General features: G+C 44.5%; 1 protein-coding gene across 1 annotated transcript; it reads left to right on the forward strand.

The window, feature by feature from the left end:
- The first annotated feature begins 30,470 nt into the window (after positions 1–30,470).
- LOC144149058 (cystatin-1-like) lies at positions 30,471–34,991 on the forward strand. Its single transcript, XM_077680602.1, has 3 exons — positions 30,471–30,783; positions 33,826–33,930; positions 34,737–34,991. The coding sequence occupies exons 1-3, from the start codon at positions 30,577–30,579 to the stop codon at positions 34,815–34,817; spliced, it is 393 nt and encodes a 130-aa protein (XP_077536728.1). The 5' UTR covers positions 30,471–30,576; the 3' UTR covers positions 34,818–34,991.
- Positions 34,992–72,089: the final 37,098 nt, after the last annotated feature.

Below are 72,089 nucleotides of genomic sequence, written 5' to 3' on the forward strand. Positions count from 1 at the left end.
CCCGCACTGTGACAGCAGCATCCACTTATAGGTCGCCCTGTTGTCACCTCGCAGAAAACTCGTTCCGCCGCGTTCTGTAATTCATGAAAATACTGCAAAGCGGCTGGTGGCGGTGTGCGGAAGTTTATTGTTTTTATTTATGATTAATTATTATGTTCATGAGACCTACCATGAAAATTATGGCCGGTAACTTGGTTGCCTTTTCTGTGCTCCAAAGGTTTTCGCAAAAAATATTGCTCGCGTAATGAATGCACCCGGAAATTTTCATCAGTTATTTTGGAAAAATTAAGTGCGATCATTACACGAGTAAATACGGTGTTTATTTATTTATTTATTTATTTATTTATTCTTTCTGATTTATTTATGCATCATTGATATTTTTTATTATTTTATTTATTTATTTATTTATTCATTTATTTACTTATACCAAATGCTCACCCATAAGGCCGGGCCTTCTCGGGTGATGCATTGGTATTTGAATATAAGGCATACAAGAGGCATCGCACAGGAATAGAAATGAATCAAAAATGCCTAGACATAAATTTGTACACATACAGAAAAGAGTAGAGTCATCAAAGGAGGTAAAAACACTTCCTGAACAACAAAAGCTCGGAGGTAGTGTGTAGAGAATTCAACACATACAAGCGTACACAAAGTGGAGCTTTTAGCGCAGAAACACAAGAAAAGAGGTAAACATGCAGTCGGGGACCGTTGCCCAGCATGTGCATTCAAACGTGCTTGTTTTAAAGACGATAGTCTTTCTTGGGCTACTTAAACCCGGAAATTTTGGTCTGTCTGTATGTCTGTCTGTCTGTCTGTCCGTCTGTCTGTCTGTGACCCGATTCAGCCACCCGGCCAAAGCAAAGCAATGCCTGCTCAATAGTCTTATATAGTCACAGCTAAATCTACCCGTCTATGTCCGGTGTAATGTTCATACTTGTCAACATTGTTGAAGAAGAACAAGACATTACGCAAACATGAGACAACAAATCAATACAGAAGTGATATTTGCAGTGTTCCTTTATAAAAAATCAAACATGCTTGACTTTTGCGAAATTAAATACTTCTTCAACTGCAGAAAAAGAATTCATTCCGCCGTCGCCTGCTGTCGCCCGCGCCACTATAGCTTCTTGCGCCATTTTTAATAAATCAACCGCCAATAGTTACGCAAGGTTCCACTAGATAGGTTTCACGTTCTGCTTGCAACGCACGTGGAGTAGGGAAACGCGGCTCTATAAACGTTGAAGTAGGGCGCCTCGATTAACGCTCGTCTTCGCCGTACGGCAGCGTTCGCATCGAGACACCCGGTTTGGAGCAGTGGAACGCGGGAAATTTGAAATGATTTAAGGAAAACTTTGGCGTCTTTACCTTGGGAGGAGCACGACGCAAGAAGAACAACATGAGAGGTGAGCGGTAAAGCGAAAGGACGCATTAACTTCGCAAAAGCCGATAAAGACTATCGTCTTTTGATGGCATTTGCATCGAAAGGAGCAGATACGCGGCCAATTTTTTCGAGGGGCATTTAACAATTACCATGCCTTTGAAGAAACGGTCATATAAGATACAAACTGTGCGAGTGCCTTTATTGTTTGAAGCCTATATTATACATTTATGAATATATATTTCCATGCGTTTGCCCTTTTAATTAAATAGCAACTTTGCCACCACTTCTCCGTGCGTAGGTATACGTCTCCGCAATGAAAGGCCTTTCAAAATTCAACTAAATTGTATACATTTCTATGACTAACGACAGTTGCGATAAATAGGTAGGCAAATTATTTCCACTTAGTACGTTGGACAATAGTAGTAACCACTTGGTTCCCCAAAGAGTTTTTTGCCCAAATTTTGAGAGCGCTTTTTAATGTCCAGTTATTACGCCACGACCTGAACCAAGTATAACGAAACGACACATCCATGACATTACTGCCGGCTTTAAAAGTGGTCTTCTATATTATAGGTAGAAAGAAGCGACGTAAATTGAGCCAAGTTAAATCATTTAGCAGATTTGCTAGGACATTTTCATACAAAAATAACTACAGTGAACTCACGCGAAGACGAGGTCGGTTAAGACAAATTTTCGCTTTTGCGTAACAGCGTAGGAAAGTTTGTTTTGTTTTCGTTAGACACAAAGCAAAAAAAATTGGTTTAACACCAACAGCATTGCACGTAATCATTTAGCACAAAATTTTGGGGTGACCACTATGTGCTTCTAGGTAGCGAACATGGCAGTATTGGAAGCGTCCGACGGGGCGTGCCCGCCACGAGGGGGAATGAAAAGTATAAGTAAAACAACGCAATGCAGTAGATTCATGTTATGGGGGATAATAGGAAAAGAGACAAAAGGACACCCGAAAAAAGCTACTACTTCTCCGCCCTACAAACCGTGGGGCCAGCGTTAAGGCAAAGAAAATAAAAGAGCAAGGGCGAGTTTTGTGGCCGCTGTGCTCTGAACAAGACCGGCGCCAAACAAGGAGGATAAAAAGTTAAAAAAGCGACAGTGGTGACATTCCATCCGCAAACGCAGCAGCTCTCCCTAACAATGCCGTTTCTCAGCGGATGGCTGGGATTTGCCGTTGGTTCGCGTCGCGAGTAAGAAGTAGTCTGCGTATCAGCTGCCTTGTATTTCGTCTCTCTTTTTCTGTGGTATTTTGCTATTTGTTCAATAATTTCCACAAGATTGCCTGCATCTGCACGCAGGTTTTCTCCATATGCATCGCCGGGGTCCTCCGTGGAGTCCGGCGCCATGAAAGGCCACCGCAGACCGAGTGACGCTTTGCCACCGCAAATCCTTAGCACTTAGCTGCCCCTGCGGAGGACTCACCATCTGTGCCACCGGTACCCTGCGACGACCAAAACACTGTTGATGCCCCCTTTCCCAAGGAGACGATGCCACGATCGTGGGTGAAGGAGAAGACGTCGCTGAGATGACTGAAGCGGACGAGGAAGACTTTGAGCGGGGAGCCACCGTAAAAAGCGTACCGTCGGGATACGTGCGACCGTGTCCCCGCCTACAAGCGACCACGACCCAAGGAAGGTGAACCCTATCACCCAGTTCTCAGAGTTTCAATCTCCTGGGAAAGGCCCCGATTCGGTGTAGATTCATTGCTCAAGGTGCCCTGCTTCTTGACGTAGCCACGGACAACGATGTCAATGCTTTGCTTCGTTGTGACCGGATCATCGGAATTACAGTGTCTGCCCGCCTACCTGGCTCGTACGTGAAGAACACGTGCATCATCAAAGGTGTGCCCAAGTGGTACACGGAGGAGGACCTTCTGAGCTATCTCAAACCTCAAGGGGAACTGCATGTTAGAAGGATTATACGACGGACTGGCTCTTCGGGAGATAACTTGAAAATCACCCACTCTGATATCGTAGTGTCATCGTTCGCACCAAACACTGGGCAACCGAACATAATAAACCTCGGTTTTACACGGTACGCAACGGGCGATTACACGGAGACCCCTCCACGTTGCTTCAAGTGTCAACGCTTTCGACACGTCGCCAAATTCTGCAAAGGAGGTCAGCGCTGTAAGCGGTGTGGCGGCCCGCATGACTTTCAGCAACGCAAGAAAAACTTTGCCTGCGCGAACTGCGGCGGCGATTACCTTGCAAGTTTCAGCGGATGTCCATTTCGCGTTAGCGCACTACACAGCAAGAAGGCTTTTATCGAGGGACCGATATCCCCTCCACATCCACCAGACAGTGACGGTTTTCTGGTCCTGCTTGCACAGGAGTTCATAAAGGCGACAAAAAGCACGGAACCTACGGACAGCGTTGCACAACCAGAGCCACGGGATTCCTGCACCACTCCTGCAGTGCAACGCGGACGCGATCAGTAAGCCAACGTCTTGAAGGAGCGGACATCCTATTCAAGGGAAGTCCAGGTAGAAACTATTCAAAACTTTTACGAGTTCCTTTTACAGGCCTCAGGTCCCACCTTGCTTTCATGACTCCAAGCTTCTTTAAAACCATTCTGGAGACCATGCTGAATCTGGAACCTGTAATTGTGGAGTTTTCTGCGACGCTCCTACCACAGTTTAATGTCCCCTCGGAGCATCATGACCTCTAACTCAAGATCCTTTCGGGATGAAGTCAAACTCGCCACTATACTCCAATCGAATGCAAGAGCTCTGAAGCCCGATTTTTCGAACTTTAAACAGTTTGTGTTTCTAAACAATTTCTCCATCATTGACATAGGTGAATTGAACGCCATGGATGCGTTCAGGCTCTCTGGGTATGAAGAAGTTGTGTCATCAGCTAGGAATGCGTCTAGTAAAGTACTGGTTTTCGTCCGATGGGAACTAACATATGATCTCCATTCTGTGGAAGATCCTGACAGCAACATGTACATTTGCCTCACAGTGAAGAGGAAAAGTGCCTCGTTCACACTCATAGAAGTTTATTTATCTCCTTCGAGACGCTTCGATTCCAACAGATTAGAAAAAAAAATCATCAGAGACACCCTTCGACCTTGGATCCTTATGAGGGACTTTAATACCCATCATATGCTCTAGGGAAGCCACAGAAATGATCCAAAAGGTCGAAAGCCGGTTTCACTGGCGTCCCGCCATGAGTTTTGCTGTACAAACAATGCAACCCCAACATTTCTTCGCAGAACGACGTATAGTAGCTGTCTGGATTTGGCTTTTGTTATGAGAAGTCTCACTGACAGCATTCAATGGATCACAGACAGGGAAACCCGTGGAATTGACCACCTTCCAACATACCTAAGGATTGAAGGCGTTGATGATTTTCTTTGTGGGAAAATCATCCGACGAATAGACTGGAAGAGGTTTACAGCTCGCATGGAGGATCTCTGCTGCGAAGGCCTCTCCTCGACTTTTGAAAGTACCGTAACCAGCACTGCGCAAAATTCTATTTGTTTTTTTCCGGGTGCATCCTAAGCTTACAAAATTTGACGAAGTGCTAGAACATCTCAGAGCTATTCGTCGTCGCGCAGAATGAAGATACAGGCGCACTAAGTTTATTCATGGCCTTCGTGAGACCCGACGTACACAGAAAAAAAATCAACGTCGTATCGTACAAGTGCAAGCACAGCGCTGGAAATCGTTCTGCGAGAAACGTGATCCTCGGAAACTTTTATTTCACATCTGGAGCACGGTCAGAGGCCTTCGAACAACAACACAGCAACGTCGGCTTTTCAGTGCTTTGGCGCTCTATCAGAAATGCCGGGTGGTCGACGTAGCGTAGAAGGTTTGCTTAAGAATCGCCAATGGTCCAGCTTTGATCAGCCAAGCGGACATACGCGTCGTCCCCGTATCACGGTACTCCTGCTTGGACGTCTCATTTTCAATAGCAGAGCTCGATGCGGCGTTACATCTGTGCCGAAGTAGACATTTACCACGACCAGGCGGAGTGACGTACGCCGACCTGTGTCACCTCGACCAAGAAACCCGTCACACTCTTTTGCATCGGCTGAACCAGTCATGGAAAGATGGTATGGTCCCTAAGGATTGGAAGGGTAACCGCCTGGTACCAGTTCTCAAAGCAGGCAAGTCTCCTCTTGACCCGGCACCATATCGTCCTATATCCCTTGCAAGCTGCGCTGCAAAATTAGTAGAAAGGATGGTTTTGGCTCGTTTAAAATGGTACCTCGAGCACCATAGAATTTGTCACCATGCTATGGCTGGATTCCGACACGGACGTTCACCCATCGACAACGTAATTCACCTTGTCACATCGATACAGCACAACAAATCACTCAAACGTTTGTCACCCGCTTTGTTTCTCGACATAAAAGGAGCGTACGATAACGTAATACATGCTGCCGTTCTGGGCGGCCAACAAGAAGCGGATTTCGGTGGACGACATTAAGATGGATACAAGGCTTTCTATCAGAAAGATACTTTTTCGTTGATACTTCAGATGGCCAAACATCACAAAGCTTTGCGACTCGTGGCGTCCCGCAAGGAAGTGGACTTAGCCCTACAATATGTAACCTCACGTTGATAGGACTTATTACCGCATTACCAACCAATGTCGTCCTCTCCACCTATGCTGATGACTTTTGCATTTGGGCATATGGAGTTTCACGTCCTCAGATTCGGGTCCAACTTCAGAAAGCATCAACACAGACATGTATGTTCCTGCGTCAAAAAGGCCTGAAAATATCTCCGGAGAAATGTGCACTGGTTGCTTTCACCCGCAAAAAAATTTCGCAGTATAAGATTTTTTTAAATGAACAACATATTAGTTACGTCAAAAGTCACTGGTTTCTGGAAGTTATCATGGATCGGGATCTATCATGGACTCCTCAAGTTTCATTCCTCAAAAACATACTAACTGCAGTGGTCCAGCTGTTCAAGTTTCTGGCTGGACAGACGTGGGGTGTCGCCGTGCATTCGATCTTACTCCTATACGAGGCCCTGTTTCTCGGTATTTTGCGTTACAGTCTGCCTGTATTAAGCAACACGTATAAAACCAACCTACGGGCCATTCAGGCCGTACAAGCCCAGTGTCTTCAGACATTTCTCGGTCTCCGAAGTTGCGCGTCACGTGTGGCCACAATTTGCATTGCAAGGGATCATCCGATCACAACCCACATGACAGTGGAGACACTGCCATCTGTGGGTTATGTGCGCTTTTTTGCGAGCTCCTCGCGTGGCTCAAATTCAGGTGAAAGTCTGGACAACGACGGGCACTCCTAAGGAGGTGCACGCTCACGTACCTTCGGCTGGGCTGTTTTCTTGTAACGCTCCACGGCGGAACCAAAAGCTTAAAATGATCCCCTCATGGAAAACGGGGTTAAGGCAAACATAGCTCTTGTTCTCAATTTTTAGATATTTCGAAGGTGGTGGGAGTCATTGCAATGTTGCTTCCAGTAATGGCACAGTATTGGCTACAGTAGACGTTTTTTTCATAATATATTATAAGAGTACTGCGTGTTCCAAGGGAAATATTGAGAGGGAGGTATTTGCAGTCATTACGATACCGCACACAGATGTGACACTTAGCTCAAAAACCACACTTTCAGCAAAACTCATCCGTGTGTCAGAGACACCGCCTTGTCGAATGATTTTTACCCTGTAGTTTTTTTTTGCTATTCCAAGTTGTCCTCACGGAGCTGTCGCTTAAGAGCACGCATCGACATATCCCTCGTGGAAATGAGTACTGCGATATTCCGTCACGAGATGAAACAAGCGAGGAGCATCTGGTGCAATGCAGAACGGTAATTGAACGTGTTGATATGCAGTTCACCGCCACCAAACCAACCGAAAAACACAAAGCCAACCATTACGTAGAAAAATAGCGAGTGTAGTCGGACATTGAGAACATTGCACTGCAAGTAAAAGAAATCAAAGGTATTGAAAAGTATTTCCGCTTCTTGCTATCTAATCCTTTCCGTTCGCGCCAACACACGTACTTCTACAATTAAGCAAATGAAATAGAACAGTGCTGTGTCTGTTATTTGTAGCTCAAACAGCAAAGGTCCGAAAGAAACAGTAGGTGGCGCTGTGTGCGTACAGGAAGTGGGGGGCTGGTGAGCGCTGGGGAACAGAATGTTGCCTGAGTACTCGCAGTCCAGCGCTACCCAAGGGCAAAGGATTCCGCCTGCCATTTATCGGTTTAAAAGGTTCCATCCGATCGTTTTGCAATGACCAAACAATTAGGACTGCATTTTATAATTCATATGCGAACAAAGTCGCATAGTCTCTGCTTAAAATGGACGTTTTATGAAGAGGCGCTGAATAACGAAAGTTTCACTTCCCAACATCACATAACGACCAAAGGTTTCGCTACTAAAACTGTCGTTGAAACCAGCAAAAAGGAGATGTGTTTCTTTTGAAGATTAGTTTACCTGAGGACTATGCTTTCCTCGGCGTGTTTCAGTAACCCAAAATTGTGAGGAAGCATGCAAATATTGAAAACATTAAGCTAAAGACCCGTGTACTAGCTTGACCAGTATGAATGTTAATTTTGATTAGAACACCCCTGGAAAAGGCAACTCATGCCCAAAACAAACACTTCCTTAAAATAAATCACAGAAGGTAATTTTCAAATAAGGGCCTGTGTAGCCTACCTTGTCTGATGCACAAACACTACATTTTATAACAAAGGCCAACGTTCGCATAGATACGACTGCGGAATTTTAATTATTTAATTGTTCTGTCATGTGTTGCCCTTTTTCTCGCTACTAATTGACTATATTTCGCTGCCTCTGTTGCCTCTACTGCCTCTATTGACTATATTTCGCTACCTCTAAAAAAACTAAAATTAAAAAAAAAATTAAGCCATGAAGAGAAAGCTAAGAAACACGTGCTGGGGCTCGAACCTAAGCCGTCAGCGCCAACACTCAGTGCTGTATATCGAGGCCACAGGGCCCATACTGTGGGCTCGTATTAGCAGGTGCTCAAAAGAAAAGAGCCTGTGTGATATCACACGCTTCACGTGGGTGCTCTGAGCACCGAGGCGGTGGGAAACACGCGTCCGGTAATCTTAACCAGCAACAGCTTTGCCATTAAAGGTTTCCGCGTGAGTGCAAGCTTCCCTAATTATTTTAGGCTTTGCAATATTTTTGGCTGAACTTACTATTTTCAGACTGTACATTTATAAACCTTAAATGGCTGTAAACCTAATACCCGCTTCTACTGATACCAATACTGTGGATTCCGATATTTCTTTCGTTTCTATTCGTGTTTATCAGTTAACCGTGTTGCAAGTCATGGAAAATGCAAAGTATCTAACGCCTAACGATGTATAGTCAAATAAAAAAATTACACCATCTTCCCACGTGGAAACGCTGAGGGGATGCAAAGCGGTGGAGTAGTAGCGTGTTAATTGGTGGTTAGAGTAAAGACACGTGTAGTGGCGTATTAAATGTCTTCTTTGTTTATTCAGTAGTGGGGAACGTTTTGCGGCTTCCCGTTCTCGAAGCGAGGAATCCGCTGTTCGACGCTGGCGTTTCAAAGCGTTGTCACGTTGCCGAACGACATCTGGATCAGCTACTCGCCGCTGTCGTTTCAAAGCGGCTTCTCGTTCTCGAAGCCGGGAATCCGCTGCTCGACGCTGCCATTTACGTTCGGCGTCTCGAGCTCTCTTCTGTGCAGCCTTGTCTTCGTAGGTGCTCGCGGTTCTGACAGTGTGCTGGCTGGCGCTAATTGAAGGTGTGCCAGTCAGTTCGCTGACGGAATAGGTGGCGTCCATTTGTAAGCATCGGACGGCGGAGTACCGAAGAAGCAGCTGAGCGGAGCGCGGACGGGTTTATTTGCAGAGCAGAGGGAGTGGAGAGGTGGAGCAGCGAGCATGCGCGTGATTGGACAGCTGGTGAGCAGAGGGGAAAGGAGGAGCAGCGCGTGCTAGCGCACAGGTGGTGTGGAGAGGAGGGAGGGAGAGAGAGCGGAGTTATCACAGCTGTTGTGGAGAGGAGGAAAGGTGCGGACGCCGGATGACGGAGGGTCAACTAAGAGGTGCTTTGCCCCCGCAGGGGGCACCTTGAGTATTCATGGTGACGGTGTTGGCGACACCGCGGACCCCGAGCCCCCAACATAAACTGTAACCTACCGTGGTGATGTGTTTAAAGGTGAAGGGTAGAAGCCTCAAACGGTGGCCGTCGGAGCCCAGGTCAAGCTCCGGCGGATGGGCTCCCTGTCTGTTTACCAGGCAGGGAGCTCCGGGACCTCTCAGGCTATCAGGGTAAGGTTTGAGAAGAAAGTTCCCCCGTCCCCTGCTTCTATACTATGATGTATGGCATTCTCTAAACCCCCCCCCCCCAAACGTGATCGGTCCCTGAAAAGGGGCCGCACCGAAGTATCTTTTCCTTCATTGCCATCTTTGACATTTCCTGAACCAGATAATTTCTCTCGATTTCTTGTCATGGAATCCATCAATCCAACCCACCCTCTTGCATCTCAGTCAGTCTTCTTGATTGCCAAGTATCTTGAAGCCATAGTAGGAAAATCGTATAAGTGCAAAAAACAAAAGTCTGGTGAACTCCTAATTGAAATAAATGACAAGCAGCAGTCTGCAAAGCTTCTTGCTCAGACTAGACTGGCTGATCTCGACATCCGGGTCACACCCCATCGGAGCCTCAACAGCTCGCAGGGTGTGATATCCGAGACAGACCTCCTGAACGAAACGGATGCGGATCTCCTTGCCGGCTTGAAGGATCAGGGCGTCACTGCCGTGAGACGCATCACTATCCGCAGAGACGACAGGGAGATTCCGACCAAACACATTATCTTGACTTTCGACCGCGCAGTTCTTCCACAATACATAAACGCAGGTTTTATCCGTTGCTCCATCCGTCCCTACATCCCGAACCCGCGGCGCTGTTTTAAGTGCCAGAGGTTCGGGCACGGTACGAACTCTTGCCGTGGCCGAACGACGTGTGCAAAATGCGCGGCGCACAATCATCCGAGCGAGAACTGCCCATCCGAAACTCTCACTTGTGTAAACTGCGGGGGGCCGCATGCAGCGTACTCCCGCAAGTGTGAAAAATTCCAAATGGAAAAAAAGATAATTAACATCAAGGTCACGGAGAACATCACCTTCCCATAGGCGCGAAAGAGGTTCGCCTCTTTCCCTCTGGGGAGGTACGCAGACGCGGCTCGCCGGGGGGCGGAGCGGCGTCTGGTTTCCACAGGGACCCAGTTCAGCGAGTCTGACCTGGTCCCGCCCCCGCCCCCCGCTGGGTTGCCCCACGCAGCCCAACCCGGCACCACGCCGCTTGCTGAGGCAGCAGCGGTTGTGTTGCAAACCACTTCTGTCGGGACCGGTGCCGCTCCCGCCTCTGTCTCCCCGTACTCCAGTCCGTTGGAGGGTACCGAGGTGATGGACACCACGGGCCCCGCACCGGCTCCCACCGTCACCGCACCGCCCGTGCCACCTCTGGTGCCCCGGACGCCCTCGGCGGTGGCGGCTCAAACGAAGGGCTCCCGAGGGGGGGCCAAGTCTGGGGGGCCCGGTCCGTCGGGCACCCCTCGGACATCCGACGACGAGATGGATGTCGGGCCGTTCCTGCCTGCAACGCAGCGCAAGGAGCGGCCACCGACTTTCAAGGCTACAGACAGGCCTAAAAAGCCTAACCCCAGAGTAACAGCCCGAAAGACGACACATGAACACATACACACACTCCATTCATTCTTAAACCTAAATAATGGGAACAGAAAACATCATTCAATGGAACTGCAGAGGCCTCCTTAAAGGAGCCATGAAGACAAAATACAAGTTGGGTTTAGTAGAAAGACTGCTTAGTCCCAATAACAATGATACCAATATCATCGCAATCTTCGAACAAATAACGGAGATATTAAAGAAAACGTTTGAAGCAGTCGCGACCCCCTAGCCAATTTCCCGCAACTTTTCTATGACGTCACGGAACCTTGTTTGTGCGATTGGCGGCCGCCTAAGAGACCTGTAGCGACGACACATGACTGGACGTCTGTAATGGGGCCTCTAGTTCCATGTTACCGCATCACTTGAATGCTAACGTGCAGTTAACTCACTGAAAATTATATTTTATTGTTGGCCCGTATGACGTCATTCTTGCTCCATAACACGTCACTGTGGCGCAAAATTTGAAAGTTTTTAAATACTTCTTGCTTTTTTTCGTTAAAAAACATATTTTGTGGCTCTAATGGAGCTGAGTGAGATACTGAATCCTCGTTCTTTCAAATTAAACGAAGTTGTATTTTCTCTTCATGGCTCCTTTAAAAATCTTGATGATGTGTATGATATCCTGCATGCCAATCAGCCAAGTCTCATGTGTCTCCAAGAGACTCACCTCAATTCCAAACAGACAAATTTCTTAAATAGGTACATGGTATTCAAAAAGGACAGGGTTGGCTGCACACACTCTTCAGGAGGTGTGGCAATTGTCGCCCGGAAATCCTTAGCCTGCCACCCTGTCACTCTGAACACTGTCCTCGAGGCTGTAGCAATTCGAACAATAATATTTAATAGGTTGGTAACGGTGTGCTCCATTTACATTCCTCCTGATCATGCACTTTCGAGCTCTGATTTCGAGGCGCTGGTCGACCAGCTGCCCGAACCATACATCCTAACAGGCGACCTTAATGCGCACAACTCACTTTGGGGCTCCTCCAGAACGGATGCCCGAGGTCGCCTGATAGAGAAATTTCTTACATCTTCAGGAGCATGCCTTTTCAACAAAAAACAGCCTACATACCATAACTTAGGACATAATACGTACTCACATCTCGACTTGGCTATTGGTTCTGCAATTCTCTTTCCATGTCTTGAGTGGGGCGTGGGCACGGACCCCTATGGTAGTGACCACTTCCCCACATACCTAACATACAGAGGTAAAGGCCCATGCAGTCCATCTGCCCATAACAGGTTTAATGAATCAAAAGCAAACTGGAGTACATTCACAGAAACATCTAAACTACACCACACAACCATAAAACACCTACACGTGGAGGAAGCAGCCCAACTCGTCACGGCGCACATAGTCGACGCCGCCGAAAAGTCCATTCCCCAGGCCTCCAGTGGGTCCCGCACCCCAAGGAGGCCCTAGTGGAACGAGGACTGCAGGCGGGCGCGAGAGGCCCAGAACAAGGCGTGGGGTGTCCTTCGCTGGTACCCCACGTCACATAACCTCATTTCTTTTAAACGGGCAAAGGCTTTTGGGAAGCGAGTGCGTCGTGAGGCGAAAAGGGAGAGTTGGCGCACCTTCCTCACTTCCATCAACTCATACACTGACACACACAAAGTCTGGACAGGAATACGAAAACTAAAAGGACAACAGACACACAGCCTGCCCCTGGTTAGTACAACAGGGGACACACTGGAAGACCAGGCTAACACACTTGCGCAACACTTCGAACACGTGTCCAGTTCAGCACACTACACCAACACTTTCATTAAACACAAAGCATCATGTGAGAAGAAGTCACTGCGTGATAGCAACAAGTCGCACACTTCTTACAATTCTCCTTTTTCAATTTATGAGCTGAAGGCTGCTTTGACCACATGTAAACCTTCAGCTCCAGGTGCAGACAGGATTTCATACACAATGATACAACACTTACATGCAGACACGCTTGAAACACTTCTTCACCTCTACAATAAAATATTTCTTTCGGGGCACTTACCACGCTCTTGGAGGGAGGCCATAGTAGTGGCTTTCCTAAAGGAAGGGAAGGACCCTTCCTCTCCCGCCAGTTATCGCCCCATTGCCCTGACAAGCTGCCTGTGTAAGCTCTTCGAGAAGATGATAAACAGGAGACTCGTGTACTTCTTAGAGTACAACGGTCTTGTCGAGAGCTGCCAGGCAGGCTTTAGGGCGGGGCGATCTACGAACGATCAACTCGTTGCGTTAGACTCGTATATTAAAGATGCCTACCTCCATAAGTAGTACTGTATGACAGTATTCTTTGATCTTGAAAAGGCGTACGACACTGCTTGGCGGTACGGCATCCTCAGCGATTTGAAGTCCTTTGGCATGTCGGGTAACATGTGGAACACGCTTGCCAGTTACCTCTCTGAAAGAACGTTTCGCGTGCGAGTTGGAACTGCACTCTCTAGAGTTCATGTGCAGGAAAACGGTGTTCCGCAAGGTGGAGTTTTGAGTTGCACTTTGTTTATTGTAAAAATGAACTCTCTTCGGAAGGCTCTGCCACCAACCATTTCCTGCTCAATCTATGTAGAAGACGTGCAGTTATCCTTTAGGTCTTGTAACCTGTCTATCTGCGAGCGCCAAGTCCAGCTTGGTGTTAACAAGCTAGCTGGCTGGGCAGATAGCAACGGTTTTAAATTTAATCCAGTGAAGTGTACTTGTTTTTTGTTTTCGAAAAGGCGCGGCATTCGGCCGGATGCAGACATCAAACTCAATGGTGTCTCAATTCGAGTCAGAAATGAACACAAGTTTTTAGGTGTAGTCCTTGATGAAAAGCTCTCGTTCATTCCCCACATAAAACAACTTAAACATAAATGCTTAAAGGCCATGAATATACTCAAGGTTCTCTCCCACTCTTCATATGGGACTGACAAACAACTTCTTTTACGTGTTTTTACCAGCCTGATAGGTTCACGGTTAGACTATGGAAGCGTTGTTTATGGGTCAGCAAGTAAGACATCCCTCAAAATGCTGGACCCAGTGCTTCATCTGGGGCTGCGGTTGGCATCTGGCGCCTTCCGGACTAGCCCGGTCGAAAGCCTCTATGTGGAGTGTAATAAGTGGAACCTACAACGTCAGCGAGCATACACAGATCTCCTTTTTGCTTTTGAAATTTCATCTATGTCACACCATCCTTTTAAATCGGCTTTTTATGATACGTCTATGACTGCACTACTCCTAAACCGACCATCGTTCTCTGCGCCCTTCTCTTACAGAGTTAGAGAGGAAGCGTCAGAGCTTTCTGTCTCCTTTTTAGACACCATACAAAGTTCTCAAACAGATTTTATAGCACCATGGCATCTCCGCCGTGTATCATGCGACACATCCTTCACACATGTAGATAAAAACCGAGCTCCCACATGTGCAATTCTGCAGCACTTCTTGTATCTGCAGCAGAAGTATCAATTTTCTGAATTTTATACGGACGCCTCTAAAACTGCCACCTCTGTGTCCTGCGCGGCGCATGGGCCCGGCCTTAATGTCACTAAAACTCTTAACAGTGATACGAGTATCTTTACGGCAGAGGCTTATGGTGTACTTCTTGTTGTTAATCATATCCTTCAAAGTCACATCCCACAATCCATTATATATACAGACTCCCTCAGTGTCGTGCGGGCGTTGTCGTCAACAAAGTCTTCAAAAAATCACGTTGTAAATCTAATAGTCAAGGGTATTATGGCTGTGTATGTCCACAAATGTGAACTAGTCCTTTGCTGGGTCCCTGGCCACTGTGGTATAGCCGGGAACGAAGCAGCGGATCGAATGGCCGCTGCTGCTACACTCTCGAATACAGTAGACATAACCACATTACCCTACACCGACGTGAAACCACACATCAGACAACAACTTCGCAAAACATGGCAAACACACTGGAGCGAACAAACCGACAACAAGTTACACGTAATAAAACCACACTTGGGACCATACACCACCGACACACGCAATAGATACACTGAAGTCGCCTTGGCTAGATTACGGATAGGGCACACTCACGCAACGTACTCGCACCTGCTCACTGGATCTCCAAGACCTCTGTGCAGCAGGTGCGGAGAGGCCCTATCCGTGATCCACATCCTCATAGAATGTAAGGCACTCGACACTACACGACGCAAACACTTCCCTCAACTACACACACGACATATTCCACCACACCCATCATACTTCTTAGGAGATGATGCCATGTTTTCTGTTCAGCGCACGTTTAAGTTCCTATCAGAAGTTCACTTTTTACAACTCATCTAATACCACCCATAGCTTTACCCCTGGTCCTATACACCAGCCACCTTATTTATTTTTTAACCACTCTTGTTCTTCACCCTGGCCCTTTACACCAGCCGTACTCATAGTTTTTAACTGATTTTATTTCGTGTTGTCTCCTCATCAAATAACTTTCTGTTTGGCGCTCTTTGCCCGTGTCGGCCTTGCGCCAATAAAATCAATCCATCATCATCAAGAGGTGCTTTGCATCTAAAAAAGCACAACCTTCTTGACAGGTTTCCCCGCATACGTAAATATTGGAACACGCATTACTTCCCGCGCCGGCACGATGCCGAAAGGTGAATACATGTGAGCAACACATTATAACACTGAGTTTTAGCATAGCGGGAAGCATATGCTAACACTCTGCGGGAGGATTCCGAAACCTGATTGGACAGGCGCGCATTCGTTCCGCGGCAGTGGCTCCCACCTAGCCGAACAACCGCATTCGTTCCGGTGAAAGGCGTCTTCATCGCCCTCCCCGCGCGCGCATGCGTAGTCGCGTCTCATTACCACAACACCGGGACGTTAGCGCAGACTAGCCACTATGCTAAAACTCACTAATATCATATCACATGCAGTTCAGAAACATGGGAGCTATTTTTTCCTCCCTAGGATTACCAGAAATTGCAAAACATGCTCTGATAAAATTTCTTACAATGCAGAGCGAAGTGAAATCACGCATAGCACGATTTTCTCGCTTCACTGGAAACTGAAACAGGAAGCTGTGCGAAAAGTCATAATCGTGATACGACATTTCATACCATTCTTTAAAAATAAATACCCCTTTTAGTTTTGCTTGGATGCGTCTATATCTCTGTGAGCTCTGCATTCACGTAATTCTGTGTATGCGGAAAGCTTTACAAGGTTTTTAATATTCATAAAAGTATATTTTTAAATAATACTTCTTTAATGAAGGCCAGGGTTTTCTCCTAACAATGGCAAGTTTACAAGTTTGCAAAAATGCACAATGAAAAATCCCGGTACATCTTCACCGGCAGGACACCTAGGGAGGGGTCAAGCATGCAGTGGATATGTGTATTCAAAGATTCTAAATCTCCCGTCTTCCACGCCGCCCGCTGATTGAGCTGTGGTGATGCGCAGGTGGGAGGAGAAGACGCGAGTTTGCTTAGGCGGTGGCGCCGTCTTATGCGTAAAACCGTATTTAAGGAAATAAATGAGACATACTGGCCGTAAGTTGTTTGGGTGTCACACGCCGCAGCATGCTAGGAAGTATGCGAAGTACTAGCGCGATACGTTGGAAAACAAGTGTCCGGGTGTATTTTTAGCTCGCGCTTTTATCCATAGAGATGACACATTCTTGCGCGAGGCGTTGGAAAACAAGTGCCCCAGTGTGTTCTTTTTGTACGCTTTAGCTTCTAGCGCGAGGCGTTGGAAATTTAGTGTCCCGGTGTTTTAGTACCGTGACTAGATGACACGACAGAAGACGCTGACAGTCCGAGCCCCTAAGGTGCTTCTCCCCTAAGAGAACCGCGAAGAAAACGATACCTTGGGGCAAGAAATAGGAAATAGCAATATATAATTAGAGAGGATGAAAAAATATAAAGGTGTAAGTAATAATAGAGGAATAACGACTGTTTGAAGAACTCCGACACCGGAGGGAATGCTCTTGATTATTGTGCTGGATGTTGCAACTACATTCCGTGTTTCCGCACCCAAAACACGAAGTCAGTGTTCTCAAAGCAATCGCTTCATTACCATTATCCCTGAACTGAGCACTTCAGAGTTCGGCCAGCATTACACGCAGGCCTAAAAAACATTCCTCCACTGTGCACGTGTGTCTGGTGAAATATCAGGCCCAATATTACATACGGAATGATTGCACCCGGTACGTGATTTGAGTAGGAACAAAAGGCAGCTAACTAGGAAAGGAATGGCCATATTAAAAGGCACCTGGTTGTTGGTATTGCGAGCCAAAAATAACGTTTTAATAATCAAATTTGCCTTCCTTAGATGTGGATGTTTGTCAGGCGCTCGACATACTACACTCACTCTATCTTGGTCGAGTTACAGCGCTTGGACATACGCCAGAATGGATTGCCTGTAAGACTGCCGACAGCTGACAGCTGACAAAAAAACTAAGCGAGTAGTCATCTGTAGCCTTCCATGCTAAAAATTTAGACGTACTTCTCTACCTGCGAAACAATGAAGAGAGCCGCAATTTTAGCCTTTCTTGGACTGGTCGGAGTAGCTCTTTGCACGGATACGAGGCCACTTGTGGGAAGCCGGAGTCAATATGATCCCTCAAGCAACCCAAAGTACCTCCCGCTCGCCCACTTCGCTGTTTCACAAGAGACAATTGGTAGGAACGTTTATTACACCGTCCTGAAGCTCGTCAAAGTAGAGACACGGGTGAGACGTCTGGGGTGCTATGAATGGCAGGTATACATTTATGAAGATTCCAAGGGATACTTTATTTCACCGCAATCGATGCATAGCGAGTAAATTTCTATCATCATAATCACTTTAAAAGAAATCTGGCTGCCGAACTGTACAGGGAACTGAAACTAACATCTAAAACAAACACAGTTATGGGTATTAAATTATCAGTTTTCAAGTTCCAAGTTTCAAGTTTATTCGCTTTCCACTTGTGCAAAGTGATGCAAGAGCTAAAGGCTACATCCTGACAGAGGCTCTTGCTTCACGGGGCAATCCAGCAGTACAGAAATCAACACAATACCAGGGTTGCTACAAGTTATACGACTTCAAATGGTTTCGCGCATCCCCAAATAAGCCGACGAATTACGACCAGAGAGAGTAAGAAGAAACGCAGCTAATGAAGAAAAAAATTCTTTGCTTCTCATGATACCAAGTTTGTCAAGTTCCGCCAGCTTATCTAAGTTGAAGAAGGTGTCTCACTTGTGTAAGTTCTTCCGTCGTATTACTGTCTCTGGCAGCCGTCCCGGCCAGTAAATGCTTCAACTTACCAGTGACCCAGAGGCACGAGATAGTATCTCAGAACGCAACCATGGAACTATCACACATGTAGTCCTTCACACCATCAATGTGAAACTTTTGCATTCACAGTATTAGAAGGTGTGTACACTCGCGCAGGTACAGGGTCTTTTGAGACAAAAGAATCGAGATTTGAGCAAGTTGGTGCTGGTTGAACAAGTTGAACGACAGCGTAGTAAACACTGACACAATAAATGAAGACGACCAGGGAAAGAAGACGTAACAAGACGAGAGAGGCGTCGTCCTGACGTCTTGTTTCTTTCGGGTCTGTTTCTACTGCGGTGCCGTTCAACAAAGGCTTTCAGACATTTTTAGTTCTAGGTTTCGAATATTCGCTTTCGCACAGCTTACTGGTATGGGTTTAAAACGAAAATGGTGTGAAGAAGGTAGGCTACAAGGGCGTAAATATTATCTTAAGCTTTTCTGGCTCATTACCGATGAGCCGAAAACGCTGCGCCCCATAGTGTTAGGTATTGTTATCTCTGCTGGAAATGCGCTAGACGTAAGTTTCAGTAAGTGAAATCCTGCTGTAGTACAATGTATTATCGGCAATAGAGTCGAATGTTTGTTTTGTAAAAGACGTTTAAATTACTGTTATATTCATTTATGCAAATTGTAAGTCCTTAGTGCGTTATAACGGCGCTGAACATTACAACGTTCTGCATTGTGTCACTTTTTGATATTTTATGTGCTTTCCAACAAATTGACACTGGCCATTTTTCCCAAATGGTCACGCGGTCATGTTGTGTCACTTACTTCCGATAAAAAAAGGCTCATCGTTAGGCTGAAACGTGACGCTGTAGCGCGTGGTTACGTAGATATAACAGTACGAAAATGTTGACCTTGTGCTCATTCCCTTCGTTACCTGAGAGTCTCGTTGTCATTGCAATAATGCCTAGCATGAATTGAGCGTTAAATTTAGTAGTCTAACTATAAACGTACATTCGCAAATATATTAACCCGGTTGCGCAGGCCGCTTTTCTGATGGAGGCGAAAGGGAAGGACGCAAGTGTGTTCTAAATTTTGGCGCGGGGTAAATATCCTCATGTGGTCGAAATTAATACGGAGCTCTCCTGTACGGCGCGCCTCATCGCCTGCGTATCGTTGGCGCATTGAACCCCACAATAAATCAATTATAGATGAATCAATCAATCAATCAATCAATCAATCAATCAATCAATCAATCAACCAACCAACCAACCAATCAATCAATCAATCAATCAATCAATCAATCAATCAATCAATCAATCAATCAATCAATCAATCAACCAACCAACCAACCTACCAACCAATCAACCAATCAATCAATCAATCAATCAATCAATCAACCAATCAATCAATCAATCTAAGAAATGTAGTAAGTGGCATAATTACCCTTTCAGAAGCAAAAATATTCAGAGTAAAAAAGGCAAACGTATCGTGCAGAAACAAATTACCGCACAAGATATTTTCGGGAGGATTCTAGTCGACAAATAAAATGCCACCGCATAAATCACTTAGAAGGATTGCAGAACACATGAAGTAGGTAATATACGTCATAACTGGTGAAGTTACGTTTTAGAATTGTAGGGGGTGTGCGTGACAGAACTTGTTTCTGACAGATGTTTGTTTGGAGTTATTTAGATGGATAATAAATTCCCATATATTGAAATACATGATTAAAACACGAACTAAAAAATTCGGCACTGGCCAGAAAGGAGAAACTTTTTCAACAAACTGCACTCAAATCCCGGCTACGCAATGTTATGTTTCAATTTGTCCGGATTTTACACATGTAGAATGTATAAAAAGACGCGTGGAGATGGCTGACACGTGTTAAGACGTTTAGAAGGATTAGATGAATAGTAGCGTCGAGAGAAAAGTGGACATTTAAACCTAAATAATGCTAATCTCAAACCTTTAAAAACAGTATTCTTGGATTTTGGCGCCTTATTTTGAAATGTTGTTGAATAATTTTAATGTACGTTTAGTTGCCTGCATTTGAAAAAGCCGTTGAAATTTATGTTCAGACGTATCAAAGTGGCTTAGTCACGATACTGTAATCCTGCTGTCAAATCTAGAAGAGCATATCGACAGACGTGAAACTGCATTTTTTTTAAATTCAAAATGGACTTAGTTGGTTGCGGGCATAAACTACTAGCTGATATTCGAAACAGCACCAACAAATTGTCCCATTAGTGGAAAGTACTCTAACGAAAACTGCAAAGCGACCCCAAACGCGGTATGTCTCATTTAATAAAATTGGCCATGAGCCATGACGGTCCCAGTGTGAATTGTAACATCTCACTACACCTGTGCGTATTCTAAACTTTCTGTTCCGGCTGTTTTTGTTGTGCCTAAATATTAGGCTTCAGTAGGCTTACACCGAACTAAACAGAAAGGTTTGTGCGCGAAAGGAATTTTTATTTGTGCATTTTTCGGCCGTGAAAATATTTCACTTCTGTGGCATAGCAGGAGCATTTACGAATTTAATAAAACTTGTAATGAACGTTCCACTCTTCATTACACCAAGAACAGTTTCTGTGAAATGTACCTCAAGTCCATACTTATTGGCGAACGTCCAAACGGAAAAAATTATATTGTTACTATATTGCAGGGTTTCTGGACGCGGTTTAGGGAGAATGTACTGCTGAAATTACAGCCACCAGAGGTTGAGCTTGATGTAGAAAAATTGAGCAAATATTATTATTCGAATTTCCCCCTTGTGGTGTAAAACTTCCGTTTTGAAACTGGGGAGAAATCACTGCAAAACAACACAGGAGTTTACAAAATCCAGCAGGGTTATAAAGCGCCTAATATACCAAAACAGGTGGTTGGCTGTGCGACTTAAATGTATGATTCCACTATTGTCCAAACAAAACGAACTCCTTTTTCTTCAAAATCTTTATTTGAATGCGGTGTCGTGTTACCCCAAGTCGTATTTATCCACTCGTTGACATGTATTCTTATTCATGTGTTTTTCCGTTCCCACAGCCGAAAGCCACGTGCATTGCTATCGTCTATGTAAGGCCGTTGCAAGACTACCTGGAAATCACTTCATTCAGGTGGCCCTGATAAGGCTTCACAAACACTGTTATCGAGTGTCGACCGCAGCGTGATAAACCGTTCAAATAAAGATTGTATTCCCATTAGTGGTAAATAAAGCAGTCTAGAACCAAGTGACCCCGCCCTTGTGTTTTTTCCATCCCTCTGGCACAACAATTGGGTCGAGAAATATACTCCTAATATGGTATTTGCCCCATTTGTGTAGGCTTCGTCCTATCTTCTTCACCTCTTTGGTGCTACACGAAACCTCTTTACGGGTTATCTTTTTGCGCCTACGCAAATATCAGAAAGACGACGAAGTGCCCCGTAGTAAGTATATTTTTTTTTTGCTTTCCATTCTCCCATGTAATAAAAAAAACACCGATGTGTAGCTCGTAGGAGCTATTCCATATCGCAAAGTATTTTCCTCTATTGTGGGTGCGGTGTTGAAGCAATTGGAACAATATTTTAACCCGTGAAAGTGTATTTGCAATACACTTGCAGTAGACTTGTATTTCCAATACAAGAGAAAGGTTGTGCACAGATTGTGAGCACGATTGTTTCTTTTTTTCAAGGAAAAAATTTTTTGTGTGTTCTACTAATTATTATGGCTACTATAAGCACACAAGAGCACCATAGATGTGGTTGTGCTTGTAATTATTTATTGCGCACATACTTATTGATTCACAAGCTTGGGAGTTAAAACCAGGGGTTCGGTTTTTTTAAGACTCGACATCGTATTTTGTATTCACTGCAGTTATTCTTCTTTCTAGTGTAAGGTTCCACTAAAGCGACAAATTGCGGTGTCTATCGCAATGATCCTTCTTGATGAAGAATTTGCACGAAAACTAGCAGTTTAGACTTTGTTCACCATACGCTGAGAGCTTTTATGCAGCTGCGTAAATTAGCACCGCCGTGGCCAAAAGGGGTTGTCCTGTAATATATTTGAGTTTTATTACTTTTTCTCTGACATGAAGGACTGCCGTTCAGCTCATTCTCAGTGGTCTACAGAATACTTACCCAGGTAATCGCTAACAGAATTGCTGTCACATTAGATTTCAGTGTACCTAAAGAACAAGCAGGGTTTCGTAAACGCTATTCACCAATCGACCATATTCAGACAATCAATCAGGTGATAGAGAAGTGCGCGGAGTATACTGAACCCCTATATATAGCCTTCATAGAATATGAGAAAGCATTTCACTCGGTCAAACCCTCAGCAGTGATCCATGCGTGAGGAACCAGGGGGTACACGAGCATTGTGTAAAAATACTAGAGGATATTGACAATGGGCCTACAGCTACCATCATCCTCCATAAGAAGAGAAGTAAAATACCTATAGTGAAGGGCGTCAGACAAGGAGGCAGAATCTACCCAATGCTATTCACAGCATGTTTACAAAAAGTATTCAAAACATTGGATTGGGAACTGGTGGGAGTAAGGGTTAATGGAGAATAGCTCAGTAACCTCAGATTTGCTGGTGACGTTGCCTTGGTAATTAATGCGGGGGACTAATTACAAAGCATGCTTTCCGCACTGGAGAAACAGAGTAGAACCGTGGGCCTGAAAATAATATGCAGAAAAGCAAAGTAATGATCAATACCCTCGGGACAGCACAGCGGTTTCAGGTAGCTGTCGAGGCAGTGCAAGTGTAAGCGAATAGATAAACGTAGGCGAAGTTGTGACCCTATCCCAACAATGAGGCAGAGATAATTAGAAGTATAAGAATGGGGTGGACTGTATTCGGCAGGCATTTTCAGATAGTGAATGGCAGCCTATCACTTTCCCTGAAGAAGAAAGTATATAACAGCTCCATCTTACCGGTACTCACCTACGGGGCAGAAACTTGGACGCTCACTCAGAGGGTTCAACTTAAAGGAGCCATGAAGAGAAAATGCAAGTTGGTTTTATTCGAAAGATTTCGTGTTTTATAGTGCCCCCAGCGCTTGTCCGGATGCAAACGGTGCTTTATTCACTGAGAAATTAAACAATTTAGGTTGAAATTTTGATTTTCCCGCTCAATCGTGCGTTCTCGTGTTCCCAAGTGACATCACAGGAACCGACCGCTCTGCAGCCTAGAGTACCTTCATTCACGCATCCGCCGTACAGGGTAGAGACACGTATACGCTGGCGCCGCCATTTTCGGTTGCTCGCTCGCCGCCGAAGCAAGTCATTGTGTCAAAACCGCGCTAAAATTATCGCCGCAACGCGGTTTACTGAAGAAGTTTGAATCATATTGTCTGTTTCGCGTTGCTAGGTCTCGTGGGAAACGAAAAGAATAACGCGTTGAGCCCGTTGGCCCAATTGCGGCGGCACGGGACCGTTCAAAGGTTGTCTCCACCCTGCACAGCGGTGTTGGTTTGTTCCCGCGTTTCTTAACGTTCCGTAACCTAGATGGCGCCACCATACCGTGGCAAGCGTTTGGTTTGTTTTTGCCCGCATTTAAACCTGGCTTGTTTTTGTTTTGGGAGAAAATATTGGTTCCCTGAAACAGTGCTCGCTCGACAAATGGGGTCACGTAAGACACCGTTGCTTGCGTCAATCGGCCAGTGTCGTCTGAGACAACCCCAAGCCCCGTAGTGCTGTGCAGCTAAACCAAGCATGCTGTGCGCAGTACTAACAGCAGAACGCATCAGTACTTCTATGTTTACATGTGCTTTCGTAACTTCCACCGTTTGTCGCATCATTCTTATTGCTTTGTAAAGAATGTGCCCTAAATTTAAGCGCAAATCGCTCGTTCGTCTAGTTTGTAAGCTCTACCTTATTTGCGTCTGCTTCTGCCAGCCTCCGCCAATCGCAGAGCTTAGCTCATGTGACATCACAGGTTCTGTTGCGGGAAATGAGCTGGTGGGTCGCATGACCATTCCCGTTTTTCCTAATTATGTAGCTTATTTCAGCGAAGTTTATGTTAAAAGTGGTGTCAGTATGATTCTAACGAGAAAATCTTTTGAATGAACCAAACTTGTGTTTTCTCTTCATGGCTCCTTTAAATTGAGGACGACTCGGCGAGCGATTGTACGGCAGGTGATAGGTGTAACATTGAGGGACAAGAAGCCAGGGGAGAGAATCATGGAACAAGCGCGTGTTAAGGACAGATTTGCAGAAACTAATAAGAAGAAATGGACGTGGGAAGGACATGTAATACCAAGGCAAGATAGCCGTTCCTCATTAAGTGTAACAGAGTGGATCCCTAGAGAAGGCAAGCGGAACAGAGGGTGGCAGAAAGTTCGAATGGCAGATGAGATCCAGAAGTTTGCGGAAACAAATTGGTTGCAGTTAGCACAGGATCCGGGCTATTGAAAATTGACGGGAGTGGGCTTTGCCCTGCAGTCGGCGTAGATAGACTGGCTATTGTTATTATTTTTATTAATATTATTATCATTATTTATATTATTAATATTTTTAATAATAATAATAATAATCAATCAATCAATCATGTTTATTTACGTGCCCAGGGACAGCCAGAGGCCTGAGTGCTGGCGCACGGATAGTTACATGAAAACAAAATACAAGAAACATATTGCAAGAAACAAACAAGTGACAAGACACACACAAATTGAAGTAGCGAAAAGTACAGAAATAAAGCACAGGCGGAGCCTGGGTACAGGTAAAAAAGAAAAAAAGAAGACGCCTTTGTGGCTAAGCTTATTGCAATGAATACACAACAAGCACAGAACAAAGTTTGACAGTAAGACGACAAAAACAATGACAACAGTAAAGAGACAAATGATAAGACAAGCATGACAAGTAAACAGTTTAAAAAAAGGGCAACTATCTATGGTTAAACAGAACCACCAAGAAACCAAATTTCAGCAATGAAAAAAAAGAACAACGACAGAGATATCATACATGTTTAACATAGTGTATTCAAGGGCGCAGCCCAGCAAATTGTAAAGGACTTTGAAAGATGTCAAGGAGTTCAGAGAAGCGGTTGTAACAATTCTGTAATCTGCGCACAGGAGAATGATTGGAATTGCGCGCAGCGGTCAAGAAAGGACGATGCGACCTGGTGGGCCTCTAAACGGTTAAGCAGGTCTGCGCAAGAAAGGTCACCATGAACAATTTTGTGAAGAAATGTAAGGTCTGCTCGCATACGTCTGCAGGCCAACGAAGGGATGGAAGGAACTATGGGTAAGTCAGAATCAGGATGAAAACTGTGATTGTGATGACGGTGCTTAGATATGGATAAAAACTTCTGCACACGTTCTATTATTTCACTACTACATTTGGAGATGCCGTTTCAGGCAACAGAAGCATATTCTAACTGAGGGATACATATTGCATTGTATAGCATTAGAAATGGATCGAGAAGAGAATTCCCTTGTAATCCGACGCACATTCCCAAGACTTCGGAGCACTCGCCGGGTGATGAGCCTAATATGAGAAGAAAAAGAGAGGGTACTGTCGAAAAGAACCGCGAGGTCCCTAATCTCCTCAACCCTCTGCAAAGGAGCTCCCTCATTACTGTAGGAAAACAGCAGACGGTGGGTGTTCCGGCTGTAGGTGACAACCTTTGTTTTAGCGGGGTTTAAAATTAGGCAGTTTTTCCTGCACCAGACCCATAATTCCGACACATCCCTCTGCAAGGCACAGCAGTCCTGAACACCGCTAATGTGCCTAAATAGTTTGACATCATCAGCATAGAGAAGAAATGAAGATTTTGTTAACACTGTTGACACATCATTGATAAAGATAGAAAACAATAATGGACCCAGCACAGAACCCTGAGGTACACCACTTGTTGCAGGGTAAACACTAGACTTTTTGTAGTTAACATCTACATAAAAGGACCGGTCAAGGAGATAGTTGGACAACAAGGCAACAAGGCGTGCGTCTACACCGGACTTAGCAAGCTTGTTAATTAATAACCCTTGTTCACCACATCAACGCCTTACTGAGGGGAAAATAAATAACGTCCAACTGGCCGTTTTCACAAACTGCAGCCGAAGCTTGTGTCATAAAGCTTGCAAGATTTGTGACCGTCGATCGACCCGAAAAAAAGCCGTGCTGATTTGGTATCACAACGTTCTTGACGCAGGCAGCAAGAACTTTGTGCAGAGCTGACTCAAAGAGTTTTGAGGCGACACAAAGGAGTGAGATCGGGCGATAGTTAGAAACGGCTGACTGATCACCAGACTTAAATATTGCAAAAATTCGAGCGATCTTCCATGCACGAGGAAATTTACTTTAAAGTAAGCAGTTATTATAAATGGAAGTTAAGACAGGCACAAAAATGTTGCCGTAGGCCTTCATTAGGGCTGCTGGAATTTCATCTGCACCACAGGAAAATGATGGTTTCATCCGTTGAAGGCTATCATTGACATTTTTTTCATCGAACATAAGTGTGTTAAAATTAGACATATTATTATACGATAGGCGTTCTTCGTGACCATCTGGCAGTTGAAAGACAGAATGAAAGTACTGAGCAAAACTGGTGGCAACATCCTCAACGTGTTCATTATCGGAATTGAGCAGGCTAGCGTGTTCTTTAGACGCATTAGAACGGCCGCGTACATACCTCCAGAATTCAGCCGGTTTCTGAGACGCAGCAGCCTCTAACGATTCTATATAGAGCTGGTGGTCACGCCGGTAGAGGATTTTACAAAGTGAGCGATACCCACAAAACTCCGCTTTCCACTGGTCAAGCACAGATCGCTTGGCCTTTTTATGGGCGCTGTCCTTAAGTTTAAGCGAACTTCGAATTTCTTAAGAAAACGAGTGGGGAAATTTGGAAGGAACAGGCTTATAACAAGGGATGTACTTTTCCATGCCACTTCTCACGATTTCGGTAAAACGTCGAACCTGTGCGTCAACATCATTAACATCAAAAACACTTGACCATTCAGCAGATGAATAAAAGTGATACAGCCCAGCATAATCTCCACGCTTGAAAGCATATCGCGGGACGGCACAATTGTCAACACCGCCAGAGAGGTGCTGGGTCGTGACCGAGACAGAGACAATAAGAGGGGGGTGAAACTTGTCGGGGTGCACAAGGGATATTTCGGAGGCACACACTTGTACGTTTTTTAAGCTTGAGAAGCACACATCTAGAACATTACCACAAGAGTTTTCTATGCGGCAAAACTGCTGCATGGAAGTGAACGATTGAAAATATAATAGCATGCTGCATTTCTGCGCTGCATAATGGTTTTTGTGCTAAAAGTAAAGACTGTTCCAGCGAATACCTGTGGTGTTGAAGTCCCTAGGTATAATGAGCTTATCGGTGGAGTGTGCATTTGAGACATTTTCTATGGATGTGAGTGCTCGATTAAATTCAGAAGGTAATACATCAGGGGATATATAGAATGCACCGATGAGTAGCCTCTGGCCCCTCGTGAGGCCTACCTCAAGCCCGACTACCTTGAGGCCTACCTCAAGCCCTACCTCAAGCCCGACGAGCTTGAGGCCTACCTCAAGCTCGTCTAACAGGGCCGTCCCGTTACTGTATGCATCGAGAATTCCCTCCGGCAAACCGATTGCTGCGATATTAATTTTCGAGATTGGTATGAGCCGCGTACTGCCACTGCGGTGCATAACGTCAATCCAACGTGTTTTTTTACCTCCACTTGCAACTAAACCGATCCAAAAGACACCAAACACCGTTATCTTTGAAAAGAATGTGTAGAATTGAGTGAAGAGAGCAATTTGCAGCAAAAAATCAGTGGTTTTGCTAAAGCTTGAGCACTATTCAGGCTCGAACTTACGCTGCTCGCACTACTATCGGTCTTTCTACGCATTAGGTTACCAAGGCGGGACAGCGGGGTTATTTAGCAGATGTTCACGATAATTCAACCAGCAGTTTCAACCATAATTCAACCGCATGTTCACGAAAGTCAACCAGCAACCATCCTAGCGTAACCTATGGTGTCGTCTCCTGAATTTTTAATGCCGAACGCATTAGTCGCATTCGCCAGATTGAGGCCTTTCCCGGTACCGCCTCCGCCCCCCCCCCCCACCCCTACTCCTCCCATTTAATGGCCTTGGAGGAATTTTAGTCACCAGATCGTTAATCTTGGCGAGACGTCTTGTTAAACGGGTCCCGTAGCCAAGAGGCGCTCCACCACTGCGCACAGCTTTCTATCGTTATCCCGAGCCCCCATACTTCGGTCGTCTCGAAGATCGGTTTCCCTTGAAAAAAGGCACAAACCCCTCTCGAATACGGGACGGTCGGTTAAGCCCAGTTAATCTTGAGGCCCCTCGTTACGGCGTGTGGCCAAAGCAGCCTTCCCCATCCATCCCGTGGAAAAGCGGGTGATGCGTTTTGGATTAACAATATTCAGGTGTCGATGCCCGAGGCCAAACTATGCAGCACACCAGTAGTCGGTAACAATACTCTGAAAATACCTATTGAAGTTCTAGACGACCGTCCCACAAGAACCAGAAATTAGAAAAGCATAGTATTATGCGGATATTAAAAACGTTTTACAACCTGTAGTTAAATTGACATGGAGAAATTCAGCGCAGAAGCGCGACGGCTTCAGTTATACAAGTAAGCGAACGACTGCGAGTGGTTATTGCGGTAAACAATTTTTGAAACCGTTAGAGGAGATGTATGTTTGCTATAAACAAACATTTTACCTCAGGGCCATGCGTGCTACCACACCTCAGTTCCGGAAATTGTGGGTGAAGCAATTACACATCTTCTATCCCATTGAACAACATTGAAATAACGGGGGCTCTATAAAGGTTCTTAGAGCAGTCTATGGTGATTTACCTGATTCACAAAACAAACATTGCCTTACAATGTAAATGCCTGAGACTAATTTGTAATCTGGAGGCTACGGTGTTTACCTAATTTGGTGCCGAAACACCAAATTAAAATAAAGACAAAATCTAGTATCCTTATGTGTAAACTAGTTTCGATGTAATTAGCTATTCTTTGCCACGTTATGAGTTATCTCTACGACTTCCCAAAACGTCAATATGTTTCCGGGTGTATATTCTGTAACGCCACACCGGCGGTGACAGTACAAGTTCCTCTCCCATTTTGGTACACCAGGGGCAGTCGCCTGATGTTTTAATTATTCCTCTTTCGCCACCACCAGGATTTGTTATTTATTTAGATTTGGCTATTCTGTAAAAATATAGCTTTACCTTTGTAAACTGGAATCAATTCCGCCTATGACATCACCTACACCAGATGGATCACCACTATTACAGTGATTTTAAGAGTTACGATCCATTTTTCAGCGAGCCACGCATCTTAACGCAATACAGTGACGAAATGATGAAGATGATTGCGCCTAAATGCGCAAGGGTTCCTGAGAGAAACGTGACAATTATAAGTCCACTGCTACGTTTCGGGTGGTGCCATTATTGTGGTTTCCGAAATATTCACTATTTTCAGCCCCGTACACAAATCCACGCCTTTGTAAATCAGGCTAAAGGCAATTTTCTCCCTCACTCAAACTGGTGGCAAGTAAAGAAACAAACAAATAACCCCTAGTCAAATACTATCTGATCAACGATATTATTGTAGAAGTTCCACAACGTAGTCCATTATTTCCTTCTAACACGGAATATTTGGGGAGTTGGTAAAGTTGCATAACAAAATTAAACTCGAAACCGCAGGGAGAAAAAGAAAGAAAAATACGTCATTGTGAGAAATATTGGCAGAAATAAGCGATTATTACAAACCAGAGGTACTACAAGAAAAAAAAATACGACTCCGCAGGAACGTATTAATTGAAGGGTCTGGAAATGTTAACGTCTTCACCTGTTCGCTAATACCAAGGCACTAAGCAAGGGTTCTCGAAACAACACTTTTATTACTACTTTTCTCCGAAATGAGACACTCCTTATGGCGGCGAATAGTGCAGAAATTGTGGGAAAAAGAGCTACGCTTTTTGCACGTGCCTATGATTAAATGTAAAAGGTATTATTATCTACTCAACCCTTGTACGGAATATGTGTTTCAGCACGAACAATATCCAATCATTTGATCAAAACAGGCTATCGATATTGCGTGTCAATAACAACGTTCGTACAATGAAATCTGCGTATCGGTAATGTAGACGTTTGTCACGCGCTAGACCTGCAACCCAAAAACAATGTTATCTAGGCCCGACTGTGACGCATGGGCGAACGCCAGCTCGGATTCTATGCAGGACAAGCGGCTATATATAGCTTACAGTTCAGAAGCAATCCAAGCGAGAAGTGTACTTCTGGTAGCCTTCGAGAGTAAAATTTCAAAAGAAGTCCGTACCAGCGGAAAAATGAAGCAAGCCACAATTATCGCCTTCTTCGGGCTGGTCGGTTTAGCTCTTTGCTCGAATCCGAAACGACTTGTTGGAGGCTGGACTCAACACGATCCCTCGAGCAACCCCAAGTACCTCGAGCTCGCCCACTTTGCCATTTCACAGCAGAAAAATGGTTTGGATGCTTACCACACCGTTCTGAAGCTCGTCAAAGTAGAGACGCAGGTGAGACGTCGGCGGTGCTTTGAATGTCAGGCATACAATGTTGAGGATTTCCAAATTCAAGGGATGTTTTATATCATTGTCATCACTGCATCTCGAGCAAATTCACGTCGTCTAAATGAATCGTAAAGGCAGTCGGGCTTACGAAGGGTACAGAGAAATAAATTAACAGCCATATTGGAAACAATCGTGCATAGAGACATAGAGATAGATATATTGCCTTTGTGACCAATTATAATAATTTTATCTCTTTGCTGTGTGTCACTTTTTAACGAAATATGAGACAAACAAGGGCCCTTTTAACGATATGTAATAAAAAACTAGGCAGCAATGTTTTTCGGCTCACTTGTTTCACACGTTCAAACATGTTTTCATTTGGAACGTTTTACGCACTAATTTGCTGCAAAATTTCAGTACTATACATTAAATACCTTGCGAATTACGGTAACTCCAGAATTATTTCTAGATTCCACTGTTTCGACGTAATGCTATCTGCCCACTCAATGAGCAAGAAAAGCTAAAAGCTATTCCAAGTTCAAGTTGCGAAGTTCAAATACTAACTTCCAATTACAGTGTAACAGTAAAACTATACCGAGAATTCCAAATGTGTATGTGGCCAGTTAATAATAATAAATAAAGCATACAGCCCAACCCTACTGTCTGCGTATCTTTTAAAGGGCCTTGAAGAATTACGGCTCTTATTTATAACAAGGGGGCAGGGGGCGGCAGGACGTTAGATGGGCAGATGTGATCAAGAAGTTTGCAGAGATAAATTGGTCACAGTTAGATTAGGACCGGGGTAATAGAAGAATAACGGTAGAGGCCCTTGCCCTGCAGTGGGCGTAGATAGGCTGGTGGTGGTGGTGATGATGATGATGATTTATAACAATATGTCCCTTCACGTTTAGTCCTTACGTAGAAAAACCACCACACACAGCGGAGGAACGCTGTCTGCGGTTTTAGCTCCACCATGCGTCTGTCACGATGAGAGTACAGAATTACCAAATTATTTAAAGATTTCAATTTAATCAAAATGATTCAGGTAAACGTAGCCTGCATTATAAATGCATTGGTATAACAACTGTGAAAATAGCCTGTTTATTCGTTGAGGCTATTTTATCAAAACCCGGAACGGGTTGCATTTAAAGACGCGGGGCTTGCGGCAACAATTTTTGCTTTCACTATGGAATCCATGTAACGCAAGTGAGCCTTTCATCTCACTCAGCGAGGCCTCTCTAGTATTTGGTAAGTTTACAAGCCGTCCTAATTAGTGTTGATGTTTTTAATATGAAAGAGGCCAGGTGCTACAACCGGAGGGAATAAGATGAAACGCTGCAGGTGAATAAAAGCGCCTTTACTATTCGTGAGGGGAATCTTGTGAAGTTTTGTCAGTCCGTATCAGCTAACGAACTGCCTGACTTGTGTCCCACCTTCCGTCATATGATTAGCTCTGGTCATTCATCCCGAAAATGAAAGGCTTCTATTCGCCAGTGACTCTCAGGCACGCAACATTATGCCAGAACGCTTGTCTAAAAAACAACACAGATGTAAGCTTTCGCATTATAAAATAGGATACTCCTTGCATTATGAATACAAGGAGGTGTTACCCGTTTGTAGGTGTTACCCGGCTGCCAGGTGTTGCCATGAGAGTTACCAGGTTTTCTTCGTATTTTACACACCTTACACGTAGGAACTTAAAGTGATAATCACGCACAGAAAGCCAACTCTGCGGAGCTAAAAAAATGTGGGAACTATTCACCCGCTCATTACCAATGACGCCAAATCGCCACGGCACCACTTTATCCATTGTTATCTCCGCTCAAAATTGGCTCTACATACGACGGAAAAGGTTCAATCCTCGTTTGATACAACATTAATGGAAAAAATCAGGAAAGTTTGTTTATTCAAGATTGTATATCTGTTTAGGTTAAATTTATTTATGATCACTGTGAGGCCACAATGCATTATAACGGCGCTGAACCTAAATGTTTTCACCACCGCGTTACATATTTTTATCTTGTATTCCATTTTAGCGAATTTACACCCATCACTTACTTGTTAAGTGTTAGCACAAGTCTTCCATTTAAATTACGGCTTATGGAAGAAACTACTTGCCCTCAACCGCAGACTCAAACTATGTAAAATATAGGTGGACAAAATGGTAAGCTCCTGCACCTTGCTTTCACTGTGCCGACAGTAGCGTTTTCATTGCCCGTTCTGGCTAGACAGAATGAAAGGTTTATTTCGATCTTAACTACGAACGTTCCTTCGATGATGTATTCTGCAGCACAATTATGCTTGAGAAGGAAAAATTAGTCGTAGGAAAGTTATTGGAGAGTAACAAAACTACGCCGAAGAAATCATAAGGATCATAGTGAATCATATTGAATAAATTAAAAAGGATCATAGTGAAAAAGGATCATAGTGAATAAATTAAAACCACCTAATTAATTAATTTATAATCGTTTCGCATTGCACAAAGTAGGAAAATACGTCGTATTAAGTATTGTCACCTCTCAGAATTGTATATAGGGATGGCAGAATTTTTTTTTGAAAATATTTGTTTCAGCTATTTAGATTAGTTCTAAATTCAGGTAGATTCAACTATGTGCCAAAAAAGGGAGCTCAGGACGTGAACGTGATCATGAGCGCAAACCAATTTTAATCAAAAGAAATGCTGGAAGGCGATAAACTGCCATTTTTTGTTATCATTTATTCCGCAGTTTACAGATTTTTTCTTATGTGTAATATGGGATTCAAAAGGGACGTTTGCTAGAAGTGTGCAGAATGAATAGGGTGTCGTTGTTAACGAACACATTTCGGAATCCCTTAGGAACATTAGGCGTGAATTGAGCGTCCTAGTTTTTTGTGGTGGAGAGCTGTTTCGAGGTACCTGAATTTGATCGCGTTGCAAAAAGCCGTTTATATTGTTCATAAGATGAAAAAATGTCCCTCATGCATGAGACAAAGGGATCCTGCTTTGCTTTATATTGCAGCGTAATCGACAGAATTACCCGTACTTTTTTACTCCTACAACCCGCCTAGGTGGTCGCGGGAGTCAACTACAGATTGATATTCGAAACTGCACCGACCAACTGTCCTATCAGTGAAAAGTACTCCATCGAAAACTGCAAACCGACAACAAACACGGTACGTTGCATCTTTTACAGAATTTCATGATGGCACTAGTGAGAATTGTAAAATTTAAGCAAACCCGTTGGCGGCGAAGCTTTTTTGGTGTGGGGTGTTTTTGGTTTGCTCAATTGTTTAGCTTGAGTAGGCTTACTGCGTATTAACACAAGGCGTAATGGGGACATGTTTGGTTTTTCGTTCTTGTTAAATTTTCAGCCAGATATCTTCACCTGTCTAGCAAGCTGCGTATGGTTCTTGCATTTTCGAATTCAGTCACAATACACGGATCGGCCCACTTTTTTGTAGCTGGTAAATTCTCTGTGAAATAGATCTTAAGTAAGTCAACGCTTATTTGAGAATGTTACTCAAAGACTCGATTTTAAATTACCTATCAAGCAAATGTTTCTAATATCATTACTTTCGTGCATGTTTTCTCGATAGGTCTCCAAAAACATTCATTGGTTCAATTACAGCCATCGCTATAGCAAACTGCTTGTACAAAAAACGAGCATATCAGAGCTTTCAAATTGGCTAAAGGTTCCCGTTTCGTAAAAGGGGAGAAATTAATCAAAGAATATATGGCAGATAAGAAAATCGAGAAGGCAACAAAGCGCTCAAAATACCGAGAACAAATGGTTCGCGGTATGACTGGTAGTCGTATAAAATTTGCATAAAAGGAAAAGCCTCATTTTTCCAAGAAAATTAGTCCAGCACGTTTCCTGTTTTCTAAGGTAGTATTTATACAGTGATCATATGTTAAACATTTACCATGATGCAGATTTTGCGATTTCATGTTGTACTCATGTGTTTTTCTGTTCCTACAGCCTGCCGCCACATGCATTGCTACCGTCTATGAAAGGCCGTGGGAAAACTACCGGGAACTCACCTCATTCCGGTGCCCGTGATAGCGCTTCACGAACGAGGTCTTCGAGCTTCTACAACTGCGTGGTAAACCGTTCAAATAAAGATTACATTGAAATTCGGGTCAACTGAAGGAGTTTTGAACTATGTGACCTTACACTTCTGTTTGACTATCCCTCCAGGAGAACACTCTGCAATAAAAATCTGTGTACAACAAATTTGTGTGGTCTTAGCCACATCGCCATCCCCTAGGTGGTGCTGTGCAGAAATTGTTTAGTGTTCTTTTTCTCATACGCTGAATGATGACGAAGGGACACGCAGGATATATCCTTATTGGTTACTTTGTAACAAAAATTACCATTGGAAATCAAAAGATAGCAGGAACTTCTCTGGCAACATGTTTTTGTTTGCATCACTTGTTTGCAGCAGCATATTTTTGGCATTTTTACTAGAAAAAACTAGTGTAGCTATAAAGTATACTTGAGCATCATTACTTTTTCCCCAGCCGCATATTGCCGGAAGAAGGTTGCAAAGCACAAGTGTAGGCAATAGCACATTGCACCTCCGCTCAAATACTGTGCTTGAAGAGCACCGAAAGCTGGATTGGACGCGTTCTTTGAAAGGGCACTGCCACGTGCCCCAAGCAAGGTTTGTCGCCTTCACCTACGGGGAGTTGGTTGTTACACTGGCTGCACGACCAACCGAAAACCTCTGAGCTTTTCTTCCCACTGTATCCCTCCTTTGTGTGTAGCCAATCGACCAGGGATTCCCACGAAACCTGCAAAACACTGTTCCGATATATGAAAACGCATGGCGTTACCTAAAGAAATGCTATTTTTACTGCCATATTTGAAAGAACGAACGTGATACCTGGTGAACTTCAATAAAATGAAAATTACCCGTCGTCTGCACAGACAGCACATGAGAAGTCGCTTAGCATTGTAAAAGTCGCTGTGAAGCAGTGAAATTCCAGGAGAGTTTTAGAGAAAATTCTCAATTTGTGGATATAAACGTGCGAAATGGGAAGTGTGAAATCGATTGTTGAAGCTTCCAATTTTAATAGAACGTGTATGAAGCACTTTTTTTGGTGGCTGTTGTGGCTTCTACCTCGGGTGTCTTTTATTCACATTGTGATCCCCAATGCTAGTGCACACTGGGGGCGTGCGTCCTTGCTCTCTTTTCGCCTAAGTTTTGCTTTGCTTCTATTTTCTTTTTTTCTTTCTTCCTTTTTTATATGGTTATTTGCCCCGGAAGCCAGGCACACAGCGACTGTCCCGTCTCTCTATTCTTCTTTTTATTTTTCCGCGATCCACCATATATGCGCGGAGTAAGCCCAGGGGTCCCCGTGTGCGGGCCGCAAGGCCGAGTGCTAACAGTTTCCACGCCGCGCTTTAGCTTGCGACACACGGCGCGACGCCGTGTACAGACGGATACGACGGCGAGGGTATGGGGATGCGTCAAATGGGATCCCCCATTAGCTTTTGTAGATACACCCAAAGTAGCGGAAGCAGACTGGGCTACCAGTATCGTAAGGGGCACCGCCTGCAATCTTCACCTGGCCACTTCAGACGGTCGGTAGTCAATCCTTTTTAGTGGCGGCGCGCATGCACACTCACTTTTTCCTACCATTCGCACCACTCGCGTTCATGCAGGAGTTTCTGTATAATTGTGTCCCTCCTCGCCCTTCCCCCGTTCCGTTTCTTTTTTTTTAACTATTTTTGGGGGCCTTTTTCGCAATCTTTCGCAGGATAAGCTCTACATGGTGTGCGTGGTCGTTTGTGTGCTTTTCCCACGTGGCTTGCATTTCGGGTCGCCGAGCCCACCCTGAGTCCATACGATTTTATCCCATAACTTCCATTCCTGAAGAAGACATGACTCATAAAGTCTCTGAAGAAAGTACTGTTACTTTGTGTGTGTTCTCTAGGAACTAAAGACAACAATTCATGACAATATATATATATATATATATATATATATATATATATATATATATATATATATATATATATACAGAAACATAGGTCGGCAGTCTACAACGCCAAAGGAGGCATAGGGGTGTGGTTAGGCTTTATTTTTTACTATGGTTAATGAAGTTAAGATTCTTTTTTAAATATAAGGAAGAAAGAAAAACACGCGCCCAGAGTGGGGACCGGGGTTCGGTCCCCACTCTGGGCGCGTGTTTTTCTTTCTTCCTTATATTTAAAAAAGAATCTTAACTTCATTAACCATAGTAAAAAATAAAGCCTAACCACACCCCTATGCCTCCTTTGGCGTTGTAGACTGCCGACCTATGTTTCTGTATTTCCTCAACGAGCCCCTCATTTACTTACTATATATATATATATATATATATATATATATATATATATATATATATATATATATATGTATATATATATACGTACCGTTGCACCACGCTAATACGTCCCCCCGGACTTACGACGACCCGCTTCTTACGACGAATGACTGGGGTCCCGGCAAACTCCCCTTAGAAACAATGCTTCAAAAACCCCGAATATATGACACTCGGGTTCACAGAGTCTGCTGCATACGACGGACCCTGGGGAGGATAAACCGGCGCTTTTTCCATATTTTACACCGCTCCGCCGACTCATCTTGACGTTCTTTATTCTTAACCCCCGTTTGACGCAGCTCAATGTGCAAAGGTCCGCACACGGGCTCCAGCCCTTCCTTAACCAACGCAATCTAGCAGGCGGGTATTCACGACAGGGAGTTAACCCCTGACTACCCGCCGCGGTGGCTCAGTGGCTAAGGCGTTGCGCTGCTGAGCACGAGGTCGCGGGTTCGATTCCCGGCCGCGGCGGCCGCTTTTCTGATGGAGGCGAAAAGCAAAAACGCCCGTGTGTACGAGATTTCGGCGCACGTTAAAGATCCCCAGGTGGTCAAAATTAATCCGGAGCCCTCCACTACGGCGCGCCTCATCGCCTGCGTTGCGTCGGCGCGTTAAACCCCACAATCATCGAGTTAACCCCTGACTCCCCACGCGGCAGCAGTATTCCAAAGCGCCAACCGCGAGGGGTTGAAGTTGAGCTGGCAGGTACACCTTGAATTTGGAGCTCCCGTTGAGCCGACGACGAACGCAAAAACACATATGACGACACTCTATGCTGATGACCGAACAGCTGCATGACCCTCCCTCTCTATCCATGTTTTCTTCCTTTCACAAGGCTCATTCTCCCTATATTGCTGCTCTCTGCTTATAAGTGTTTTTCAAAGCCGCGTTGTTACTGCACTCTTTTCATTGCGTGAGTGCCTCAATTCACGCACGTCCGCCGCAACGGTGGAGGAAAAAACAGGAGGCGATATATGCAGACACTTACCCGTTGGCATTCTCTTTTGCGTCACTCGCTGCCGCCGCACCAAGTCAGTGTAGCAAGATCGCGCTATATTATTCGCCGCAAAACGGTTTACACGCGATGGTTGAATTATCTTTTTTGCGTTGCTGGGTCTTTTGGGAAACGAAAACAGCTAATGCTGAGCATATGACACAAAAGCGAAGCACGGCGCCGTTCAAAGGGTGTATCTACCACGTACCACAATGCCGTTTTTTGTTCATCTCCGCTTTGTACTATCGTACCAATTCGCTTCGCCTCGGCATTTTCATACGCGACTTTCCCCCTCTCCTTTCGCTCGACCCACGTAGGCCTTATATCGCGTAGCGCGCGGCGCTTGACTAGCGGGCTAGCTGGACGCCATAAAGAGGGGGCACACAAGAGGCGGTGCTTTTTTTCACTTGGCATTTCAGCTAAAGGTTTGCAAATCACGTTAGAACGCGCTAAATATAGTAGTTTAACAAGTTCTCAGCCAACATGTCGCGTGAGACCAGACCATCTACTGGGCCAGTATTGGCCAGCTTGCCGGTCGTACGACACACCGGACATACGACGCTTTCCCGTGGTCCTTGAAAGTTGTATTATCGGAGTTCCGCCTGTATATATATATATATATATATATATATATATATATATATATATATATAGCCTGAAAAGATAAACACTCACACAGAGCACGAAAACAATAAGGTTAGTAGAGACACAGACAAAGGAGAAGACGTAGAAAATAGAAATAAGTTTACTGACGTTTCAGGGAGAGGACTCCCTTTCTTCAGAGTACAAAATAGGTTCGTTTCAGGGTTATATATATATACAGAAAATGTAGCAAGGGCGAGGGCAAGGTAACAGGAGGGAGAGTTTGTACAAATGGATCATTGTTGGTGGGTGGCAAAAGAATGAAGAGAGAGCGGGAAAATAAATTATAAAAAGGATAATAAGAACACACTGTCACGGGGTAGGAACATGGGAAAAAAAGGAGAGAGAAGAACCAATCACAGAGAAAAAAAATAAAAATAAAAAAATAAAATAAATAACAGGGTAAGTTTCCCCTCCCCCATGGCAACGGGGGTGAAAGAGGGGTCAAAACAAGATATGCCGACGCACGTGTTTGACATGGGCAAAAAGATTAGTCACGCGGAACGAAGAAGTTCCAAAGAAAATAGGCAACTGCACATAAAGGACGCACATCTGCCCATACACACCCGTTCTAAGAATCCGGGTATGGTCATTGAAACAAGAAACACGTGGCTTCTGTTGGTGGGAGGCAAGGGTCGCGCCCAAAAGTAGTAGGACAGGCAGTTTCGACAGGACATGAGTGTACATTGGTATACAAAGAGCGGGGGAAAAAATTAACAAGGTAATTTTCCCTCCCCCGTGGCAACGGAGGTGAAAGATGGGCCAAAACAAGATATGCCCATGCACGTGTTTGACATGGGCAAAAAGATTAGTCACGCGGAACAAAGAAGTTTCAAAGAAGATATGAGTGTACATTGGTAAAAAAAAGACAAGGTCGAACAAATCATGACAAGAAAGAAAACAGGCAGGTGCACGCGTATGACTCGGCAGCAGGTGGTATTCATCTGGTCGGCGCATGGTGCCAGTTCAGGGAATGCCGAGGCGGTCAGCAACAAATATTAGAAAACAACAATACAAAAAAGAAAGAGGACACGAAAGCAATCACACACGCTCGCGTTCACAAATTAATTACAAGGTGAGAATATCAAAGCTAACAATGGTTCTGCAGCCTTCTACCCAGAACACAATGTCCAGACTTGTTCGTCAATTTTGGTTCAGTGAAGCCATTGTGCTAAAAAAACGTCGTGCTAGCACGAAACTATACCCAACTACGGGAGCTCGCCAACCCATGGGAGAATATGCTTGAGGGAAAGAAATGAAGAGGCACAACACTAGCCTGAGAAAAGCAGCCGAAATTTTAATCGGAGGAAACACATGTTAATTTCCCATAACTTTCATTTATGCCAAACGACCCTGATTTAAACTTATAGATAAGGTAGGACTCACGAACCTCGCGATTGTGATGCGTTTTAAAACTAGATTCCCGAATTGTGGCTTTTAGTTGTTCAAAAGAATGACCAGGAGTGTTAACATGCTTTGATAGAGGCAAAGGAGGGCAGGTTTTTGCATGAGAGCGGTGATTGTTGTACCTTAAACGAAAGGGTGTTTCAGTCTGGCCGATGTATTGTTTGCCACAGAGGGTGCATTCCAGCAGGTATACGACGTTGGCGGAATCACAGTTAAAGTTCCCTTTATATTAACATAATAGTTTGAAGCTGTGCTGGCGGCGCGCTGTGTGGTAGTCATTTGTGTTACATGATTTTGCTGTCAGCAAAATCATGTAACTTTACTCTGATGAAGGCAAGTCCCATTGCCGCTACGTAAGTAAACCTTGTTTGTTATTATTCTTGCTGTGTATCCGACTCTTTACTTATATATATATATATATATATATATATATATATATATATATATATATATATATATATATATATATATATGTATGTATATATATATATATATATATATATATACTATATATATATATATATATATATATATATATATATATATATATATATATATATATCATATCATATCATATCATATATATATATATATATATATATCATAATATATATATATATATATATATATATATATATATATATATATATATATATATATATATATGAGCATCGATACGTTATTGCCGGACATTAGGCCCAAACGCAACATCAACATTGTAACATTGTTGTGTACACCAAGGGGTGTGTTTCCCAGATAGTCGAATCCGTGTACCAACGCCATCATAATCTGTAAAGGATCATCATCATCCCCCTCGCCTCGACTTCGTACGAAGGTTTGGGCTCGGCGACCGAATCAAGGTATGCCTGCGAAATGCCGCCTCTCAAAATATATATATATATATATATATTTCCAAATTTCCCCTCTTATTTCCTAGGTCATTTCCTAACTATGTTATTCTGCGAAAGCCTAGCGAGGGTCTCGGTTCTGGCAGCCTTGATGCCAAGGTAGCATAAGAGGGCTTTCCGTCAGTTACCCTCTCATGACAGGCTGTAGACATTCGAGTCATGCCCCGGGGGTTGAAAAAGAAGGTCCCCTTCTCCCCGTCTAGTCAGAGTGGCGCTGGCTACCGCCCTCAAGCGTTAGATACAGTTCTAGTGAATATAAATACCCCAGAAAGTGAAGGAGAACACACTCGCCCAGATTGCCGAATTGGTAAGGCATTCGAGATCTAAACGAAAGGCGTGGGTTCGGTCCCCACTCTGGGCGCGTGCTTTCCTTTCTTTCTTTCTCCCTTACATTTAAAAATGTTAACTTCATTAACCATAGTAAAAAAAGAGCCTAACAACACCCCTATGCCTCCTTTGGCGTTGTAGACCGCCGACCTATCTTTCTGTATTTCCTAAACGAGCCCCTCATTTCCTAGCTATGTTATTCTGCGAGAGCCTAGCCAAAGCCTAGCGAGACCGAACGACTGGAACAAGAACTGCGATATTGCATTCGTTGCGCTAACACGGCTAACCACTTACGAGACGAGGCTTACGAGGCCAACAAGGCTAAAAAAGCGTGGAGGAAGAAAAAAAAACAAGAACGACACAGCCGGAACCGTAAAAAGCTGATTCTGATGCCAGTGGATTTCCCAAGATGTTTCATTTCTGGTTCCGCTTACACGGTGATGCGAAAATTTTAGCTCCGATTACCGAGAGTTTTTTTACGTTATCGGAATACAAAACCAACCGAATTCCAGGCAACTGTTCTGTTCAAGCGGCAATTACGTTTATCCGATTTCCGTTTATCAAGATTCTACTGTAAGTCAATCAAGTCTCCTTTAGCATAATGGCGTTAAATTTGAATGAAAATTGCTTAAAAACACATTGATCGTGCATTTTTTTAATAATGAAGGGGTGTTGATATGAAGATGAAAGATAGTGTTTTCGCAGGAGCACAGAGCTAAATACATCGTGGTTTTAAGAATTACTGATAGAAGACGTCATGAGACGTCGACATCACGTGGCGCGACAAGCCATTCATGTGGGTGATAGAAGCACAGCAAAATTATCGCGGTTTTGACCGTGTCGAAATTAAAAAAAAGTGCAAGTGTTTTCCGCGCGGGGGTCGGCACTGCTGCCTCTGAACTCATAACAGGGCGAATAAGATGCACACATTTTGATATATGCAATTAGGCTGAAAAACAAGAAGCCTCCTTAAAGTAGCTTATATGGAATACGACAAATTGTCGGCCACTCCTTTGAAAAAGGCGTTTTTTGTAATTTTCTCGATACGTTCAATGCCACTGCTATGTTTTTGTTATTACGCTACCAAATTGATGCTGCCATGATACATTCGGAAAATTCCTGTCCATCATCCCTTTAGTAGTCTGGATAGCCACCGCGTCAACATCTGCCGTTACTGTTCAGCGTGCCTACCAGCACCTTCGAGCTTCACTTCGAGTACCTTCCATTACGGCCATTACATTGCAAGAAATGATTACTGATTGCAAGATTTAAGACTTTCGCATCAGCCAAAGTTACGCTACTACTATTAAGATGGGCGTATTTGCACCGTGTAGTGTGCGGTAATGGGATTGACTAATATAAGGAACAAAATATAAAACACAGAGTACTGGGAAACAAACACGTTGAAAAAATGTTTTAAACATTTAAAAGATAACATTGCGTAAACATATTCTTAAGCTACTTTTATTTGAACAATATTATTAGCAACTAAATTTACACTGGAAGTCTGTAACAAATTAGGGGCAAGTTGGTTCAAAAAGTATATTTTTAATTTAACTAGGAATTATAAACCCAGAACCTACCAAATATTATATTGTTTTCAGTATTCTATAATGCCTGCGTACTTACTGCTGAATTTTCCTTGAAAGTGTCTAGAGGCCCATGAGAGCGTAGTGAAGACGCTAATGATAACTACCAAATAGGCTGCACCCTTTTCCCTCCTCCAAAGAAAAAAATACCGCAGCCCCATACCACACCGTTGGCAGTGGTTTCTCCACAATCCACATCCGGTAAGTTTCTTAGCCCTAAACGAGGGATTAGAAAACCAACCTGCAGAATGTGCACTGCACAGTTTGTACACAGTATCACCATTTCCAGCAGACAATATTGCCTTTCTCATGATATTTGCCACTTTTGATGTAATGTGAATTAAAATCGCGAAGGGACTATGAAGGGCCACTTTATTTTGTAGCTGCCCTGGTTGCGGTATAATTTGGTTGCACAACAAAATCACGATCCGCATTAGGTATACCATGTCTTGTTGAAGATTTCAGTGCGAATTCCGCTAGGTTAAAAATTTCGGTATTGCAATCTTTACAACGTGGTTATAACGATGATTTAGCCGAAACACGAATAAGCCTCAGTAGCACATGGAATCATTATTAGCGATTTTTTTCCGCGCTATATATATATCACGATAAACATGTGTCATAGTTGATCCATCCAACAAATTGAAATCGTAGCTTTTTATTAGATTACGAAAACAAACGTTCATTGCAGTATTGCAAAAGCTACAGTGTTTCAGAAACGAAAAATTGCCTAGCATTCGCGTTGTGTACACGAAGAGTATATGTTCCAAAAATCGTTTCAACTAACGTCTTATTGGCTAACTCAACCTTACCAAGGTTTATCTCCAAAATGAAGAACGCGTCCAAAATAATTCTGGTAGGCGGTAGTGTTAAGGGTGCTCGCTGTCGTTCTGGATTGCGGAATATACCCTACCTCCGAGGATTCGTAACTACGACGCTCGGACGTGACCCGGTTAATACAGTCTGCTCTCTCTCTCTCTCTCTCTCTCTCTCTCTCTCTCTCTCTCTCTCTCTCTCTCTGTGTGTGTCTTTACATGTGCAGCTTTCATGCTAGGAAAGCTTGCCCTTTTTTCTCCCTCCACTCCCGCATGTTTTACGGGCACCGGTCTCTTTTCAACTCGTTCTCCTCATCTTGAACCGGTTGTGAGTGAATTTTCTCAGCAGATATTCCTTCATTTCTGGTAAAAATTATACGGTCATCAGAAGGGCGCTCTGCTTGAGTGTAAATGGGTGACTTGTGCATAAAATGCAACAGTTTTATTAAGCATGTGCATTGAGTTAAGGAGCAGCGTCTGTTTTCCGATTGTGTGGTCCAGGAGTAAGCTGTTTTTATTTCTAATATTCGACTCTCCCAAATTGGATTTCTTTAGCAGGTACAAAAGTATCTAATTAGCTGAGAACTCAATTTTCTACACAGTGTATATCGCAGTTTGTGAAAACAACTGTTATAAAGAAGAAAGAGGCCACGTTGACCTGAAAGAGGCCACGTTGGCCAGAACCCTCGTAATGCATTTTGTAGAACAGAGACGTACGGGACAAGGGATTCCGTAAGGACACATATCAAAGTTGCAGTCCTCATTGCCAGTGCTGTTTGGCATTTTAACAGTGTTTTATAGTGCAAAATGAGCTATGATTGGCTTTCTTTTTTTTATGCAGGAATAAATAATTGAAAATTCAAGTCGAGAAAAAATGCGCCGTTTTTTTCCGGAAGCGGGAATCGAACCCACAACCTCCGCATAATGCGTGCGGTGCTCTTCCATTGAGCTAGTTCCGCGGCGACTTCTCTCTCGACTATAGCGCGGGGTTTTGTATTTACGACTGCTCAGAGCCCGGTCAACTAGCGCCGCCCCTCGACCAGCGCGGGAAGACGTAGAACGTCTTTTTCCAGCGGCATTACGAGGGTTCTGGCTTCAGCAGTCTGAAATGCCTTTGGCTATCCCCGACTTCCGACCACGTCTTACGTGCGGCCGCTGGAAAAAGACGTTCTACGTCTTCCCGCGGTGGTCGAGGGGCGGCGCTAGTTGATCGGGCTCTGAGCAGTCGTAAATACAAAACCCCGTGCTATAGTCGAGAGAGAAGTCGCCGCGGAGCTAGCTCAATGGTAGAGCACCGCACGCGTTATGCGGAGGTTGTGGGTTCGATTCCCGCTTCCGGAAAAAAACGGCGCATTTTTTCTCGACTTGAATTTTCAATTATTTATTCCTGCATAAAAAAAAAAGAAAGCCAATCATAGCTCATTTGGCACTATAAAACACTGTTAAAATGCCAAACAGCACTGGCAATGAGAACTGCAACTTTAATATATATATATATATATATATATATATATATATATATGGGTATAGCTTCTAACAAAACTTTTTATTGGTCGACGTTTCGGTCGGATGCCGACCTTTATCAAGACAACATTTCGTATTTCTCCGCCCGTATTTATAAGCTCGTCGTCCAACGACGCCGAGAAAAAGAGAGAGAGAGAGAGCGAGAGAGAGAGAGAGAGAGAGAGAGAGAGAGAGAGAGAGAGAGAGAGAGAGAGAGAGAGAGGGGGGGGGGAGGATTTGGGGAGAAAAGCAACAACAAACACACCCTCTCGGCGAGTTGAGGTAAAGGTTAACAAAAAAGAGAAATGGAGAGGGGAAAAAAAGAAAACAAAATTAACCTAAACATGCATAGGGGAGAGAAGAGTACACAAATCTTTCAAAACGCTGTCCCCTATCATTCGTCAGCTTGTAGAAAGAGTGTCAGGGACCGCTCGCTTCAGAAGGCCGCGGCTCTGGTCAAGAAAGGAAAGCGCAAAGCAGTAACAGAAAGGATCTCACAGAATCACTGGGGGCACAGCATTCTAATGGTCACTGACATTACGGAAATAGTTTACAGGAAGCGGTCGCAGCCGCACACATGTTTCAGTTACGCCAACCAGTGATCGAACAGACATTGTCATAAAACCGGCCGATAAAGGGGGAGGGATTGTATTACTTAGTGAACCAGACTACATTCAAGAAGGCCACCGTCAGTTAAATAACGAATTTTTCTACCAATAACGTGACGCAGACCCAAGTGTTGAACATCAGGAAATAATAACAACAACACTAAATAATCTTGTAAAAATGTGGGAAATAGAGCCACGCCTCCGTAAAGCACTTACCGCAGCACACGCAATGCCAGGAAGGTTTTACATGCTGCCTAAAGTTCATAAAGAAGGGAACCCGGGTAGACCAATAATTTAGGGAAGAAGCACTCTCACCGAACCAATATCAAGCTACATAGACTCCCTGATTAGGAAAATACCCGCCACCCATTCGGCGTATCTTGAAGATACTAACCACTTCCTACGGGAAATCGACAACATAAAAATCCCTGATGGCGCCTTCCTTGTAACTCTAGATGTAACTTCTCTGTACACAAATATAGCTCACCGAGATGGGATTGTAGCCCTGGTTGAGTCCTATAGCATACATCGGGATCACGATTCTCCAAGCCCACAAGTTATTGAAACTTTGACCAAGCTAGTGCTGGAGTTAAATAGCCTTGAATTGCACAATCAGTATTACCTACAAATAAACGGCACTGCGATGGGCACTCGAATGGCACCCTACTACGCTAACATATTCATGAACGATCTCGAAACAAAATTTCTATCAACCCGGGAAATTAGGCCATTTTTTACGAACGCTTTCTGGACGATGTATTCCTTATTTGGACCGATACGGAGGAGGAGTTAATCGACTTCATCGAGAGTTTCAACAAGGCCCATCCAAGCATCGCATTCACTTACACCTATTCAACCACGAAAATCAATTTCCTTGACATGCATATAAATACAGACAAAGAAGAATTGATCTCTACCGTGTACAAAAAAACCTACCGATAGGCAGCAGTATCTGCACTTTGACAGTTGTCATCCGAGCCACTGCAAAACGAGTATCCCATACTCGCAGGCCCACCGATTTAGGAGAATTTGTTCCCGCACCGAGGACTTCGAGACAAACTCAGAAAACTTGAGCAATGTACTCGCGAAGCAACAATACCCACCCCCCATAGTCAACGACGCTATTTGCAAAACGGCCAACCTTAATCGCGAAGAGTTGCTGCACCATGAAAAAGAACTAAACCAGAAAGGGAGCGGCAACCTCATTCTGACGTTCGGAGGCAATTCCCCGACATTAACAAAATCTTGAAAAAGCATTTCAACATGCTACAACAGAGTGAACAGCTTTCGAAAATCTTCCCCACCCCTCCTCGTGTCGTATACAGGCGCCCAAAAATATTAAAGATTACCTTGTGCACGCGAAAACTGAGAGGACACCCAAAGGTGGGTGTCAACCATGCGGAAAGGCATGGTGCCGCGTATTTAAACACATGCAGATGACCACGGTGGCAGAAAGCAACAACTACAATTTCAAACATCTAATTCACGCGACACTCGGCTGCGACTCTTCTAATTTCGTGTACCTTCTGGAGTGCGGTGTTTGTGGCATTCAATACATTGGCCAGACGGACACGGCATTCCGCATGCGCTTCAACAACCATCGCGCACATGTTCGTTCACTCCCGGATCTACCCTTATCCCGAAAAATTAACTCCAAAAACCACCCGTTCAATTCTATCAAGGTTACACTTTTGCAGAGTGGATTTTCTACTACAAGAGAACGCGAACAACGTGAATCTTACATTATCCACAAATTCAATACCGTAAAGGCAGGAATAAATATTAGCCCGGGCATTATGTCGCCTATACATGCTGTTGAAAATGTGGCTGCAGAATAATCCCCTATATAAATTGTAAGTGTCTGTGTTGTTTAAACAAGTAATCAAGCTATTCTTATTTTATTTATTTGCTTTCTAGAGTTTCCGCACAGGCGGCATATACTACAAACAGCCTCGAGGCGACCGCCGTCGTTTACTCCAACAAAGGACCCGAGCCACTCCCGCGTGCCGGTAGAGGATTAGTTAAGTGCCCTTCCCCGGGTTCATGGTCAGGGACGACCCCTTCGACTGCCCGGACAGGGCGAAAGAATAGGTCTAAGTAAGATGAATCCCGCTCGCCCGTCCTGCCGGTCGGCGGAACCTTGCAGGTTTTGAGCCACAGTGCGGAGATCGTACCTACACTCTTAACGAGCCTTCCTATTTGTTTGTATGGTTGGCGTCACTGAGACATGTGTGGGGCTGCGACCGCTTCCTGTAAATTATTTCCGTAATGTCAGTGACCATTGGAATGCTGTGCCCCCAGTGATTGTGTGAGATCCTTTCTGTTACTGCTTTGCGCTTTCCTTTCTTGACCAGAGCGGCGCCCTTCTGAAGCGATTCCTCACGATTCCCGGTAAAGGATTAAGACGAATCTAAATGCAATATCAAGAGAAAAATTTTCGCGTCATCATTTGCACATATTGCGAAAATTTCGTTAAAAAGGCTCGTTCAACCAGAAATATACAACAGATATATAACAGCAAGCACACCCTTAAATACAGAATAAGTAAACGTGCGATAGCCTAGATATGGTGCCGCTTACGGAGACCTCCCCATAGCGAACTTGTGTCAACTCATGTATGTAACAACTACATTACCAGCTTGCTAGAGCGCATTCGGATTCCTTAAGGTTACATCTGTAATGTAATTGGCGTTTTTCCCAGCGTATTTACTAGTGTCTATAAGTATTGTAGCCCTTTTGAGGTAGCAAGTTCTAATTGGTTGCGACGTCGAGACACTGACGGAATCCCCTCTGTGCGGGAGAATACATTTCAAATACACGAGACGCCGACCAGTCAAAAAATCGTTCTTGACGTTTCGGCTTCCAGCACGGAAGCATTGTTCAGTGTGAACAACGCTTCCGAACAAGGCTTCCATGCTGGAAGCCGAAACGTCAAGAACGATTTTTTGACTGGTCGGCGTCTCGTGTGTTTGAAATGTAATAGGTTGTGTGATTCAATTTAGAAGAGTATAATAATGAACGTACATAAATAGGCGGTAGGGCATTAAGGATCCAGTAAACTTGCAACGCACCAAGAATTCTCTCTATGACTCATCCAGCTTTTTTAGTTGTGGTGTTTTATCCTGATTACCCAGTTATGTACAATAAAATTTTAAATCGGTCCAAGAAATCTCTATGCGACTACTTCATATTATATACATTTGGTACACCAACGTAGCCAAACGAAGGGCTCAAAAAGGACGCAGATGGAAAGGAGATTAAGATGTAAAGTTATGACCACCCTTCTGGGCGTTTTGTTTCTAAGGTATAAATGAGCCTTAGGCTTTAACGTACACATTGATATTAGGCAGGAAATGTATGCAGCCTAGGATACACTTGGGTCACTTTTAACAGCTTTTGTAAGCTTTATAATCTTTTGTAAGCTTTTCGCTCCGTTGGTCACTTTATAAGCTTTTAGTTCCATCAGTGAGCGTTGCCAAAAAACTCAAAGCGCTGCTCGCACGTGAGCGTACGCCACGTGGAGATCGCCCGCTGTCGGCCAGGATTGAGCGAAGGCTTGCGCCACGTGAGGATCTTTTAACTTAAGGGAAAGAAAATCATTGGCGGGAATCTTAGGGCTTTCTAATTCCGTGGAAGAAAGATGCAGAAATTGGATTTTGTTTTTAAACCCCACACAAACACCACACAAATAGAGTTGAGAGCAAACAACTAATTATCAAATGAATCCACTTTATTAACATGGACACAAAGAAGCAGGAGCGAGAAAAACCTTTGTGGCGTGGCTTCACCCGTGCGCATGAAAGCAATGGAGTCGAAGGGAATCGTACGTTTATGTAGTATACAGCGGGATCTATTTCCTTTCACTGATTTTCTGCCATTTTGGTGAATATCGTGCAAGAGAATGTACGAAATTAGAATAATACAAATTGCCCTTCTAACACTTTCCCATTCATTATACAGGTAGATACTGCGCTGAGCATTAGTTCGGTTGGACGCGCAACCTTATTTTGAGGCGTAAAAATTATCTGCTTCAATTTCCACGCAATAATGGCAGGTGTTTCTTATTGGTTCACTCAAAAAGAATAACAAACATCTCTTGAAATTTTTGTATTGTTTCTGACGTAAGAAAATTTCCCACAACCTTTATTCTTGGAGATTCATGTAAGTAGAAATAGGGTTGTAAACGGCACCCCAAATTCTGTTGGAGTGAAATTCTTTCAGGGAACTTTTATGAATCGGCGAAATAAATGCGTTAGCTAAATCGTCATAAACACCTACTTTTAAAAATACAGATGGAATGTTTTTGTAATATTATTTTATTCTGTTTGAGTAATAAAGTCTCTGGAAAGCCGCATATGCGAAAACCGTGTTGGAAGCACTTCTGCGAAATGCATTTATCGATGCATTTAGGCCAAGTACATTATATAATATTTTCCAGTGCCCTGACAAAAACAGGTAATATTGGAAGCGATCGACAATATTTTAGACGCTTCTGCAACCGTCATTGAGTAGAGGCCTTGCTGTGGCACGTTGAAATGAGTTTGGGAAATCGTCAACGTCCTGGAAATAATTTAAATATAATGCATCCCAAATTTATATCTTACACAGTTGAAGAGACGGCAACTTCTACGTCTTCTGACTTTCCAGAAGGGTGGAAAGGTCAATATTATCCCCTTCCATATATCCTTTGTTACTTTTGAATCCCATCCATAGTTCGTACTACCATTTGTCAAGTTGGCCATTTTTGTCTGTTTCAATTATCACGGGAGCGTATATGATTGCATGCAATAAATTTATCTGTAATCGTAAAACGGTAGACAGAACTTTATAACGAATAAGACTAATATTTATAACCACGGTTCCATTGCTTCCACCACCTCTATCTCAACTTCTCACGATCAATTGCTCCAGCAACTTGAAAGGTAATGTACGTAATTGCAACTTTAAACATAGCAAAAAGGCCTCAGCAAAATATACAATCATAAGTAATGCTTTGAGAAACTCTTCAAAAAGCTTTTAGTCGGAGCTTTTATTGCAAATTTCAAAAAAACGCGTAATCTGACTTTACTTTTATTTAGAATAATGCAATTATTCGAAAGTTGGGAAACTGCTTATTTCTATTGCTAAAAGTGCTAGCACAAAGTTTAATTATTAGGTTTCAAACAGTGTTGATAAAAAAGGTCAGTTCTATTCTGACCATGCATAACCATACTGTCTAATAATTTTATATCTACTCAGGTTACGTGCTAGACCACAGCGAATAAAAGCAGGAATTCCATGTTGGGATTTTGGTCGCACTAGGGCTGGAACTAACATGACATCTTCCCCGCTCTGGCAAAGGTCTAACTACTGTGGCATCAAGGCCGCCATGGGATCAGTCGTTGTTCATTTTCCCCCAAACCGGCAAACCGCTTCCGCTCACTGACTAGCCACACTCGCAGTTAATTATTTATAGTGACGCTGGCTAGTAAGTGAGTGAAAGCGGCTTGACCGATTGCGTAAAATCAAGACAGACTGCTCCAATCCAGTGCAGCCATCCTCCTTGGTGTCGTTTCGCAACTGAAAATTATCAGTCTCTTGATTTCACCCAACCGGAAAAACTGTTTCCGCCCACTGACTAGCCAGCGTCAGTATAAATATTTAATATTGACTCTGGTTAGTCAGTGAGCGGAAGCGACTGGTACGTTTGGGTGAAACCAACTGACTGCTCCAATGGCTGCCATGATGCCACAGTAATTTGACCGTTGCCCCCCGCTCCTGAGCAGTTTGCTCGAACAAGTTTGACATTGAAAGCTCTAAACATAAAACCTAGCATGCGCTAATTAAATGCGATGACAATGCAAAACACACAGCAATGCAGAAAAACAATTGGCGGGGTCAGGAGGCTCATCATCTGCCTTTATGAAGAGAGGACATTGAGAAGGCAGGAGACTGTGGTCAATAAGGGATACGTAACAGGTATGGCGGTTCACGCAGTGAGAGGAATTATGAGATGTATAGGACGGGGTTCTCCAATTTTTTTCGGTGGTGCATTGCGAATGCTGTGAGTACGAGTACTGCTTCCCCACCGAAGCCGTTCGTAGCAAGAGGCGCACGTTTTGGATTGCGGGAGGTGTGGCTTCTGTGTTCTTTGAGGCACCAGGCTTAGTCGAATGTTGTGTTACAGTGTATTACATACAGTATTTATTATACCAAATCTAAGCTTTCAGACTGATGATTTGTTTATTTTTTAAAAGTATTGTACTTTGATTAACGCATCAATATTTTTCCGGATTTGCCGTCGGGTTTGCTTATTTACCAATCCCAATTTCTCGCCTGTTCATAGTGTGTGCGTGCGTGCGTGTGTGTGTGTGTGTGTGTGTGTGTGTGTTTGTGTTTGTGTGTGTGTGTGTGTGTGTGTGTGTGCGTGCGTGCGTGTGTGTGTGTGTGTGTGTGGGCATGTGCGCGTGCCTGCATGCGTGTGTGTATGTGTGTGTGTGTGTTTGTGTGTGTGTGTGTGTGCGTGTGTGCCCATGTGTGTGTGTAGGTGCGCGTGCGTGTGCATGTACGTGCATGGGCGCGCGCGTCCGTCCGCATGTACGTGTGTGTGTGCGCGCGCATGTGTGTGTGTGTGTGTGTGTGTGTGTGTGTGTGTGTGTGTGTGTGTGTGTGTGTGTGTGTGTGTGTGTGTGTGTGTGTGTGTGTGTGTGTGTGTGTGTGTGTGTGTGTGTGTGTGCGCGCGCGCGTCGGTTTTCAAACACTGGTTTTGCGATATAGTTAATGTGGGGTTATTTTTGCCAGCAATAAGAGACTGTTGTGTATATTTTGTAATAATATACTTACATTTGTGTAGAGAGCAACCGACAACAAGTGGACTAATACGGTAGTAGAGTGTATACCAAGAGTTGAGTTGGAAGGGAAGGCTAAGAATACGATGGATGGATGAAATAAAGAAATCCGGGCGTAAAGTCAGGTCTCAAGCAGCACAGCATCAGAGCACCTTGAGAATAATGACACAGGCCTTGTTCCGGAAGTGGACCTGAAGAGGCTGACCATGATGATTTGTGTAAAGGAGTTTCCTGCGGTTGCGGAAGAACCCTCCAGCGAAAATGGTATTAAAAGCAGTGATGAAAACAACATTTGCCTTGTTATATAGACAGCGTACTTTATGGAATATTTTAAACTGGCAGGACAACAATGCGTACTACTAAATATTTGTAGACCATTATTAAGCAGTTCCGGTGACCGGTTTTCAGTGGTGGCGTTTCTTTCGGAATATCCCAGCGTATCTACAATATTCCCATTACAGAAATGCTTAAAATATGTGTGTTGGCGGTAATGTTATATGCAGATGAATCGAAAACCCCGGACATTTCATATTTTTGCGATCCTGCAAACCGTCGCTCTCGTCAGTAAGTCCCCATTGCATATAATTATTCCAATTCCTAAATCCCATACTTTCTTCCGCCTACCATTTCGTAAGCTTGTCTTTTCTCTTTCACTGTGACATACACGAAAGCGTAACACTGAATATACAATCTATTTACTGCAATCATGACTGGTTAAACCTACATAACGGGTAGGACAGTTACATGCGACAAATTGCGATTTCACGATAACCGCTGAAGCATCGCACTTGCCGTCAACTTCGTTTCAACTTTGAAAGCTAGTAGTAGTGGGTGGTGATAGTTATAACTTGTTACCGCTACGCAAATTAATTATTTCTGACATTATGGGGTAGAAGAGCTCACTTACAAGTAAAAAATTTCTTAGTTTTTTGCAAAAGTTGCCTTTCATTCAACGTAATGTATTAAAATTTGAAAAGCCAAATCCAAATTTTACAGAATTTTATTTCACGTGCTCTCCTGGCATCTAAGCGTTTCTAGTATTTTTTACATTTACTCCACACAGTTTTTTTTAATCAGGGTTTCAAACTTTTTAAAAAAATTGTAAGTTTTCTTCTATAAAATACTACAATGTTTTCCCCTAGCAAAACTGTCAACAAGTATTTTGCTTAAACGAAAAACTTACGGGCGTGATTTCATTCTGAGATTATTATTTCACAACGGCTGCAGCCACGGCAAGTGCTTAAAAAAACTAACGGGGGGAATTTCATTCTGAGATTATCATTGCACAACGGTTGCCGCCACCGCGGGAACCTTTCCCGTTTATTCATAGGAACGTTTTCCGTATAGAAAAATTGGCCAGGGAGAGCCAAAAATAACACATTTACAACCCTATACCTAATTCCGACGACACTACAGAAAAATATTCGTATTTTAAGTGTGCTGGTGCAGTCAGATGGCTCATCCTTTGTTTTTGTGGTGATGGGGCGTTTGACAGGGTAGAATACGGTGGTCCAAGCGGGATTTCACGCCCCTTGCGTGATCTGGAAATTGCCGCATCCGGCTAATTTTCCGAAGGAGTTACACGGTCGGGCCTTCAGAGCTCCAATTGGCGGTGAGCGCGAACACAGGCGGCGCTGCGAAGCGCGCCTCCGTGACGTCAGCTTAGGGATTCTCGCATTTGTCGTCTGCTTCACTCAGGATCGCTCTCCCTGCTGTTTCTTTGCGCTCGGTCAATGTCTGATGCTTGTCCGCACCAGAATTGGCGTGTGAGTAACTTTTTATCATAATAATAGACTTAAAATCGCATACACTAGCTCATGGTGTCAAAGTATAGTTTTGGATACCGCTACGGGAGAAACATTGCCGGCGCCACCCCATTCCTTGCGAAGCCGGTCCAGTGCGGAGCGCGAAGAGTTGGAGCTAGGCGTCAGCTTCTCATGTAAGCATTCGAACAAAAGGAACAGTCAGCTGCTAATAACCGACAACAGCGAAAATGGAAGACCAAAACAAATTCTTGGCCTTCAGGGCTGTCGGCTTTGGCAGAAGGCATCACGATTCCCGGTAATCATTTGTAAGGTAAAATAGTTTTTGCAACCTTGCCGAACGCTCGAAACTTAATATCCACACGACCATTGTGAGGCTCCCAAACATCCCGAAACCTCCTAATAAGAAGTTGGTGGTGGTGCAGAAAAATTAATGCGTTGGGCAGAAAAAAAAAGCAAGAAACATTAATCCGATACAAGACAACAACGAAAGAAACAGAAGAAAGCCGCTTTATTTCCTGCTGTGCGATGAGCGTGTAGAGGCTGCTGCTTGGTACGTAGTATTAGATTGTTGAGTCTTCATAGGAGCATCTCAAAAATACTGCAGGGAAGCCTACGCATTTTGAATACTTATCGAGAAGCTATGATCGCTGATCCTCGCGAATAAGCAAGAAAGGACGAGTTACACACGATCTTCTGACTTATACTCAGAAGAAAGTTGTTCTCTATCTCTTCGTGTGTTGCAAACTTGTGGGGGATACAGCTTCAAATTATTCAGATGCGTCAGAAGCTGGCAAAATAACTGAGTCGCTAGAAATACGCTTCTTAACGCACTACAGCAACGAAGCGGGCAATTTCTACCCCAGTCACTGTTGCCCCTCACAAGCGGAGTGTAGCAGACGACAGCGGCGCGAATCCCTAAGCCGACGTCAGAGCCAGGGGGCGCCACTCAAAGATCTCACCGCCAATAGTAAAGTGTTTTGGCAGAGCTGTGAGTACGGATTCCGCTTCTCCGCCGTACCCCTTTAGAGCTTAGACATAAGTCGTATATGGAGCTACAGCTGTGTTGGCTACCACGCATATTGAGGAACAATGCTTCAAATAATAATGTAGGGGGTATGTGCTTAAACTCTTCATTAAGTTTAATATTTTATAGTGTCCAGAGAATATTTGTTGCTTGGCTATTTTATTTTAAATTTATGATTGTGTTGAGAACCGGTCTAATATTTCGTTTAAGATTGAAGGTAGTTTCTTGCTTACCTTTAAAATATATTTATTGAATTGTGTGTGTGTTTGTTAGACGACGTTTCTGCCAATATAATTTACGTGGTTGTATATTTGCTACAGTGGCTGCAGGAACCGTAGGTAAATAAACAATAAATTATCTCCTCTCTGCCTTCTCAACACGGCTTGTCGCTTTTGCAAGCTTATCCTCTCCGAGACTCTATTTTTTAGGTCATATCCCAAGAACACTCTGCTTTGCGTGTTCACAATATAGTTTCTCGTGACTGTGCTGGTGTGATTTAGAGTTTAACTTTATTCCTCTGCTCGTCATTCTTTACATTTGGAGGCATTTATTGTCTTAATGCAAGCTAATTTCGGGCAGCTGACTTATTTAATTAGTACCGCCCGAAACGTGTCAGCAAGTGAAGGTGACTCTCCACACCCGGGCTGCACTACAGGAATTTTGGACTCCTGAGTCGCGGTTCGACCCCGTTCGCATCGACCTGGTGGGACCGCTACCACCCTGCCCAGCTTTCAGGTACCTTCTCACATGTATCGATAGATACAGCCGATATCCAGAAGCTATAATAACTGCGGACATATCAGCTGAGACCGTCGCGCAGGCCTTGATTCAGACATGAGTGTCCCGCTTTGGCTGCTCCGCCCGCATCACAACTAACCGCGGACGCCAGTTCCAGAGCAAAATCTTTCCCGCGATTTCGACCCTCCTGGGCAAGAGGGTGCAGCATACAACCGCCTACCACCCCGCCAGCAACGTAATGGTGGATCGCTTGCACAGCAACTCAAAGCTGCACTTACAGCGAAACTCGATCGCCAGGACTAGGTGGAAAAGCTCCCGCTCGTTCTTCTTGGCCTACGCTCAACTGTAAAGGAAGACCTCAGCTTCAGTGCAGCGGAAATGATGTACGGCTCACCAGTGCGCCTCCCGGGAGAATTCTTCTCCGACCAGTCACTTTCCGCCCCAGCAACCTCTGACCACATCGAGAAGTTGTGCGCATGGCTTGCGCAACTGAGGCCAACAGCATCTCGCATCGCCTGCAACAGAAAGGTTTTCACCTCTCCCGACATGGACTCAGCTACACGTGTTCGTGCGAAACGACGCAACGAAGCCGCCCCTCACTCCACCGTACGACGGCCCTTTCAAAGTTTTGGGACGTAATAACAAGACCATGACAATAGACGTGCTGGGAAAACGATAAGTCGTCTCCGTCGACCTCGCCAAGCCTGCTAATATTGGGGTTTCTGTTCATGCAGCCTCTCACGTACGTTTTCAGTGATAACCAGTGTACTCTGACCTTTCGCCCTTCAGGCGGTAACTGCTGTCTTTCTTTAAAAGCTCCACAACCTAGGGGGAAGCATCATTAGCGGAAGCCTCTCGGCACCCGCACCCATTGCTTTCTCTCCGGTCTGCTGCCGGCTCCAGGACAGTGAGCCTTTCTGAAAGACGCGTATTGGCGACGCCACCACCAGCTGAGGGTCATTCCCCCGCGCTCTTCAACGGTCGCCTTTCTGGGGGAGCTCTTAACCTGTTGTCCCACCGACTCCTGGCATTAGTCCTGGCTCAGTTGTCGTCTGCTCACTCGGAGGGCCTTTTTCCTCTCTCTTTTGAAGGAAGCGGGAGTTCCACTTCTTTCCCTCGGTGGGGAAATCTCTCGGCACACGCATCTTTTGAAAATAAACAGTCTTGTCTCGAAATTGCAAACTAGCTCCACGCCTGCTTTCTCGCCTTCTTCAGCATCCGACATTCCGGGCTGCTACACATGTATAATGCGCGCAGGCTTCGTAGCATCAGCTGGCAGCGATAAACGCCGCGGGTGCAGATGTGCGCGATGCGATGTGATGCATTGAGGTTTGCAGGATAGGGAAGCTGGAGTAAATACCTTTTCCTGTGCACCCTTAACCCTCCTCGCCTTCCCCACCCACTTCTTATTGATGCATTTCTGCGCCTGGTGGCATTGGCACACGGCGCGTGCCACTGAGACATCCTTGTGTGCGCCGTCGACGCAACAATCAGTAGTGTAGGGAACGTTATTCCTCAAGTAGCCTGCCAAAGCACGAAGAGCCGACCTAATGGCTCCACTAGCCAGACGTGACAATTCCATCCTATGGAAAAAGACCCGCATTCATTCCTTGGAGCATTTAGCTGTGGGCCTGCAGCCAGCGGTGTAAGGCATAGATGAAATTCTTCCCAGCTGCTAAGAACTCCCTTTTGCTTTAGCAATCACTCCTGCAACCTGCAACGCTAAAGCAAAAATGTTTTGAAACCACGCATGAAGCTAAATTTGCTCACAAGGTATACCATATTTTCTCGCAAGCCAATTAGTGTAGGTCCAGTGACTTCATGCTTTTTTTTTCAATATCTGAAGCAGAATATCAAAAATAAAACAAAGTGGGCAAGCAGGAAATCTGTGAAAATGAGAATTCAGTGATTCTAACTCAATGAATGACTTAAATGCCGTATGTACGTCAGATGAGGTTCAAAGAACTGATCGCATTATGCTAAAATGCCGAAGACAGCGAGAAAAACAAAGAACAACATAAAAAGCCGGTGCTCCATAAACCACTAATTCCAAAGACATTTTTTTCTGGTCTAGTTTACACACATCTCTTCCAAAACGCCTGTTTCTTCTTCCGTCTACCTAACTGCATGCGTGGGAGCCAATATGAACAATAATACATATTTTGTGCGCTACAAAGTTATACCAAGAATGGAAAAAAAGGGTGTGGAGGGGACTATGCAAAACCCCGAAGAACACTGTTTAGAATTTAGAAGACTGTTTAGAAGTGGTAACTCCGCAACTCTGGTGAGCGCGTGCAGGTAAAGGGGCGCAAGGGCGCCAGGGAAGGTAAGACCCGGCAGCACGTACAACACATGGTCAATTATAGCTCGAAAGAAGGCCTCACCTTTGGCTTTGGGGAGTATACGGCGTGAATCAATACCTGCTGCTTGGTGTTCTATTCGACCATGTCGCAATGGAGCAATTGTATGTACGCCAGCTTCATAACTTTAGCGACCCTGGTTACAGTCCTGTCACCGGAGTTGTGTTTTCTTTTTACTTCACCCAGGATCATTCACCATCTTTGCCAGAAAAAAATTGCTTTCTATCAGGGCGCTATGACATTCAACGGCATCAGTGAGGACGCTAAAGCATGGTTTGATATAAATTCTAGACTGCAACTGGAGTGCACCCACCGATATTACAATACGGTATATGTCTGAAAGCACCCGCAGATATTACTATAGGCTGGCGGAAGGTATCAGACCACTTAGAGGGATGGCACGGAACTAATTGCCTAAAACATGCACCAGGAATGATTAACTAAAAGCATGGCTCGCTTGCTCAGGACGTTGAACAAAATGTTAGACCAATAAAAGCAGTCATACAATAACCATGGTATGTACCACGCTCGAGCCTGCGATACATCACCCTGATAAGAGCGAAAATTGTCATTTCAAAGGCCAATGTGTAAATTAGCAAATAATGGCTCGTGGCTAGAGTGAACGGCGAAGGATCGACAACTGATGATGCACGCGTACATGAGTACGGCTGCAATATATAGTAAGGGAGCTTGGCGGTAGTGGGTAGGGGTAAAAAACAATCCGAGTACAATATTTATATTATGCAGTACTGAAGCGTGTTGGAGCCCTACGCAGGCCTTTTCCTCCTTAATTGCACATGTAACTTCATTTGTTGCTCTCAAGGATCATTTGTGGAAAAGAGATTACGCTTTTCGCAATATCCTTTCATCTTCTTTCGTATAATGATTTGTCAAAGTAGCATAAATTCTATCGTCATCTCATGCAGATACGGTTGTGCGACGTGCTCCGCCTTGTCATCCACTATCAAGATTTCGGCGTGGATTCTCCGTGAGAGATCTCAGCACTTGAAAATCACTCGTATCAGATCTTCTAGGTAACCTGAACAGGTAATACACTCCAGTACAATTCCTCGGTTACTGAACGGAAAGTGGTTCGCCCATGAACTAAAGGCTTGTGAGCCCTTGGCTTCGTATAATGTTTCAAGTTTCGGGATTCATTTTTTATTATATTTGTTATATAAGGATGTCAGTGCACCGAGCACTCTGACTCTGCCGTAGCAGCCTTTGCATGCAGTGCTCTCCCATCGGGTGCCTGCGAAATTGAGTGGTTGGGATACGTATTACATTTTATATGCCTGTCTGACATTGTGGCTCCCACTTCTCGTAATGCCTTCTTGCTCCGCTCCTGGCTTTGATTTTCGCTGTCTCGTTTCGTGTATTAAACACATGTTGAATTCTAATTTACAGGTCTCCTCAAGATGCTTTCACCTTCAGCACAAAAGCTCAGCAGCAGTGTTCCAGATGCGTCTACACGTCTATCACTCGCCTTACAGAGGAGTTCCCATGTCACCCTCCTTGGCATTTTTTAGCGATTTCCAAAAGTGCAAAAACTAATCAATGTGTATGTTCTCCACACACACGACCAAGCAGGTAACTGTTAAAAATCAATTTAACATCGCCTTTGGCAACTACAATTGTCCCATGCGGTGCTGCTCGATAGGTATGGCCTTGGCAAGGCGCTCCTTTGACACAAGGAATGCCAATCTCAAATTCCATATTCCGCTTGCACTCATGGTCATGAAATACACCGACACAATTAGGTCTGCCTACAGGAATGAAGAGCTTACGTTGTGCTAATCAGGAGTGGACAAAGAGAAGATATGACCGACATGGCACCTGTGTCTCTTGTATGTTGTCTTCGTCCACGTCGCTTAAGCGCCACGTTTTCTTTTCATTCAAGTATGAACCAACTCCCTTATAATAGGTTCTGCTCACATACTTTGAAGGGGAAAGATCGGCGATACCCTTCGAAAACTTCTTTGCTGCTCCATCAGGTCTGCATCTCTTTCTGCTGTTGTGTTTCGTTGTTTTATACGCGTTCATTCCGCCAGCAAGTAAACAAACAACGCCATTGCTTCAGCATGCTTAGGGTTCTGCGCTCCTGGTGCGTACCTGTTATACTCATATGCCATTACGTTAGACTGTGACAAGGTGGGCACAATTCTCGAACTAATTAACAGTTCTTTTGAGTTTTGGAAAACGGCTATATAGCCCCTCAAAGCTCCTTATTGCTGGCCAATCCACCTAGTGGGCGTGTGCTACAAAGAAAGAAACAAGGAAAGCGGAAACAGCCTTTTCTAAGCTGGCAACATGAGGATATGGAACAGCTGGTAGGGGAGTGGGCTTCTACGGTGCAGATTCGGATTCTGCATGTATTTGCTTTGCTTCCTTTCAAAAAAAAAGAAGGAAATACTCCGCTCTGATGCCGCTAGCAGCCTATTTCTTTTTGACCGAAATTCAACAAAGTGACAGCAGACCAAATTTTTCTGACATTCCGGTCTCCCCATTGGTCAGGAGTCTCCAGTACAATTGGAAACGTCGCTGCACTGATCCTTCACTTTCAAGAAAGAAGTTTCTGAGGAAGCGGACCTGGCATCCAGACAAATTTACGCACCGGGCCCGGAAGGGTCATAAAAAAAAATCATAATGAACGACGACAGTGCCGTGCCCGCAATTACGAGGTTTCCTGCTTGAGACGGGAGTCATTAGGCTGAGCTCGGTATGAAATCTTGTTGCGGTCTCCTAACCCCACTTAATCGCTTGATTTATGTTGATGGCGGACGCCCTCAAAAAACCAGCACCAAAGAAGAAAAACAGAGATGACACTGCAGATTGCTTGATTGACAGAAGAAGCTGCGGTGTGCACGCAAGTGTGCTCTTCTCATTTTCTGTGAAGATTCCTCTCCATGCGTTTCATCCAAGTAAGAACACAGAATAAAATATTCTTTTAGGCATACATCGACGTAAAAGTACAAGAGTTTTCACTTATAGATTGTGATGGGTCATTTTAGCTGTGAAGTGCCCTCCAGAAGCGCTATGTCGCGCAATTTTTGACACACAGCGTTGTGCCATTCTCAATTCTCAAGACAAAAAACCGGTCACCGTACTCAAAAATGAGCTCCATAACACCATCACCATCCCATACGGAAAGAAGTATGACTTCCAGCTAATGGGACTTCGAGCCCCTCGCGATGGCCCACAGCATCAATTGTTTCTATCGCTCCTAAACGCGCAGGCCCAAATATAACCTCCACTTTTAACAAAATCCCGCTTGTCGACTCCATAATTCCCAACGCTTTCCACATTTTCGGATTATCTTTATTTTTGAACTTCTAAAGCCCACCAACTTCTGGAAATGTATCTGTTCGCTCATAATAATGGTGATGTGAATTAGGCTCCTGTTTATGGTGGCTGTGTTTCGGAAGAATGGAGTCGTTAGCCGCCGCAACGAAGGAATCACTGTATCTCAATCACACTGAATTGCTGCTCACTACGTTCATGGTGTCCGAAAGTTTCTCTTCTTTCTCATCTTCTTTTTTGCCTAGCGTCCTCGGGCCATGTCCTCTTCTTCCTCTCGGTTACTTTGCTATGCGACGCAATAAATTCAACATCCTCCCCTTCCCAGAAAACATGTATTTCAAGCTTCTGGGGTTGTCCATACAGCCTTTGCTCCAAATTCCACTGTACTTGTACACCTACATCTTATCTTTATCATAAAAGTGCACCGTTCTTTCATCTTTCTTTAGACGCTTGTACTGGCTCCAACCTGTGTTCTTCTCCGTGTATTCTTCTCCGTGTACTGTCGGAAGCAGGTCTTGTGTCTCACTGAGTGATGTACGCCCTCTTCTATTCTTCTCACTACTTTTCATCAGCCTCCCTCCCTGAGACGTGGACAACTTAGTCCAACTTTTACTGCAGCGGCTTAACTTTGTGGTCCGTGTTTAGGCCGGAAGCTCGTGGACTCAACTTTGAAGATGGCGTACCTTCCCTCTGGTAATTTCTCACAAGTTTTACATGCTTTGACTGGAGCTCTGATCGTGGCTGGTCTCTCCGGGTACTCCTCTCTATAAGAATTTTTCGCGCACGTGTGGTGAGGCAGGCGACGTTTTCGCGAGGTTGATTCGTTGTCGTCGCCTGTCTTGTCTTCGTAAGCCCCAGAAGTTCCTGTACTTTCAAGAGCACGGAACGGTTCAAAATCTTCGTCCGCCTTATCGAACTTGGGTCTCACTCGCAACACGGCAACATTCGCTGCGATATCCAATGAACTGGCTAGAGAAGCTAGAGAGGCAACTGGCCGATGAAAATCCAACCAAGGACCGACTTCAATGCAACCAGGCCGTTGTTTCTTGGGTGCCGACGTACCTCTCCTGTCATAACCTTCCAAAGGTGGTCGGCTCCGAGTAGAAGGCTGATCCCAGGTACAGCGGCCATGCCTGGCCGAAGCCGTTTGTCCGCAATAGGTTCGCCCCTGTTTTCGATAGAAGCAATAAAGCCACTCTCTGTGGGTGCTTGAATGATATCTTTGCAGATGAAGGGGACTTCAATTGCTTCTATGGGGAACACAGCGTCGCTGTATTGGCTCCGCACAAAGACTTCCACTTGACGACATTCTCTTTTTAATGACTCATCATGGCCAAACGCATGAAGGTGCAAGCTTGTCTTCCCAAGCTCTCGGAGACGTAGGGTATGTGCGAAATCTTCGCGTATGGATGAGCGCTGACTGCCTCCATCCACTAAGCCCCGGACGTAGGCGCATTGCTCATTCCCTTGAATCCATAACCTGCACGTCGGCAGCAGCACTTCCATGTCGAGAGAAGAGGAGTGCGGCAATGCAGGTTCCCGGCGTCCATCTTCCGCAATCTGTCTGCTCCTCTTCGCTGCCAGCCAAAATCGCACACCGAAGAGACATGTCGGCCGGAACAGTTGGCGCGCTCGACATTACGCCGACATTCCCTTGAAAAATGCGCTATCATGGTAGAACGAAAGCATCGTCAGTCCTTTGCCAACTTTTTTATTCTATCATTGTATCCGATGCTTTCATGGCATTCGTCTGTAGAGTGCTTATCGGAATGACAGAACAGACAACTGAATTCATTCGAGGAGCTAAAACTTAGAACAGCTGCATTTGGAAACATGAGCTGATTTTCCGATCCATAAACTGACTCGGTGTCAGCTTGGTCTTCTCTAATGCCGATCATACTTCTTTCTCTACTCTCTACTTCCATGGTGAGGTGGGACAAGAGCTTTTCAAGCGCACCGTCAAAGGACGCCGATGACGCAGCTGCCCCGCCGACGGAGGCTCTCCATCCCTCAGGCTTGACCTGGGCGAACTGTGCGCTGTCTGTCGGTAGTAATAAACTACGATGTCTGATGGTAACGCTCTCAGAAGCACGTCAGTCATCATCGTAGAGTACGTGCCTGAAGAAACCTTCAGCGCCGTGAGGCCGCGCACATGGCACTGCACGTGATCCAGCAATTGCCGTAGTCCACCGACATCTTTCGATGACTCCACTGAAGGAAGCGATCGAAGATGCGCCAAATGTTCCTGCACAATGCGGCGGGTGTCACCGAAGCGCCGCGAAAGAATTTCTACGGCGGCTGGATAGCAGTCTTCTGTCGGTTGAAGACCGGCAATGGATGCAGCAGCTGGCCCACCCAGCAGTGACCGAAGGTAGTGAAACTTCTCCCTATTGCTCAGGCTGGGTTTCTCCTTGACGCTGATTTAAACTGGGTCCAAAATCTCACCCACTGGCAAAACTCGCCGTTGAATGTTTGGAGCTGCAGCGTCGGGGGCTTCACTGAGCTTCCATGGTGGTAAAGCTCGTCAGTGTGAGGACCCACCACAGAGGATGGAGCTGTCGATGTCGGCAGGCGTCGACCACTCCGAAGTGATGTTTCCTTCGCCTTTAACTGTCCCAGCATGCCCTTGGCGGCGTCTTCTTGTGTCAGCACGGCAACGCACTCTGCAGCGAACTCTTCTTCCGGTATGGCTCCCTCCAGCTCGACGTTCAGCTTGCCCAGTTCGTCATTGTTGGACTGCAACCTTTCTATGAGCGCACCCAAAGTCTCCAAATCAGACGTTTCCAAAAGAGCTTTCGCTTCATTGATCAGCCGTGTGTTCTGTTGGGGACGAGCTGTTCTCTTTATTTTCAGCTTCTCCATGCTGCGGTCCTTACCGAGGCCTCGTTCGCTTTGTGCACATTGATACCGCTTTCACTGTTCTTGGCACCTGATCCGTCGGCTTGGTGGCTCCAACTTCGTTCCTGGGTTTCGGCACCATATGTTGCGGAAGAATGGAGTCGTTAGCCACAGCAGCGAAAGAATCACTGTATTGGAATCACACTGAATTGCTGCTCACTACGTTCATGGTGTCCGAAAGTTCGTCTTCTTTCTCATCGTCTTTTTTCCCTAGCGTCCTCGGGCCATGTCCTCTTCTTCCTCTCGGTTACTTTGCTATGCGACGCAATAAATTAAACAGGCTGTAGGGTCGAATCAATGAGTGACTGTTGTTCTTTGTGCTTTCAAATGCTCGAAAACAGGCTTCCTGCCGCTAGAGATTTGTAATATTTATGCCCGGCCATGGCTAGGTACACAGCGTATATGAAGCTCCCCTTGCCTTGTAATCCTCGTTTAAACCGAATGCAGTTCACTAGAATCGACAGTTGGGATTTTTGGTGTTGATACAATTGTATAAATTTGTACAGTGAATGAAAACTGAGACGCCAGCGGTTCCGCACAAGAATGTTTTTCACACATGTTTTACTCTCAGTATTTTGCCACAAGTGTCGATCACCTGATAGAGCGTGCATACAAGTTTTCTGCAACCTGTCTCCGGCAATAAGTTGACAATCTAAAACACCAGTAAACCAATCCTCTTGGTCGCTCAGGATCATTTTGTAGGCATCCATTATGCATCCACTGCCCTCAGAACCATTATTTTTGGAAAAATTCCGACAAACTCCAGCCCGTCGTAGGGTGCTATTTTAAGCAGCCGCTGTTTGTTTTGCGCTACGTTTGACTAAGATTGCGTGCGCCTTTGCGCGCCAACGACGAATCGCACATGCTCCCGAGCTGGTTAACAATGCCCTGTAGCAGTGAATGTTCTGTACGTGTTATACGTATATTGAAAAAAAAAAATAAGTCGCACCAAATTCAGCCGCAAGGAAGGTTTTTTTTTCATTACACAGGGTTTACTTTACTGTCACAATGCGTTTGTTCAAAGTGGAGTTATAAACATTGCATAATTGCCGTTTGCTGTCGACATACGATCAGCGCCGACACCAGTATATAGATCAGCAGCGTAGCCGAAGTGTGAGAAATTTGAAATCCCGTCCGACCTAGGAGAGTCGCAAAGATGCACCGGCCAGGTTTGTGCCAAGGTTGCTGCGCCCACAGATAAAGTGGCTTTCGTGTATTTTGAGCCTTAATGATTTATTGCTGTCCCATTTCGATGCACTTTACGATTATTTTAGTTCGTCAAAATTAGTGATGCAGATTAGCAGTATTGAAATGTACAAAGAAGTAGTTTTAAAAGCGAACCTAGTCCCGATCCAGCCGGTAGTCTTGGTGTCTCCTCGTATTTTTAGCTGATTCAAAGCTCCCCGTGGGCCCTTCGGCCCAAATGGTACTTGTCCAGGGATTCTCGTGGCTTAAAGAGCCTCCGGAGACTGTTTTGAGTACGTCTTACGCCATGTTTAATTAAAAGAGCGCGCTTTCTTGAGCCGAACGGAAGTTCACTTGCCACCGCTGCTACCAGTGTTGCAATACATTCTGTAAATTTCCATTTGTCTTCAAGATGTTTCTTTAATGACAGAGTTTTCCCTACGATTCTGAGTGCAATGTAATTAGTATCCTCGCTTCCTTTTTTTGGCTGCACTTGGTGAGACTGAGTCACAGCTTTGTCCCTGCAGACGAGTTTTTCTTCGCTCCTGCGGATATTTTTTCTAGCAGTTTTTAATTTCAGTACCGGAGAAATTCGCTTGATCAGATCTCCTACCTCGAAGTGCTCTCAAAGAATGCCTTATATGATGTTTCTACTATCAACAAATTAAGCACGCAGAACAAAGCTGGATAAGGAAAGACTGAGATATTTGGCGTAAGTGCAATATTCGCTATCAAGGTGATTCGGAAGGAAACTGAACGCAGTTCGTACGGTCATAAAAGCTACACTCTAGACACTACTGTATTTTTGAACGCAGTAAAAGGGGCTCAGGAGGGCGTCTAGCGATTCTATCTTGCTTCTTGGTTGTCCATTGGCGCTTTGACTTTTGATGCATTTATAGCTACGATACTAAAGCATACATCGGAAGGGTAATTGTTTAGTGCGCTACGAGTGTACGCTGTTTCCCGTTTAAACTATGCGGGTTTGCATGGAGGCACCTCCGATATCGCACTCACAATAAAATATCGAAGTTATTTCTCTTATTATTCGGAAAGTTGGAAGTATATCAAACGAAATGACATTCCTCATTTTTAGCAGTGACGATTATAAAATTGGAATATTTATCTTTTTACGAAATATCGCAGTATTTATCTTAGAAGGCCGGAAGAACTGTTAATGTTGCAAATTTTCAGTTCAAATAAGGGAGACCGCCTTTCAATGTACCTTCGCTTGCGGAAGACTTCACATGGTTGGTGGCAACTTCTCTAAACTGAAAAGACCCTGCACCTTGTTGATGTTCGAACAACACGGGAATCGAATCCGTAACTCATGCGTCTTTCGTAAAGCGGTTTGTTTCCCTCGGCGAAGTATTGCCCACCCCGATGGCTTCTTGCAATTGCAGAAAAACAAACAAACAAATACGGCGAGGTCGTGAAGCGGGATATTAGGATCACTGGTAACGCACACGACGAAGACCATAAAACTCGAGCAAATGATGTTAACGAGTCAAAAACGCCGTGATCTGCGGCCATCTTTGTAAGGTGTTTCCAAGTAAGCAACGTGAACTCTTCACTCTTCTCCCTAATCGAGTGTTTACGACATCGTTGCGAGGTTTTACGTACATGGGCGTAAATGTCGGGGTAAGATGCGTTGGCTTCTTCGAGTTATGCGTGCATTTACAAAACGAGGTGCTCATCATTTTCGAGTTTATTGCCCGATGACCGCCGGCTCTGCATAAAAACAAAACAGAACACCCGAACCACGAAGAAACAGAAAGCATGGCTAGGGGACGATAAGCGAAAATGGAGCGTGGATTGGACGAGGGTGCAGCTGATCAATAACGCAAGTACACAACAAATCCCTCCATTACTCCGCAGCTTCCGGGAATGAATCTAGTAAGTTGGTACTCTGCATGTAAAATTTAATCGGTCTGAGGGTCGGTGCAACACTATAATGAAGGACAAATATCTCGACAGAAAATTGTTTATCTTTTTTTGGTACACAAAGCAGGCCATATTTCGTTCAGTTGGAGCGTTTGAAATGTTTTATACAATCGAGATGTGTAGTTCACGGTAGTTGTTGTTTTTTTTTATAGCCGCCTAATACTCATAAGATGCTCTGGATAATGCCCATGACGACAGCAATTTCGAAGGAGCGAATTGACGCCCAGCCCTTGAGGTGTTCGACCAAAACAGTGGTCTCTCAAGATTAGTGCAGTCCGGCGTCTACACTGGTGATAACAGGTGACTCGACACACATGGTAAACACCCTGTCCTGGATCTGTTGACTATAGGGATATCATTTATGACCTTCATAATCCAACCATTCCTGCTACTCGGCTACACTCCCCTTGTCAATTTTGGTCGCATTGTCTTCCCTTAAAAATAATAAATTACAAAAAAATCACGCCATATCCACGGAATGAATGATAAGTGGGGCGAAGCTCGAGAGGGGGAGATCATCGGTAACCGTAACTCTCCCGTGAAAGTTCACCCATTACATCATTAAGAAAGACGTAAGACTGTGTGCGTACATTGTACAAATCAACTTTTATTTTCGGAGTCAATGCTCCCAGGCCAGACCTGGTGAAAGACCCCGCGTTATCGAGGACTACCCCGCACCTCCACCACAATTTGTCACGTAGGATGGGACACAACGGTAAAGAAAGAACTTTTATTTAGGGCGAACTTGTGCCCGAGCAAGACGAGAGGAAACGAGCAAAGGTCCTTGCGGCTCGTTCGATCTCCGAGAACGACTGCCTGCGTTCGTGATCTCTTGCGTGATCTCCCCCTCGCAGTGAACGTGCGCTCGCGCCTCCGTTGGCGAACACAGACAAGCTCGCGCTCCCGGTGCCGAGTTTGCGCTGCCGGTTGCAGCCGGTTCTTGCGCGTGCAACGCGGCCCACTTTGCGACATCTCCGAAAGCATGCGGCGGTCACGCACCACGAGACACAAGGGATGGACAGACCCATGACTTAAGGAGCTTCGCCCCTAAAATAACTTTCCGTAGTATTGCCTGTTGGTGCGCACGCGAGTGGCTGTGGCACATTCGCGGAATGCCGCGAGCTATAGAACGCCTCGTGCTTCAAATGCAGGTGGGGGCCCGCCAGGTCCACTCCACGCACACGAAAAATCTGCGGAACCGTAGCCATACATGCCTTGGCTGTGAGTACCAAATAAAAGCCATTTGTAATGTCGCTATGCAAAACTATGTCACTATGGTAAAAGGTCCCTGTCACGTTGTGAAATTCGGAAATGCCGGCGTTGAGAAATTGATGGCGACGTCCACAGAATGCACGTGACGAAATTCCTAAAGTGGAAACCGCGCTAGTCGCCCAAATTACACGCCGTTCCGCTTCATGCATTTTACTGGGAGCATGTGGAAGGTACAAAAAGGAAGCAACGTATGCCCATTTCGACTGAAATCAAAGTTTCGATTGTTTCAGATGGGGAAGAAGTCAGATATTGGTACGCCGATGGGGGTATTGTCTTCGGAGTGGAATCAGTGAAAGCGTGATTGGAGGAGCACTGGCGTCAGATTATCTTTCAAGATGTAAAAGCGGCTTGGGGTTCTCTTTGAAACACAAAGGTCCTTCATTCGAGTCGAACCTGTCTAGCATGGGAGCTATCTCACTGCGGGGTCAAATTCAAAGAAAGTTTCTTTCTTATATGATCAGTGCAGCCTCGAAGAATGTTGGCTTCGACAACGTAAACGACGAAGAAGAAATCATGACCTTCGAATGTACAGAGAATGTACGCAGGCCTCTCCCAAAGATCTCTAGCCCCATTTATCGAGTGCTAGCTTAGTAGGCCCATTCCAAGCAATTGTTTATAGCTCGCCGCTAAGTAGAGTGTTTCGAAGACCTCCAATAGGGATACGGTCTCTCGGCCACCCCTCTATTAAAAGGATGGTCCAACTCTGGTCCCTCATGCGCATGATGTGACGTCCTCATGCCCATTTATTCGACTAATTTGATCTAGAATGTCTTTTTGCTCACACCAGTCTTTTGCCAAAAATACTCAATAGGGTTCTTCTTTCCGCAGCTCATTGGGCCGATCAAAATTTCTTTGCAAGTCTTTTAGGGAGACTCCAACTTCCTGCCCTGGACGTCATTACCGGGAGAACCTAGTTTTTTTACACCAACTCTTTGAGGGAAAGAGGGAGCTTACTGTGCAGTATATCGATATTCCTACTAAATCCAGCCCACCCCATGCCTATTCTGAGGGTAATTTCCTTTTAATGATTGGTGTTAGCATTTACGACTTGACCAACTACGCGTTATCGCCTACTGTTTCAAAGATATGAAGTCTAGTATCAATGAATGCATCCCTCAAAAAAAGGCAACTGGGAATAAAAGCTCACAGGAAAATAAAGAAAACAAGGTCCTGTACTCCTTTAGGGTATTCGAAAAATTATCTTAAACGCAAAAGCAAATTTCTCTTGCCATTTCACTGATTTAGGAAAATCGAAGGACTCGGTTGAGCACCATTGGATGCTGTATTCGCAAAAAAACCGAAGGTTTATAAATTTCTGGGCACATTTGAGTTCACAAGTTGGCCAAATCTTTCTGTAGCGCTCTCCACGGCACACCTAATAGCCCCGGTGTCCCTTTGCACAATAATTTGAAAACATTTCACAGATTTTAGACCTTCTAGTGTATTTATGATTATGCAGGGCAATTGACGTTTCTGGTGTACTGGTTAATTAGACAACGTATTCACTTACGTGCTTATGGATACACGTCTTGACCGTAATTTAAAGTAGTCTATAAGTCAAAATTAGGTTGCTTTAACGCAAATAAAAGTGAGGCGCATTAAACCAATATTCTTCTCAAATTTAGGACAAATACGCAGCTTCGTGTAAACACCCTCTGCTCAGAACCACGCTGACAGGCGCATCCATAATGTGATGTGATGTGATCCGTAATGTGAGGGGTGGTGGGATGAATGTGGTTAGCTCTAGTTATCCAAGCTCTGATAGTATTAGCCTCGTAGAAAAGTTTGATATTGAGCCAAATGCAGTTGTGGAAGACTGGGAGTACCACCAATCAGAGTATCGTTCACCTGAGTTCCAAAAACTGTTAACCTGCTGTTGTTCTTTTGGTCTATGGACCTGAAGTGTGTGGGGACAAATTTTAGCTTTATATTACACTTTGCCTTGTCATCGGGCCGGGTTAAGCAAGGTTGGCCAATTTGTTCCCGAAAAATCTGTTTGATATCTTATGAAAGTATTTCGCTGTGATTTGCTGACGCTGATCCATTTAGTGTGTGGTGTTTTTAAAGCTTTTGTTAACAAGAAAGCGTCCTTATTTATCAAATGTCCGGCGGAGAATTCCCAGAAGATCTCTAAACCTAATCCTGGCCAGTGAGATTGTCTACGACTGCGTAACAAACAACGTTAAATGTTATGCACGATAGTCTCACATCTAATAATGGCCCTTCCACGAGCTTAGCGCGAAATAATATTTACAATAAAGTAAACGCCACAGCCGTCTACCGAGCGCCGGACTGAGATGACCATCTCTTGGGTCCCTAGGGAAGCTGCAAGAAGGCTGTTGTACGGTTCGGTAACGGAGCGCGCTAGGCAGAGAGCAACTGGAAGGTTGCAGGGAGCATAGAATTTGTGACAGAATGGCAAGCGTTTTTGCGGTCTTTTACCCTACATCCAGCAATACAAAGGTTACGTTGAGGTCACTTAAAATAAAAACTGGAACATAAAAATGATCGAAACGCTTTAAAGTATTTTCCGACGTATAGTTCTTATAGCCCTCCTATTAACGATATCATACTACCGAAGTGCCATTTTTTGCTTCCCCGCTACCAAATTCCGGCAGTACCACCCCACAGACGGGGTAATTCCCCCTGGCGGTGAAGTTGCTCTCCTACTACGTCATGTTCTTAGGTTCCAACAGGCAAAGCTCTTCAGCTCTGCACGGGCAGCTGGAACAGTTGGAAATTCATTAACCAATAACATGATTTTTCTTGTGATATATAGAAAGACGACGTACCTATGTGTCATGCAGAAAGACTACGTATTTTTTTATTATTTGCTTGAATAAAACTGCTGACTAGCGT

This window comes from Haemaphysalis longicornis, unplaced genomic scaffold (genome assembly GCF_048455015.1).
Source record: "Haemaphysalis longicornis isolate Haplotype H1 unplaced genomic scaffold, Haemaphysalis longicornis Haplotype H1 scaffold_8, whole genome shotgun sequence".
Classification (NCBI taxonomy): domain Eukaryota; kingdom Metazoa; phylum Arthropoda; class Arachnida; order Ixodida; family Ixodidae; genus Haemaphysalis; species Haemaphysalis longicornis.

Bases quoted from the DNA above. Each gene is read 5' to 3' on its own strand.
- LOC144149058 (XM_077680602.1), top strand. From the start codon at position 30,577: ATGAAGCAAGCCACAATTATCGCCTTCTTCGGGCTGGTCGGTTTAGCT. The intron at 30,784-33,825 runs GTGAGACGTCGG...CAACCCGCCTAG, and splicing joins TCGTCAAAGTAGAGACGCAG to GTGGTCGCGGGAGTCAACTA. The intron at 33,931-34,736 runs GTACGTTGCATC...CTGTTCCTACAG, and splicing joins GCAAACCGACAACAAACACG to CCTGCCGCCACATGCATTGC.